The sequence below is a fragment of the Wyeomyia smithii genome, chromosome 3 (genome assembly GCF_029784165.1).
Source record: "Wyeomyia smithii strain HCP4-BCI-WySm-NY-G18 chromosome 3, ASM2978416v1, whole genome shotgun sequence".
Lineage (NCBI taxonomy): Eukaryota > Metazoa > Arthropoda > Insecta > Diptera > Culicidae > Wyeomyia > Wyeomyia smithii.
In genome coordinates, this window is record NC_073696.1 from 197,234,547 (window position 1) to 197,295,494 (window position 60,948).

General features: G+C 40.2%; 1 protein-coding gene across 5 annotated transcripts; it reads left to right on the forward strand.

Annotated features, from left to right (window-relative positions):
* Positions 1 to 5,474: 5,474 nt before the first annotated feature.
* LOC129727202 (ATP-binding cassette sub-family C member 4-like) lies at positions 5,475 to 60,457 on the forward strand. 5 transcript variants are annotated; one of them, XM_055684768.1, is made up of 9 exons: positions 5,475 to 5,516; positions 29,467 to 29,721; positions 55,702 to 55,869; positions 55,931 to 57,575; positions 57,636 to 58,048; positions 58,104 to 58,289; positions 58,416 to 58,756; positions 58,821 to 59,760; positions 59,818 to 60,457. In XM_055684768.1, the coding sequence occupies exons 2-9, from the start codon at positions 29,537 to 29,539 to the stop codon at positions 60,083 to 60,085; spliced, it is 4,146 nt and encodes a 1,381-aa protein (XP_055540743.1). In that variant the 5' UTR covers positions 5,475 to 5,516; positions 29,467 to 29,536; the 3' UTR covers positions 60,086 to 60,457. The 5 variants fall into 5 exon arrangements, with proteins under 5 accessions (XP_055540743.1, XP_055540742.1, XP_055540741.1 ...); XM_055684767.1 differs by having other exon boundaries at positions 5,485 to 5,749; XM_055684766.1 differs by having other exon boundaries at positions 5,485 to 5,678.
* The last annotated feature ends 491 nt before the right edge of the window (positions 60,458 to 60,948 follow it).

Below are 60,948 nucleotides of genomic sequence, written 5' to 3' on the forward strand. Positions count from 1 at the left end.
AGTCGGGAAACATGAAACATGGCTTGCTGGAATACAGCAGATTCATCCATATGATCCTCCAAGTATGGAACCAAAACGTCTTCCAGAAGCTCACAGTAGTAGCTGGAATTCATTTTGGTGTTGATCCAGCAGATATGAAGCTTCTCGTTATAAGTAAATCCATCCCATACCATAACCGTTCCTCCGCCAAAATTTCGCTTGGATCGAGTGACATTTAATTCCGCCAAATCGTGCCAGTATTGACTGTAACAGTCAGGGCCATCGAGGTTAAATTTTATTCTCCTCAGAAAAAATTACCTGACGCCACTGATTTGTCCAGGGCATATAGTTATGTGCGAACTTTAGGCGATTTTCCTTGTGCTTTGTCGTTAGCTTTGGTTTCGGCTTGGGTTTCGTCCATTTGACATTCGGTATTGTGTTCAAAACTCTACTTACGGTTGTTCTGTGCATCGGGAGACCAAGTTTACTTATAATCTGCGGACAACTCAAGTGGTTTTTAGTCGCTTCATGACGGATTTGACCTTTTTGCCTAGCGGTCAATTTGGTATTTCCCTTAGTACGTGCCTTCATCCCGTACTTGTGGGTATTTTTCAAGTAGGATCTCACAGCTTACTCTGACCGGTGGATTTGCCTAGATATTTCACGATTGGAATGGCCCAATTCCACCAAAACCTGGATTTGACCCCTTTCAATGTCGTTCAAACGTTTTGCTTTGCCCATGCCTAAACGAAAAGGATAATGTTGATGAATTATTCAGTATAAACAAAGAAACAACCTTCTTTTAACTTATGTAAACGGAAATGTTCAAAAATTTGTGATTTGTGGGCAATTAGATGTAAATACACTGACTGCGTCTAAACGAATGCAACGCAAAAAAGTGACAAATTTTGGAAAACTTTTGTTTAGTCTAGACCGACAGTATAGAAATAGTGGAACAATGCGTATTTCTTTCACTCGACATGTCTCTAATACATACACAAGACATAGGGTTTGTAACACTAAGAGAAATGAGATAGTCGCTTTTGATTTCACTGCGTCTAAACGAATGCATGTCAGTGTATACCACATCAGGAAACACTTTATTATGCTATTGTGTATTACGCATTACAGCTATGCGGCTGGGTGACGACAAAACTCTGTTCGTGATGTTTATGCACATGAATGGCAAATTTTCTGTCAGTTATCGCATGAATGCGTTATGATTAGACTGCATGCAATTACCGCACTGACAATATCGTCCTTTGACTTGTCTGACTTTTGTTTCAGAGAGATTTTAATCATAATAGCATCTCACTTCGCTGTAATTGGCTAGGCCTTTTTTTTAAGTTATGCCACTTTCTCAGTTTTACAAGACGCAGAAATTTTATTCCGTTCGAATCACGAATCTCTTTTCGTCTTAGTAACCAATAGAACTAAACCGATAGAGCTCTCAGCCACGCAACAAAATAAAGGATGTATCGTGTTGCAATTGAAATAGCAGGAGGGACAGCACTCTCAGTCATGCAACAGTTTATTACGCTATTGCGAGTTGTTGCATATTGATATTTAAAATGATATTTGTTTGAGCATAGAAGCATGGGTTATATAAAAGAGCCAGAGAATGAATTCCCGGTTGGTTAGGTTTAAGGGCTATTCCCACTGCTTCCGTTCCGGGACCGGGCCGGGACCGGGCCGTGGCTTTTCCGTGTGTCGTCCGGGCTCGTTTGAGATTGATTGCATGCGTTCTTATGAACGCATTCACACCGACGCGCCGTGCCCAGACCGGGGCAGCGTTGAGTTGCCGTCGTGCTGCCGCAGTGCGAGAGAAAAACTATCGTTGCCGACGATACTTTGTGTTGGCCGGAGAGTGCACGGAAGGCACTCGGGTGGATGCGTGTATGTTGTAGTGACATATTTCGCGTGGAGTGAGCTGCGGTATGAAAAAAAGAGAAAGACGTTCTTTCACATACACACATCAACATTTCTCAGCCAGAGCGCAGCGCAGGCACGGTTCAAGCACGGCGCAGTGTGAATGCATGAAAAGTCCCGGACGAGCCCGGTCCCTGTCCGGTCCCGGAACGGAAGCAGTGGGAATAGCCCTTTAATATTCCTTCAACCGTGCTATGGAAAGCATTAATGCAGCTCAGCTCGAAAAAAAGGTACGATGCATTTTGCGATGAGAACAGTGAATGGACAATGTTTTTTATTGTGAGCATGAAAAACATGTTACTTCTACTTTGAGGTTGCGCACGGTTTTTATCGTTATGTTTTAACAACTTTTTTTTTTGTTGAATCTACCATCGACAATAATTTTACCATGAAAAACATTATTAGTGGCTTCTGAAGGTTTGAGAAAAATGTCTGAAAATTGCTGTCAAGATACATAACAACCCCCGCTCCCCTTTTTTATTGTAAACATGGCGAAAACGATGTTTTTGCTTGATTTGTAAAATGGTAGTCAATGTAAAATCGATAAATTTACAATGAAAAACATAGTTAAATTATGGTATAACTATGTACAATTTCAGAAACTTGAACGTTTATTTGGTGTTATTTTTTCGAGAGTTCTGATCGGTCGAAATTTGCGATAAGGCTTGACAATTTTTAATAATACAAATCAGACTTCCCGTGCACGCGCTTTTTTTTCAAGCGACGAGAGAAATCTTTCTCTCGCTCGTAGAATTTCCATGCATGTGCGACGAGACGAGACACGTCACATGCAATTTGCAGGTTGCTCTTTCGGTTCGGATTGCGATGCGCAAGGCGATGTTTCATCGCACTACGAACTGAGCGAGACGCCCGTACTGTACATTCTTGATACAGCTCGTGCGCTACAGCTCGTGAGACTTTCTCGTGTACACAGACTTCCTGTACACGCGCTGAAACGACGAGAGGTTTCTTTTCTTTTTTTCTTCGGTAAGAGACTGCGGCGCACCCCACGTTGTCTTATCGCTTTACGAACTGAGCGAGACGCCCGTACTGTACCTTAGTGAAACTGTATATTAGAGAAATGACAAAGCACTCACCGTTGAGGAAACTGTCGACATCAAAACGGGCGAGCTGTATGATTTTGCATTGCCGTTATCCGTTTTGATGTTGACAGTTGCCTTAACGGTGAGTGTCTCTGCGTCTCTCTGGTGTATAGGCTGCCTACCGTACCTACATACGATATATGCCGTCAGACCCTTCTGAAGGTGTATTAATCGGAAGAATTCATAAAACTATATTACTACGATCAGATTATCACGAACCTTCAGAACCTGATTTGCAATAGCTATACACTAAGGTCGCTTTTACGCGGTTTTTTTACGTGGATTCCGGAATTTACGCGGTATTTTTTTTTTCTTGCGGATTTCGGTTCCTCTTCACTCGGATTGCAGAATTTACGCGGTTTTTTTTTACGCGGATTCCGGAATTTACGTGGTTTTTTACGCGGCATGTATCCCCCGCATAAAAGGCGACTTTAGTGTACTCAATTCGAAAATTCTATCCAACATCAACATGTACTAGAAAATATAAACAATTTCAATGGTTTTACTATTTTTAACTCCCGAAAAACTTATGTTGTAATTTCAAACCACATTTTTTATCCTTAGAACTACAAAACAAAGTTCTATCATAAGATAGTCAATGACATCTAAACCGACGAAAGGAACACTTCTGTTAACCAACGTAACACTCTGCATCCGGTGCATTTTCGTACCGTTAGCATAATAAGTATAGTAACAAAACGTTCTTATTTCATGTTAACAAAAGTCGGATGAATTAATCATAGAATTTTGAATTGATAAATGAATGAACTAGGTTCTATCATTGATAATTCTAACGGTGCTTTGATGCATGCTGCTATAATACCGTAAATGAAAAAACATAAAATCCCCTGCCTATTTTCTTCTGCGCAAAATCAATTTCCTTCTCGCACCATTGGCGCAAAGCAACATGCGAGGCAAGCTCGCGAGACGAGCTCACGAGAATTTGCACGCAAGCTGTCTCAAGTACGCGACGCCCATGCACTCGTTAAGTTGAGAGACGAGATATCTTCGTGTACGTCGCAATAAAAATTCCCATGCGACGAGACATGGCTCGTACGAATGGTGAGTTTTCTCGCTCGCACGCTGCACACAGCACGAAGCGACTGAATGAGAAACGAGACTTGTAGCGCAAAGCACACTGTCTCTTCTTTGTGCGAGCGAGATTTCAGGAAGTCTGATACAAATAGTGCACATGATCAAATTACAGTTTTCTGTATTTCGATTGCTGTGAAAGTGATGGAAATTCGCTGAAAACTAACCGATTTCGTCCCCTGCTGTAGATTTTAGATTTTAATTTTACACCCTTATGAATCTTTCTTAAAAACGTAGTTATGCGTCAAAAAATTTCAAGTTTCTAGCTATCATAAGTTACTCACGATTCAATTTCGCACTACAGTACGGTACACATACCATACATTCTCACCCGGCGTTCAAAAATGCCAAAGTTGTGTACGTGGGTTATTTCACAGGCAGGCTCGCTCTCACACTTTGTTCATTCATTCATTCATGACTTTGTTTTTGTGCCGAGCCCACGACTCAGAGTAATATCAAGCTTACTACAAACACCGGTTGAATTATTTTTTTTTTTGCACATGCTAGTGGTGTAACCAGGGTTGCCAATATTCCAGTTTAAACTGGATTCCTCCAGTTTTTTTCAAGTGATCCAGTCGAACAGTTTATTCCCAAAATCTTCCAGTTTTTTCAGATGTTTGCCAGTTTTATCCAGTTTTTTATTCACTCAAGCTCCGATTGGTTTCCGGAAATATTTTTAAAACGTAAGTTTTGTAGATTGATAAATTATTTTGACAATTTCTAACAGCTTTTTCAGTATTCTATCTTCTCGCACGAAACACGATCTAATTAAAGACTGCATGACATGGTTAAGATAAAACCAAACAAATTTATCACACCGTGAAAAAAATCTTCTATTTATTTTCCGTGGCGTAGCAGTTAAAAAATTGTTAGAAGAATTAGATACCAAAAGATAGTGAAGTCAGAAATAATTGAAATTTAAACTTCACTGATGTAACGGATGAAAATGCTGCGTCAATACTTTTGTTGAAGATAAAAGTAAATGAAAAAGCTCTATTTTCTTAATTTCGAGGTAGATTGATTGCGTAATTTTAAATTTTGCTGCTGTTAGAGGAAATTTTCCAGTCCATAATTTAAAAAAATGTAAGCCCGAAACAAAACAGTTCTGATTGAAATGAGTAATTTTGTGCGGAGAGTTATTTCGTTAGTTGCTGTATTCGAAACTGACACTGGATTTAGTTTCCATAACAAAAAAGCTCTCTCAAAATCATTTCATTGCTCTTTTACAAATTTATTTTGAATCCAGTTTTTTCCAGTTTTTTCTTCAGCCATTTTCCAGTTAAATTGAAAATTTTATTGGCAACTCTGGGTGTAACAACACTTGAGCTTGGTCGGACTGTCGTTTCACGCTTCCCTTCAACTCGATTCAGTGTTCGTGCGGCGTTCAGCGAAGCGTGTTCGAAGTCGACTGATGTGAGTTACAGGTTCGATTTATCCCGCTGTCCACTGTGGGCAATGTGTGTTGAGTGTTGCTTATATTTTTTTGGCATATGCGCACAAGCTGCTGCTACTAAAAATCTCGATTTGATTACAACATAGTGACGGTCTGGTGTTTGGTAAATCATCACTCGAGAGGTTTGTTTGTTTTAATTTGCAAGCGCGACCGTTTTGATGGATGGTTTGATGTGCCATCGATGTGTCCACAGGTGGTTTACCGTTATACGACTTTCGCACGCGAAAGGTGCATGCCTAAATAAATAGAATGAATGTTTTTGGTAGTGCAGTGCAGTGCAATAACAGTGATGGTAATCAGTGACGAGTAGTAAATAATTGCTACCGCAACTAGAAAAGCTCGGAAGTAATCAAGTTAATTCATGACACCTGACTGTTGTATGCTAAGTAAAGCTAGGTACTACGTACGTCATACGCGAGAACAATTGCTTTATCTGAACCCATTATTTTCCTGATATAGGTGCTCGTATTATCTGATAAAAAGCTGGTGGGCGAATGAAGCTGAACAAAATTCCTGTAAAATTCTATCATTCCTAGTTTGACACTGTTTACAAGCAATATGAGGCATAGGATACAAAGTCGAATGCATAGATAATTGATAGTCGGTTGCACAGTTGCTAGTTCGGCCATTCGACCCTGAACGTTTGATTAAATTTCAGTTACTGATATTCATTTCGTTCACTTCTTATTCTTATTTTATCAAAGTTATTTTCAACCGAATATTTTATTCTTGAAAAAAGCAAGTGAGTTTGGAGATGATAAGAAAAACATTCGCGTCTAAACAGTTATCGAAGCAATACAACTCGGTACATGTAGCAAAGAGTTCAACTGCGAAGGCGATAATGATTCATTGAAACTCCTGTCAACGGTTTCGTGCAACACTGGCACAACCCAAAATTTTGCATTTTGGAGTCTTTGAAGGAAAACGATGCCAAATACTATTAAGTTTTGTTCAAAAATACTCAATGAGCATTCACTGGAACTCGAAAGTTATTCTGGTCCATTTTTGGTGCTCAACTCGTGCTCGTTGAATCCAAGAAAAACTAAATTTCTGCTGTGATATATTCCAAAAGTGGCTCAAAAGTGAAGTAACCAAAAGTGAACTTGACCTTCTATTTTTTATACACAGACTTCGCAGCCAGCTCTTTTAGTGTACAGGACAATTGCGGGGCTACGATTCTACTGAGACTAACAGTCTCGAGCCGAGACTCGAACCTACGACAACTGGTATGTTAGGCCAGCATCGTACCTCGAGACCAACTGAGAGATAATAGAGAGAGAAAATTTGTAGTTGAAAGCTGTGAAGGAAATCGAAGATGATATTGTTCCCTTCGTTTCTGAGGTGTACTCAAATGTTGAATGATTAAATACATTCAACATGGGTTTTGTTAAAAACGGAGTCTTGGTATGACCGTTCAGTCGAAGATTCCCTGCCCGTTGCTTTCACATAAGCGTGTCGCTTTCTCGAGAGTATTCGGAATTGGACATAAACAAATGTTTAAACATTTGGGTTTTTGGGTGGTGAATAGTTTACGCGCGCGCCGCTTATATATTCGCGGGATTTGCTCGCCTTCGTAATGTCACTTACCACGGTGATACAACCTTTTTCTTCCGTTGCAGTCGTGGAGATGCAGAGGTAAACTCGGTCTCCGACAACAACGTCTGTTACACCTCCTTCCTTACAACATCCTTTCTTACCCTAACGATCGTAAGGACGTGGCCGGCGCCGTTGTCGATCTTTACAGAGCGGTAGCTACTGAACTGTTGTACACTAAAGATGGCAAACTAAACCAAAGTAGCCACATACGTGGTTACTGGTGGAACTTCACTAGCTCAGATCGGTCACGGAGGAGCAACTACGAAATGTGCGGTCACCAAGCTCAAGTTCAAGCTTAACATGGGTATTCTTAAAAACGAGGTGATTTTGTAATCCAAAATGGCTACTTTCAGAATCTCGAATACAGCCTAGAATCAAAACACCATTCAATATTAATATTTTTGGAAGCGGGATATTCCCCAATAGCCTAAAATCAACTTTACACGCACTTTGAAACCTTATTATGGCAATCTCCGGTTTTTGGAAAACAGCCAATTATGACCAAATATCATCCAATTAAAGTATTCTCAGAATTATGCAGAGAAAACGAGAATCAACACCATATGTTTTGAAATCCACTTTCGGTCCTGTGAAACAGGCTTAAATGGGCTCACGCCAATCAGTCTTCTCAGTGTTGAAAACCGCAAAAGCAACAGACGAACTTATAGTGTTCGGCGATTTTAATCTTCCCCGGATTTCATGGAGAGAATATCGAGATGGGTTTTTCTTTCCGGACATGGACCATTCGAGTATTCATCCTAACGCTGCTTTACTTTTGGATTGTTATAGCTCACCCACAGTCACTCAAATTAACCATATCACCAACCAGAACAACCGCATTTTGAACCTCTGCCCTGTGAGGCCTCTGCCCGATTAGTTAAAATAGTCCCCCACAACCCACCTTTATTCGTAAGCATAAACGCCGAACTAAAACTCGATCTTGACACTGCATCCGCTACCGTATCTTACGACTTCTACAAGGCCGATCACCAGAGTATAGTTGAGTTTTTGTACGAGCTGGAGCTCTGTTTCAAACTCCGTCAATGCCAAAGAAGCCGCTCATACTCCCTCCAACGAATTGGCTATCGAGCGATTCGTTCCAAATAAGAGCCAGCATTCTGCATCCCGACAACCGTGGCAAACGAGAGAAATTTGGCAGTTGAAATCCGTGAAGAGAGCACCGTACGCTGTCCCTAAAACCCCTAGTATCAATAATAGTTTTATTAAAATGTTTTATGATGCATAATACAGCCAAAACAGCGCTATAAAACTTTGATATAACCAGTTTTGTTACTTGGGACGTCATTATGTGAGAATCAACCACACATACAAAACTGTTGCGAAACGATGTTTTCTCCGATATGGTGCCGTTCCTAAACCACGTGGTCATATTTTGATCCCTTTTTACACCCCCCGTACCCCCATGGTCTTTCGTGGTCTTTCGTGGTCTTTTGGCAAACCCCCCCCCCTCCCTCCTTGCGACTTTAATCACGTGGTCTTTTAATTTGTCAAGTGCCAAAAATTCGCTTAATTTTTTTAAATTTTTATTTTTAAACATTCAGTACATTCTATATTTCTAAAATGCAAAAGCTTTTGCTCTTGATTAAGTGGCAACAGTAAATTATAAGTCAGGAAAAGAGACCACGTGGTCATTTCGTTAACCCCACCCCCCACCCCCGTGCGTGGTTTTTCGTGGTTTTTTTGACAAACCCCCCCGTCCCCCTCTTTATGACCACGTGGTTTAGGAACTGCCCCTATCAACAATATCGACAGAGGAAGCTCAAGTCTCGTCCCAAGCAGTTTTAGAGATTCGTCGATTAACACCGACATGAAGGTGGGATACCTTACCTGCCAGCGTGTTCACTGGCGAGACACTGAGTAATCATCACGCCAGTAATACCTCATGGTCCGGTCAAACTTCGAGCATTTTTCATTTAGACACGACGATGATTTCTAGAGCCTGCTGCAAACTCAAAGCATCGTTGAACCCGGGCCCTGACGGGATTCCGTCGACGTTTCTTAAAACACAGATTGATAACCTATTATCTCCGCTTCTGCATGTTTTCCAACCATCTGTCACTTTCCGTCCTGCTGGAAATTTGCGTACATATACATGTTGTGTACACAAGAAGGGAAACAAAAACCGATGTGAGCAATTATCGTGGCATCACCCCGCTCTGTGCTATTGCCAAACTGCTCGAACTTTTCATCATGGAGCCTTTGCTCGCTCACTGCGAAGCTTTCATAAGCACTGACCAACATGGCTTTACAGCCAGTCGCTCCACCGACACTTATTTGCTTTGTTTCACTTTTTAGATCAAGTGACAGTTTGTAGAACGTGCTCAGACGGGTATCATTTACACTGACTTGACAGCTGCCTTCGATAAACTGAACCATCACATAGCCGTTGCAAACCGTGACAATCTTGGAATCAACGGGAATCTTTTACTATGGTTTCATTCGTATCTTACCGGTCGCCGTCTAATCGTTGCTATTAGAGACTGCCAATCCTCATATTTTGACACTACGTCTGGAATACCACAGGGAAGTCACTTAGGACCGCTTATCTTCCTGCTCTATTTTAATGACGTGATCCTAGTTATTAAAAGACCATGGTTGTCTTACGCGGACGACCTCACACTCTAACTTCAAGTTTACACAATTGAAGACTGTCACTTCCTTTAACGTCAGCTAGATATTTTTGCTGATTGGTGCCATCAGAACCATATAGACGTTGATCCCTTCAAATGCTTGATTATATCATTTTCGCGGCAAATACAGACCTTACATTCCAAATCACGTTCGCGGTAAAAAATGGACATTTTTCAGATGGTGATGAAAAAAATAATAGGAGGGTTGTGTGCAAAGCCACGACCGCAAGGTTGAAGTAGAATACTTTTACAAGAATAATAACCCGGCTGCTTGCGTGTCAGTCATATTTTTTCTAGTAAATAAACGTTGACTAATCAGATCAGTCGAATTTTACGCTTCAACAAGGATTGACCATTTTCAATAATATAGTAAGTTGCTTGTCATGGTCTGACAAGCTTGACAAGTTTTAAATTTTGAGATGAAATTTTTTCGGATGTCGTGCTCATGACTGAAGGAAAAGATCATTCAGTACGTTCTGAGACACGGAGATAAAGTTAAATTTATAACTTTTACAAATTCAAAAATGTAAATTAACTCAAGAGAAAACATTAACGCTTTAATCATCAGATTTTAATTTCATCCTGAAAACGACAATTTGTTGTTCAATTTAGTATCGGATAAGATGCCGATTACATCTTTGCGTTATCACTGACAGTGCGAACAAAGTATTCGTTGTGATAAAGTAAACAGTGAAATGCTGATATAACACTCAAAACTAGACGGCTCACGTGTTGTCAAAATGAGCCCACTATCGCACAGAGACTGCATTTCACTAAAGTGCCTCACTGCATTAGCCGCTATCGATGCTGAGATCCGCTGCAATAGTGCGCTATCCATAGCCATGCCACATTGGTATTCACTGTCCCCGCATCAGCTGGCCCAGCTGCTATCGTTGCTGGAATCCACTGCAACTGTGGTCGCTTTCCGCCATCGCTGGTATCCACTGCACTGCTAGTGCTGCTGCTAAGGGAGGACGACTGCTGTTGTCGCTGTCTAGAACTATTAAGAGCGGCTTCAACTGAAACAGGCTCTTATATAGGCCAAAAAGCATGTTTTCAATTGCAAGGTTTATGATTCTGTCGACCGTGCTTGGGAAGCAATCATATAACCTCCAATCATAGGTCGAATTTTTCGTTTTGACAAGGCTCGACTATTTTCAATAGTACAATAGTGTGAATAATGAAATTACAATTATCTTCTTTTGGGAAGAATCTTAGAAGATTTTCCAATCTATTGCTGCAAGAACGAAAGAAATCCATCGAATACTAACCGATTTATTAGCATTTGAAATTGGACATATTTTTCACTTTTTTCGGTTTTAGATTTTCATTTTTCATCCCTATGTAGCCGAACTTCCTGAGAGGAGTATTCTACTCCAAAAAAACTAAGGCAGATAATTGTGTTGGATAAATTTCCCATGGAAGGTAATCATGTTAGCTTCCTTGGAAAAAATTTTTACGTCCTTGCGTGCGGCAGTTAACCGGAACATTCGCCATGGCGGACGAAAAACATGCGTGTAGGCATGTTTTTAAGCTCTTTCTTCGTTTTTTTAATTAATTCCTCCTCGGATTTCGCGACAAAATTGTTGGAATATATCTTGCGCTTCAAGTTTGCCCAGAAATTCTCGATGGAACGCAGCTGGGGGACGTTGGGCGGATTCACCGACTTCGGCACCACATCGATATTCAGCCGCTTTATCTCCTCCAACGATTGCTTCGAGTAGTGAGCCGACGCCAAATCTGACCAGAACACCGCCCTTATGGTACTTCTTGATGAACGAAGCAACTTCTGGCAGGCACTTCGTATTTTAAATTTTTTCGTTGACGACCAGCTCGGAGCGAAAGAAGAGCAACTTTGACATCCCTTTCTCGCTGATTGTCAGCCACAGCCGCATCTTCTTGGGGAACTTGGTCTGTGAAATTAACTTCACCTCGGTGCTCACTTTCTTCGTGGGGGAAGTTAAATACAAAGTGCTAATCGTTGCCATCCAGGGTGAGATAGGTCTCGTCGTCCATCACCACTGCCACGTCGCGAGACCAGTGGACAGGACTGCCGCTTCCTGACATGTATGTCCATGTTCTCCAGATACTTTTTCACTGTTTTACCGCATACACCAACCTCCTGGCCAAGTGCACGCAGCGATTTAGCCACATTTCTCTCGTTCTTCCTCTTCAGCATCCTTTGAAGCTTCTTGTCGCTCAGGGTCGTTGGCCGTCCGCAACCGGGCTTTCTTTCGATGCTCTGATCGTTTTCCAATAGTTTCAAGATGTTGTAGATGTCGGAACGGGTACACCCAGCGTCCACAAAGTGCCGCACGATGCCCGTTTTTGACGCGGCGGAATACCGTTCTTCGAACGCACATACTACTGAACGGAGTAGCTTAACTTTTTTCGCCATCACAGTTAGAGTTTGACTGATAGAGCTGTCAAATCTTTTTTTGCTAACTCATGGGTTACTATGATTGATGATGTATGAGTAGTTTCGTCAGTGCGATTAAAGGTAAACCCATAAAAAATCGGCATTTTTTGTCCATTTTTTACCACAAACGTACGCTTTGTTAGGAACTGAAATCGAGCGCGTAAACCAAGTTAGAAACTTTGGGGTAGTTTTGGATTCCAAGCTTACTTTCAAACCTCACATTTCGTATACTGGTGACAAAGCCTCTAGTGTTCTGGTATTCATTTCAGGATCGCTTAAGACTTAACGGATTACAAATAGTAGGAGGGTGGTATTCAAGACACGACCGCATGACGTTGACTACCGTATTCTTATATTCCATTGAAGCAAATAGTAGAGGGAATTGCAACGCTTCTTTTACAAAACTTCTGTAACAAAATTTCGAGGCACCAAAAGGTGCCAGTTGCCGATTATAGTTTCCTGGTTAGTCCGTCCAGAATTCCAGCCATTTTAGTATTTTGCAGTAGCTATTTATTACCAACAGCCACCAGCATAACGGGTGAAACCGACACGAGATGACCGGTACTATTTTGTCTTTCCTCCTTTCAGCTGCTAACACCTAGCGCTGTCGTGAAATTAACATCAACACAAACATGCATTTTTGCAAGGGTTTTTTTCCGCTAGCAGCAGCAATTGTAAAACATAAAATTCAACTAACCGCTTCTATTATAAAACTGCGAGGCACCAAAAGGTGCCAGTTGCCGATTTCTTGTTTACTGGTTTCCGTCCAGAATTCCAGCCATTTTAGTATTTTGCAGTAGCCACCAGCATTACGGGTGAAACCGGCACGAGATGACCGGTACTATTTTGTCTTTCCTCCTTTCAGCTGCTAACACCTAGCGCTGTCGTGAAATTAACATCAACACAAACATGCATTTTTGCAAGGTTTTTTTCCGCTAGCAGCAGCAATTGTAAAACATAAAATTCAACTAACCGCTTCTATTATAAAACTGCGAGGCACCAAAAGGTGCCAGTTGCCGATTTCTTGTTTACTGGTTTCCGTCCAGAATTCCAGCCATTTTAGTATTTTTCAGTAGCCACCAGCATTACGGGTGAAATCGACACGAGATGACCGGTACTATTTTGTTTTTCCTCCTTTTAGCCGCTAACACCGAGCGTCCGTATGTATCCGGTACGGTTTAATCATGTTACTGATGGGGTGAAATGTTCGAACGATACGTTTTATACCAAGGCTTCGTCAGATAATTAGAAAGAAGGAGGGGCTACATAGATGATGGAATGGTAGAGACAAATGTTTCTTGAAAGCTGCGCCGGCCGCTGTCGTAATATTAGCACCAACACAAACATGCATTTTTGCAAGGTTTTTTCCGCTAGCAGCAGCATTTGGTAAAACAGAAAATTCAATTAGCCGCTTCTGTACCAAAATTCCGAGGCACCAAAAGGTGCCAGTTGCCGATTATAGTTTCCTGGTTAGTCCGTCCAGAATTCCAGCCATTTAAGTGTTTTGCAGTAGCCATTTACTACTAAAGCCACCAGCATTACGGGTGAAACCGGCACCGGTGAGCGGTACTCTTTTGTATTTCCTCCTTTCAGCTGCTATCACCTAGCGTCCGCATGTCACTGGTGGGGTTTTGGAATCAGAATGATGGGGCGCCGGCCGCTGTCGTAAAATTAACACCAACAAAAAGTTGCATATTTGCAAGGTTTTTTCCGCTAGCAGCAGCATAAACATCGGAAACAGAAAGTGACAACAACAATTACAACAAAGTCAGATCGATTGTATCCGTTAGTGTCGACTGTGCTTGGGAAGAGAGGTAGTGATTGGCTGCGCGGTATGATTTAGACAATCGATATTAATTACCAATTTTTCAATAGTGTATCTCAAACAATAGTTTGTTTTTGTTACATAAATTTAACCGTAAAAGAATTCCTGATCGATTGATGCCAAATCCTCGAAAACCTGATTATAGATGACTGCAAAATAAGCGCTCAAAACCTGACCACTTTTCTCTGGTTTTCCCTGGTTGAAATACTAGATTTTCAAATTCAGGGGCCTAACTTCGATATAGACGTTAGTCAACGTCAAAAAAATTACTTTAATTGTTTATAACTTTTGTTGTTGTTAATCAATCGCTAAAATCGTGTGTACTTCACTGAATGAAGAACCTACAGTTAAAGTACAGTTAAAGAAGTACTAATGAAGAACCTACAGTTAAAATTTCAAATCAATCGGATGTAAACTTTTTCAGTTCTACAGCTCGCCGATTTTGTATTTGTATTTGTATTTATTGAATTATATCACCTTTTTGGTCTTAATGAAATTTAGGGAGGGTGGGAAAAAGCCCATTTGAGAAAGTCCTTGTGAAACACCCAAATGCGCGTGAAAACCCTACCATCTTTTAATCGAGTATTAACATGCTTTAAATTAAGTCTAACAACAATACAACATACTATTATTACAGATGACACATGAAGCTACTTAACTTAGATATCAGTGTAAGAACTCCATATTATGGCAGATGTTTCCAAAGTAGATCAAACGAGTGAGACATATAGCGATAGCAAGCAAAACGGATCAGTAAACTCTTTGGCGATTCTCATAATAAAGCCGATGTTTCTGTTCGCTTGTGCAATGGTATGAGAATAGTGATGCTTGAAGGAAAGCTGTGAGTCAAGTAGTACACCCAAATCTTTTATCACAGTCACTCTCGAGAGAGTTTCTTCAGATATACTATAATTCCAAGGTAATGGCTTCAATTTTCGTGTGAAAGAAATAACGGAGCACTTGGAAACACTGATTATCGGTAAATTACGGGTACACCAATTGGAGGATTCATCACAGTACCGTTGCAATTCTTTGCAGTCCGCTGTAGAGCGAGTGATGCGAAATAGTTTTAAATCATCAGCATAATTGAGTTTACTGCCAGATGGAATGACATAACAAACATCATTGAAAAAAAGGTTAAAAAGCAGTGGTCCGAGGTTGCTTCCTTGAGGAACACCTGACAAGTTAGCGAAGCTATCTGAGTTAATCTCAGATCTGAGTTAATGAAGCTATCTTTGAATCTTTGATTTTGAAAACATGGTTTTGAGAAAAACGCGTTTAAAGTTTCACAATGCCATAAATCTTAACAATCGCAATAATAAAGCCCCTAATATTTTTTTACCTTTAGTCAGCTATCCCTGCGCCGTAATGTTGTCCTTTCTGGGCTTTATTTTCCTCTTCGTCCTTTTCTATGTGATGTGAAGCTGCGCCTACCCTCTTTAGCGATATAAGACACGCGATGCCCAGTGACTACGATACGGTTGGCGTCCGACCCCACGCAAAACTCAAACTTGTCACTCATATTTAAGTACTTTTAAATATAACTCACAGTTAAAAAGTATAGTTTATTAAAATATAAAGAGGTTATTTATAGTTAACTTAATAGAAAGGTGCGTAAAAAATTTCCGGAAAGAAAAATGTCATGATCTTCAGATTTTCCAAAGTTTTGTACGAACCAAAACTTGCCTGTATACAGAGTAGCGACACTGTTGAAATTGGAACAAAAATTATTCGTCAGTGTCATTCCCATCGAACAAACAACCTATTGAACGTCTGATAGTTTTACTAGTGTTACCAGCGTTACCTTGGAAGACATGGCACCACTTTATTTGAAGTTACGCGGGATCTGGATTAAAATTTATAACAGCTGAAAAAATTTCGTTTCGAGAAACCCGAGATTTCCCGAAATTTCACACACTGTTATTTCAAATAGGTGGATAGTTTGAAAACCAGGATGATGGCCCGTGGCCAGAAATCGACTTCGGACGTCATTTTAAAATCTAAGATAGCGAAAACCGTTTACTGGAGTACATAATATATTATTACATATTAAGCTCTCGGTTACCCAAGAAACGACTAAGATTAGAAGATCGATTTTTGACCAATTTTTTTTTTTCGAGATAACGCCAGATCCGACGTTTTGTGCTTATTAAAGTCAATTGGCATCTGAAAAAAATCAATTTACTTGCCTTTCAACTTGTCTGGAACTCTACGAGAAACTGTTTTGAGGCTGCAAGGTGACTAACATGAACATGTCTTACTGAAGAGGTTATCAAGACTGACTCCGGAAAAAGTTTGTAATCCATCAAGAATGTTCGTTATGTCGCGTGACACTGGTTTACTGGTTTTCAAACAAATCTTTAATGTCCCGGCACACAACAATATAGAAAACACAAGCCAGAAAAAATGTTCTCAGGGTGAATTTATAATCTTTCAATGATAAAATTTTTAGGGTAATCTTTCTTTTGTTCTCTGGTAATGCCTAGCAAACTAATTATAAGTCGCATGTTTCCGAATGAAAATCACGAAAATAGTTTTTGATAGTAATACCAGGTGAATAAGCTTTTTGAATTAACAATTCGAATAGATGACGAATATTGTTGTTAATGCTGAAATTTTTTTTGAACATTTAATTTGAGAAAAAAAAAATTGAGTTTCAACCCGGAAATATTTTTTCCGTTATTTTCTTACTAATTTTTCTACATTGTGAAAATTGTATTTTTTTCGGTAGACTACTGAGAATATTTCACAGTAGATTAAAACATCATTTCAATACGACGTAAGGCTCATGGAGTATGATTTCTAAGCGTCTCGCCATCCTAACAGTTTTTCCATTTTACGCAATTTCCGGCCACTATAATATTTTTTTTTGATGTTTTCCAAATTGTTTTTTTCGAATTGCTGAGAATATTTCATCACAAATTTATATATTAACATTGATTCTACGATGAACCATTTGACCATATTTTAGATTTTCAACAAAGTCAAAGCAAAATTTTTAAAAAAAGTAGAAAGATAAAGATTTCTGACAATACTTAATTGATTGCTAGTCTCCATTCCAACAAACGTTCCCTCAATAATTTTACGCGTTTCATGTCATTACGAAATTCAGTGATAACCGGCTCACGCTAAATAACAAACGAGTGCCAGAGGATGGATGGCTGACTCTTTCATCCGATTTTCGGTGGTCATTCTTCAGCAGTTTGGTTAGTGTGTACGCGATACGCGGTACGAAATGATTGTCCGTTAACATCAGCATCATCTCCGGTAGGGTGATTCATGTTCTCAGTTAAGACCTTTCACACGACTTCCAAATATTGTGTCGAATATAGTGTGAAAACAACATCGCAAATTTTCAAGGACAACCTTCTTTTATTTCTGAACCACCCTAGCGTGCAATCACCGGAACGACTTTTGTCGAGTTCGAAATTTTGCCAGTCATCGCACAACAAAACGGTAAGCGTGTGTTGATACTCATTTTAATTGATAACGCGTAGCCAGCGAAGGCAGACCAGCCAAGCCACGAGAGCGGAGCCAATGACTGAGTGGAGAATGGAAAAGATTAAGTGAGAAACCAATTCGAACATATTTTCATATGATTTGAATATTCTTGCTTGTCGAGACTCGCGCATATGCTAAACATTCCTAAATATAGCAACAAAAACTCAAGTTAATTACGGGGCACTCCCCTAAGTTTGGATTTTTGTTTAAAGTTTTACGGTCATTAAACATTGCTACTCCAGAATGTTTTTTTTTGTGTGTTATATTATAAGTCAACGACAGTTGTCAGCCTTGACACATAATAGGCAACGACCATTTTTGTATTTTTAGCTCAGATACGATTTGATTTATTGTGTGGTATTTATTATACGAGTATTATTGAGCCGTTATCACATTGAGAACACAATTTCCTGTTTTTCAATTGAGTGGCAGTTCGATAACATCGTGAGGTGCGGCAAAATATTCTGCATCACGATGGTTTGAACATTTTCAACCTGCCCACACATAACTGGACCAGCCCCAAAAGGCATCACAAATCCAACAGCATCTGCTGAGGAAAGCACAGCACATCCATATTTGCGCCCCTTTTTGTCTCGCACTTATTGCCGGCGATGACTTGTCAAAAAACCAAACTTCACATAGTCACTCCAAAAAGTCGTTTTCAACTTATCAATGCCTGTTTTGTGTGCTACCCGGACCAGAAACAATTGTGTGTACTTGTTTCCAATCACAGACTGTTTCCTATCAGTGGAAATGGTTCTTTTTTAACCTGTCCTGCGTAATTCAGCAACCACAAAATTGGCGCGATACGAACGTCATTCTGAAAATTTTATAATATAAGATTTGTACCATAGGAAAGAGGATGGCTTCTTTTTGTCACTTTCACTAACGAAATCTTAAAGTTGAAATTTGTGGCTCTTATTCCTAACAATGAAGATTCATATCATTTACACGACATAATTATCATTCTAATAGTATCAAATCTAAAAAACACCGAAGTTGTCATGCCCCCTACACAAATTAAAAGGATTTGTTACCATTTTGAAAAATTTAAAAATATTCTTAATCTTTTCACGTCACAAAATGTAATGATATTAATTTTTGATCGTTTTTGCTAGTATTACCGGTGAGTGTGTTTTCAATTTAGTTTGCTCAAAGTACGGGTTAAAAATAACGTAATGATACCGCGTTAGTATTGGAGCTTACATAATTCTTCTTGAATTTCCTTCCATCTTCAGGTCTAAAAATTTTGGAACATGTTCGAAGTCTACATAAGTAAAAATTATAAGCAATAAGAAAATGCAGATAGGTTCTTTTTAATAACGCACTGTTCGTCGGTGGAAGATGGATTGTAAACATGCACATAATTCTATTTGAATTAACACAGCTCCCGCATACATGGTTTCTATCTTCAAATATAAATAAATCGTGCGTAAATTATATTGCGTAAGATGAACTTTGGAAAAACGCATTTCATTAGCTTCGGTTGCAAGGTAAGAGTTCTTTACACCATTTCATAATATACTGTCATGTTCTAACGCCAATACATGGGTCCATATTTTTACACACCGCTTGATTCATTTAAAATTCGGAACCACAAAACCACATGTATCTCGAGGTTGATTAAAGGTACAACAAATGTTTCTATATCAAAGCGCAGATAATTTTTTTGTTCTTTTCAGGAAAAATATGAAAAAAAAATCTGTCTCATTTTGCAAGAATGTTTGTACTTTCCAACAAAGTTTGGATTCGCTGTTAGTCAACCTTAGTGGCCAACTTTTCCACAATTTTGTCATGTCTGCAGCATCACTTTGGAACTCTTCTTCCAGATTAGCAATTTGAAGGATTGAAGTCACGGTACTAGAGAATTTTGTGAGCCTCAAGAAACGGAAGGAGACAGTTCTGCAGGCACTCTTCTCTATACATTTTCGTGTCAGCTCTCAGTCCAAAATCAATCTTCACGTACGTTTCGTGAGCATGTATCCTTCGTACTCCGTCAAAATCTTGTTAAACAACTTTCGAACCCGTTTTTTGGCCATCACATGTTCTGCCGGTACCCGCATAACTGTCCCATACTGATTTTGGTCACTTTTGAGTTATCATCGGAAATCGACTTAACTGTTATCATATTTTCTGGAAAAAAATTAAAATTGATACTTTTGTATGGAAAAACATGGAAAAAATACCAAGTTGTTTTTGTCCCATATTGAAAGTACCCGCATTACAGGCCCACTGCATAGTGGTGCAAACTGCAAACATAAAATTTTGCTCCAGATTAGTGTATATCGGATTATTTTAGGCATATAGAAGTATGTCATTTAATTAACTAGACTAGTGTTGTTTTTCTGTAGTACAATCTACGTTGCCAATAATACTGCCGGTTGTTGGTTGAATTTCTATGTCATGGGACAAAATATGCGAGTACTTTCGAAATGTACCCGCATATTTTGTCCCATTTTTTTTTTTTTCAAGTTATATAACGTAAAAACAGTTCCATCCATGGTTTTTTGTTCTCAATGATAAACTTGTGCTGCCATGAAACTGTTATGGTCGTTGGTTCTGAATGTAATTGCTGGAAATCCGAAAATTCAAGGATAATAAATCGCCGTTTTCTCAACATGTTGTTTTTCATTATGGGACAGTTATTCGGGTACCGGCAGTGTTGCTCTAGCAGGCACGAGAATTGCGGTAACCTTCTCACATACAAATTTGTGGCGATGCCGTAGTTCGAGAGTGTTGGGTTTGGTTTCCGATAGTAAGTTTTACTATGGCTCGTCCTCTGGTCCAACCGAACAACAGTTATACTTCCACGATAACATATGACGCACAGTCTGTTTAGCCACTTTTATCGAAAATTCACTATTTGCGTCAAAGGATTTTAGGTACGCCTATTATGACCGCTGCTATACAATGAACGATGATTCCGTATTCTATATAAGAGAGATATTGGAGATATTGCATCTAATTTGAAACAGACCAGATAAAACTGGATGTTGACAGATTTCTCACTATGCGTCAGACAAACCCCTAGCTTTTGAATCTGGTTTGAGAAAACACCACAAAATTCCATTTAAATAGCCAGACAGAAGAATGATATCTTCGGCAACGTTGCTTTTTATAAAACTTTTTATAACTTCACCGAACAAAGAGGATTTTTATATGCAAAAATGAGAAAAGTATAACTCTTGGGTAGAATAATCACAAAGTTCAGACTTTTATAAAATGAGGAATAGTCAATGGAAGAATTTTGCTGAAGACACTATGGCTATAACATCAATTCCGATCACGTTTTTGCAGCTTTGAAAATAGTGTGCAAATGTGAGATAGTGTAACACTTTTATGGTTTTCAAAAGTGTACAGAATTTTTCGATGATTTTTACCAGTTTATCAATCTTTGTTGGCTGATATGTAAAAAAATTAAAATAAAAGCATCTTAATGTAAACCTTAAACCGTTAAGGCACTCGTTCCGCACTAATTGAAATTCCCTACGATTAGGTAATTCGTATGCAATAGAGCAGAGGTCAGTCGCTTGTTTGTGGAAGGCCGCCGCTTGCGATGACTAGTCGGCGGTGGATTAATTACTTTATTTACGTTATTTCGCCCGTAAAGACAGTCTGACAGTTTGGTTACCAGTCGGAGTAGATTTTCCTTAATTTTTCAATTTAAACAAATAACAGATAACTAACAGTTTTTTGTGCTGAATTGACGCTTACCGGGGGAACAGCCAACGCCAAAACGTCGTCGTGAGATTAGTGCCAGAACTCGCACTCCGGCTGCTGCCGTCTGCGGCACCAGATCTTTCGAATGCGAAATTAAAACGGTTGCCGACGAACGACAACAATTTTGGATGTACCTGAGTCGTCTTGGTCCAAGCCACACCATTGATGAAATTTCTGCGATGGCTAAAGAGTGCTTAGGGATGAACGAAACACCTAAAGCCATTATGCTGGTAAAAAAAGATGCAGATTTGGAGAAGCTGAATTTCATCTCCTTTCGGATTGAGGTGCCAAACGAGCCTAAAGACGTCGCTTTGAAAGCTTCTACCTGGCCCACCGGAGTATTGGCTCGGGAATTCGACTTTGACCAGCTGCGACCTAGCAGATTTCGTCAATAACTGCACAGTTCAACAGAACGTTTTAATAATGGACAGCGGGAGTCATCAGACTCCCGCCAAAGTTAAGTACCTCCCATTTTATGTCCCTGACGATAGCCATCGCTCCGCTATAAATTTTAGACTTGACGCTCCTTCTTCTTCATCAACCTGTCGGGTGTCAGCTGTTCCGAAATCAACTTCTGCCAGCGGACATGACTCATCCATTCACCTATACTACCAAAACGTATGCGGTATGAACTCTACTATTGACGATTACATGCTTGCTTTTTCTGGAGGATGCTACGACATCATCGCGCTTACCGAAACTTGGTTGGACAACCGCACCCAATCTTCTTACGTGCTTGGGAATGAATATAACGGTTTTCGCTGCGATCGCGGCCCTCACAATAGCAGAAAACCGACTGGAGGAGGTGTGCTCATCGCAGTTCGTCGAAATCTTAAGGCCCATCGAATCGACGACACTACCTGGAGCAATCTTGAGCAAGTGTGGGTGTCGATAGAATTGGCCGATAGAAATGTTTCTATCTGCGTCATTTATCTTCCACCTGATAGAACGCGTGACAAAGAAATTATAGATACCCATGTTCAATCGGTCTCATCAATCGCCAGTCGAGCAAAACCGTGTGACGAAATTATTATCTTCGGTGATTTTAACTTTCCAAATTTATGCTGGCGCCCATCACACGACGGCTTTCTTTACCCCGATCCGGCTTTCCGTTTAATTCCTGTACTCTAGCATTGCTTGATGGCTACTGCACAGCCACCCTTCGGCAAATCAACGACAATACTAACGAAAACGAACGTTGTCTCGACCTGTGTTTCGTTAGTTGCCGCGACACCGCTCCCATATTAACTTACGCCCCGGCACCTCTAGTTAAAATCGTACGTCATCATCCGGCCCTCACTCTCGCTCTAGAAACTAAAAACAGCAGCGAATATCAGCAAGTTTCTTGTCTAAGCCGCTACGATTTTCGAAAAGCTAATTACAGTGAGATGATTCGAGCACTTGATAACATTGATTGGAGTATCATTTCTAATGAAACCGACGTCGACATAGCCGTATCTAAATTTTCCTCCATGATCTCAGGACTTATCGAACAATTTGTTCCAAAAATGGTTTGCAAGAATTCAAATAAACTCCCCTGGCAAACCCCGGAGTTGCGTCGATTAAAAAGGGCTAAAAACGCTGCATTCAGGAAATTTTCTAAATGTCGTACCCTACCCTTACGCGACCACTATCGCCGGATTAATAACTCTTACAAAACACTAAGCCGAAGATGTTTTTCTGCGCACCGACGGCGTATGGAAGACAAACTAAAATCCGATCCCAAAAAATTTTGGAACTTCATCAGTGAACAACGCAAAGAAACAGGATTACCGTCGATTATGGTGTCAGCCAACGAGACTGCTGACAATGCTGCCGCTATTTGTAACTTATTTGCAAACAAATTTTTTTCAGTATTCTCCAGTGAATCACTTACCGCTGAACAAATTTCGGCAGCCGGAAACAACGTTCCTATTACAAACAGTTGCATCGCATCTATTTACTTCGACGAAAATGCAATTCTTACCGCTGCTCGGAAGCTTAAACACTCGAGCTCTCCTGGGCCCGACGGAATTTCTGCTACTTTGTTAAAAAACTGTATTTTACCTCTTCTCGTGCCCCTGTCACATCTGTTTCGCTTATCACTGGCGAGTGGTAATTTTCCAAGCGACTGGAAGCAGGCTTATATGTTCCCCGTGCACAAAAAGGGCGACAGGTCGAACGTGGAAAACTACAGAAGGATATCAGCTCCTTGTGCTGTATCGAAATTGTTTGAGCTGGTCATCATACAACCTATCTTCTCACATTGTCAGCAAACCATATCAGATGATCAGCACGGTTTTCTACCAAAACGCTCTACCGCTACAAATCTACTTTGTTTTACCAGCTACGTGGTCGAGAGCTTCAACGAACGGTCGCAGACTGACGCGATTTATACCGATCTTTCCGCTGCTTTCGATAAATTTATTCATCGGATTACTGTCGCAAAATTGGAACGCTATGGCTTCAGCGGCAGTCTATTGAGCTGGATAGAATCCTATTTATCGGATCGAACAATCAGCGTTAAGATTGGAGACGAGCTCTCCAATTTCTTCCCTGCAACATCTGGAGTCGCTCAAGGTAGTCACTTGGGACCACTGATCTTTCTGCTGTATTTCAACGACGTTAATAATTCGCTACGAGGCCCACGCCTTTCATTCGCAGACGACCTGAAATTATTTTTCAAAATTGCTAACACCTCAGACGCATCCTCTCTTCAGCAGCAATTGAATTTATTTGGGAATTGGTGTGCAATTAATCGTATGACGCTGAACCCCTCCAAATTCTCGGTTATAACCTTCACTCGAAATAAGCCCAACTCGCATCCGATACTTTTCGATTACAGCCTTAACAATCAATCGATTCAACGTGTCGATGTTGTCAAAGATCTTGGTGTACTTCTCGATGTCAAAATTACCTTCAAGCAACATGTTTCTTTTATTATCGCCAAAGCATCCAGACAGTTGGGATTAATTTTTAGAATGACACGCGACTTTAGAGACATAAGTTGTCTGACCGCATTATATTGCTCGCTTGTTCGGTCACAACTCGAATACTGCTCCACGGTTTGGACACCACACTACAACAACGCTGTTCAACGCCTCGAAAGCATCCAGCGCCGGTTCGTCCGCTACGCACTTCGCCTCTTGCCATGGAGACAGCCTATGTGGAGCACTCCTTATGAGGATCGTTGTCAACTTCTCCATATTGACACCCTGCAAGTTCGGCGTGAAACTGCTCGTGCTATGACTGTGTCTAACGTGCTGACAGCACGGATCGATTGCCCTGACATTCTTCGCCAGATCAATATAAATGCTCCATCCAGAACCCTGCGGAGAGTACCTGCAATGCACCTACCTTTTCGTCGTACAAACTACAGCTCCAATAGTGCAATCATTGGCCTTCAACGAGCGTTCAACAAAGTTTCGTCAATGTTTGATTTTCATCTGTCGACTGAAGTGCTTCGTTCTAAATTTGTTGCTATGTTTAGACAATTGTTGTATTAATGTTTAGTGTAGTTAACTAGTCACCATTTGGACAATATACGTCTGTTGGTTGAGAGCAAATAAATAAATACAGCATCATCAACGTGCACTGCCCGCACGAAGGTAGTTCTGACGACGAGAAGGAATTGTTCTACGTGCAGTTGGAGGCAACATACGACGGCTACTCGTCACGGGACATCAAAATCGTCATCAGGGATATGAACGCCCAGGTTGGTAGGGAAGCGATGTATAGACCGGTGATAGGGCCTCACAGCCTACACACCGACACGAGCGACAACGGCCAACGATGCATCAACTTCGCAGCTTCCCGAGGCCTAGTGATTAGAAGCACCTTTTTTCCACGCAAAGATATCCATAAAGCCACCTGGAGATCACCTGACCACCGAACAACAAATCAAATTGAACTCGTTCTCATTGATGGCCGTTTTTTCTCAAACATTATAAACGTACGCTCCCCACGGGGTGCGGATATCGACCGAAAACTTTCCACGGTATTTCACACACGTCAGAACCGTCCTCCTCGACCAAACATCCTTCAGTTGACCAACCCGCAGGCTGCCGAGGACTACGCGCGCATGCTCGATGAGGCACTGCCTCCCACGGAAGGATTATGCTTCAACTCTCGACGATGGGTGGGAGAAGTTACGGTCGGCCATTGGAGAGGCCGCAACCTCGGCACTAGGTGTGCTAACGTCGAGCCGACAAAATGACTGGTTTGACGGGAAATGCCAGCAAGCGATGAAGAGGAAGAAAAGAGCTTGGAATAACTATCTAAGCATCGCCACAAGAGAGCACGCGGCCAAATACCGACGAGCTCGAAATAAGTTAACCATGATTCTGAGGAGGAAGAAGTGCCAGCAGGAGGACAGAGATCGTGTAGAGCTGGAGCAACTGTTTCGGGCTAACGATACGCGCAAATTTTTTTGAAGTTGAACCAATCCCGTGAAGGCTACACACCGAATCCAGATATGTGTAGAGACGCGTAGGGAAACCTGATCACAAGCGAGCATGAGGTGGTTGACAGGTGGTAACAGTTCTTCGATGAGCACCTCAATAGCGGAGCAACGGAAGGAGGCGGATAGGAAGTTATTCTTGGAATGCCTACAAACGACAGTAGTGTCCCAGTTCTCGATATCCTGGAGGTCAGACGGGAAATTGGGTCACTCAAGAATAACAGAACCGTCGGAAAGGACAGGCTGCCCGCAGAGCTCTATAAACTTAGAAAAGAGGCACTAGCAGCGGCACTCCACTGGGTTATCTCTAGGATTTGGGAGGAAGAGAGACTACCGGAGGAATGAATGAAAGTAGTTCTATGCCCCATCTATAAATAGGCGATCGACTACAATGCAGTAATCCGACGAGCAGGCATCGAAACGAGAGACACGATTTTCAGCAACTCATAGGCTCCGCAGACGCCCTGGACATTATTACGAGAAACTCAGCGACGGCGGAGGTAACCTACGCAAGACTTAAAGTGGAAGCTAGGAGAATTGGACTAGAAATAAATGCGTCGAAAACGGAGGCTCGAAAGAAACCAACATTCGCCTCCAACGGACGGTGATTATGGACGACGACGAACTCGAAGTGGTAGAGGAGTTCGTACACTTGGTATCACTGGTAACCGCCAACAATAATTCAAGTAAGGAGGTCCAACGACGTATTCAAGCTGGAAATCGAGCCCATTTAACCCTTCGCAGGACGCTTCGATCCAGGAGCATACGCCGCCGCACGAAGCTGACGATGTACAAAACCCTAATCAGACCCGTAGTTCTCTATAGACTCGAAACCGTGATGCTGCTCACGGAGGACATACGTGTACTGTCCGTATTTGAACGGAAAGTGTTGCGGCCAATATTTGGTGGAGTGCAAATCGAAAGCGGAGAGTGGCGCAGGCGTATAAACCACGAGCTGCAGGCACTACTTGGAGAGATTCCCACTGTGCACCTGACGAAGGTCGGGAGGCTGCGATAGGCCGGTGATACGTAAGTAAGTGCCATTTTGTTCATTTTTGTTTTAGAAACCTAAAAAAGCTACGTAATTATGGGGGAACCCCCTAGTAACTATATTTATTTTGGTATCTGAAATTTTATAGCCATGGATCCTCATCGAGTAAAACCGTCCATTGACCGAAACTCCCATCTTCAAACCATCGTCAATCACGGCACACGGTGCTCTCACAGACCGTTATTATAAAAAAAAGCACCAAAGGATTTGAGTACACCGTTCAATTCGTTATGATTGCCTGAATCTAAGGCTAAAATTTCAAAACCGTCGTACGGTACATTTCTGAGTAATACCCTTTTGAAGGTCGTAAAGGATAAAAAGTGAAATAAAAACGACGAAATACTTATTGTAAAGCACGATTTTAAACCACCATTTCATGAAATAACTTCCAAATATTTTCTACACACTCCAAGTGTTATATTTCATGACATTTACCATTGGTGTAAAGATTCAATTGAAAATCCCACAGTGCACAGTGGTCCAAACTCGAAAAATCGTTATCGTTTTAGAGTTGATTGTAAAAAATCGATTTTATGTACTCAATGTTTTCGGCAAAAACATTTCATAGAACCAGGCCTTACCTTTGGCGTTTTTAGTTTTTCGATCAACACACCTAACAGTTGGATAAAAAAAAATTCTAATTTTCAATATACCAGGTTGCTTCCTTCAGCAAAGTTGTGTAAAAAATTTAAAGAAAAAAAAGTTTCTGAATACTGCGATCTCCTATCTGTATGTTGGACACGACAAAATAGAGTTTTTTTATGATTCTCGAAATCGGTACTTTTAGTGTGACGCCACAGTAAAGTCACTAACTGAAACATTTGCTTGCGAAGGCTGAGGTAAATAAAACAAAACAGCACGAGCCACCTCAGCTTTTACTCTGAACAAGAACAAAAAGGATGTGAGAACGAAGGTGGCAAAAATGTTTCTATTCGATATGTATCGTAAAATGTTTTTGAGGTTTTAAATTAATTATTTTATTAAATCAATTTTCTATGTGGTCTTTTTGAGCTATAATATAGACAAAAATGTATATTTTTGCATTTCAATTTTTATAACTTATGCTTTTTCGAAGTAAGAAAGTTCCAAGGGTAACTAGGGCAAAAAAAGAAAAAAAATCGTTAGGTTATTTGCAATCGAATTTCCCCATAAAAACTTAAATTATAGTTAGTTATGAAATTAATGAATTTGCGTTAACTGACATTATGATGTTGATGAAAAGGTCTACAAAAATTGCACTCTGCTTCACATCAATTTTTATTTTTTCCCACTCTACTTTGGAGCCCAATCTAACTGTATCGTCACTCCACGAGAATGCTTTTCTTTTCGTTCAATCAACTTCTGACGAATCAATTTTCTCCTCTAATGGATTGTAGACAGTGAATTGCGAGGTTTACTTACGATTAGCATTACCGCCTTCGGTGTATCCTCCATATCCGATTTCAGCTTATTTTTTGACCTTCACGAATAAGTTGAATCATGCTGACTGCTGCTTAATGTTTCTATCTGTCACGTTTATGTACTCTGTTTGATGATTTGGTTTAAATAACATTGAAATAATGATGATGATGACGGGAACTTTATGAACTGGAAGGATGCATTCATCCTTAAAACTGGTAAGGGTAGATTGAGGTAATATATGAGACTATTGGTATGATTTCTTTTCTATGAGATTAGTTGGCTCATTTTGAAAACATAAGCTAGCGAATCGTACCAATCGAATGGACCATGAAGAATAAGAATCACGAAGAATAACGTGTCGTGTCGGAATAAATATTCCTCTTGGTTGAGTCTTTCATTATGATTTGTTCTGGCTCTTGTATTTGCTTCATTTGAGAGATTTGTTCCGGTACGCAGAATTTATTTTTTTTTGACAACCAAACTATATTTTTCGAACTGAATTTCTATTTTTAACAACGGCTTTTTCCCGTTAACACGCAAGTTCATTAAGCAGACAGTATATGAAGTAGAGAGAACAAAAATTAAGCGAACTGGAAATATGATACAGATTTGGAAAAATATACCGCATCCCGACGGGACCAAACTATAGATGAATCTTCCTGATAAAAAATGCTCCATTATTTTTTAGATATTTCAACAGTAATCAAAATTAGATTGAACAGGTAAAATCTATTTTAAAACTTCCTGTAGGAATTTGACCTTACTTAATGGAAATAACGTTCCTTTTTTGACGATCCAAGATAACCTATCTATCGATAAGGTAATCCTAACGAATAGCAATTTTATTCCTGTGGTTGCGTTTACGTTACGTTTATAGCTTCCAATTTTAGCTCTGAACTCAGAAAGCCAAAAATTCATTCACTTCAACCGACCATTCAGCAATTGAAACAGTTTCGCCACTACCGGAACTCAGTCGAAAACACGCGAAAGACTGTAATCTATTGCCCCTTGCTTAGTCATCTAGGTACTGATTGTGTTCCAACCAGAAATCGTTACACGGTGCTCATGATAAACTGTATCAAAATTAAGCGTTTCACTCCGCTAGATAAGATACCTGCATGGGTTCGCGCAAATGTTTGCCTCAGTATGACGAAGCGTTCCTAGTCGAGGGCGACGACGACAGTGCTACTCGATGTGCGGCGCGAAACGTACCGATTCAGCTGCACAACCGAAACCTTATCATTCTCGCGTCGAAACTCGAGATGTGATGAAGTGCTTGTTCTAATATCAAAAAATTACTCGCTACAGATCTGCCATTCGCCGCTTTCGAATTTATTTGAGCGTTCGTTGTGAGTATCGTGCGTGACAGGCCACCGCCATGGAAGCTATAAGAAGAAAGCTGCCACAAAATCCCCGTGAAAGTGCCAATTTTTTGTCGATACTGACGTTCTGGTGGACTATAGATTTGTTTAAGAAAGGATACACAAAAGTGCTAGAATTGCAGGATCTATTCCGCCCGCTAGAAGTGGACAAATCGGACGCCCTCGGAGACCGGCTTGAAGAGTAAGTACACCGACTAACCGGACCTTGGATATTGATATCGAAATGCATTGAAAATAATTGAATTGAATTGATGATGTCGAGTGGTTGCGTGATCAATTGAACAACTTGTTGGTGATGATAATGATAGTTGTCATGGTTCAGTTCTGTCAATAATGATGAAGATTGTTTACATTATTTGGGGAGTTTTCGCAGATACCGCGTTGCAAAGTTTTGTTAACAAATTACATCAGTTAATTTTTTGTGAAAGAGTGAAGTTGTTCAAAAAACAAAACTGGTGGTTTTCTAGGTTTACTGTCATGTACATTCCTGTTTCTTGCAATAACTTAACTCTAAAAATTTTTTTCAAGAAAACAAAAAAGAGCACTTTTTTCTTCGCCATATACGGCCGTTTCGCTTTGGTTTCAACGTCCCATTGATCCAATAATGTACAATAATATTGTTCATTGATTGTTTTATCGTGTTCAAGAAAGTCGATGAATGTTCTGCCTTGTGAATCCCGATCTTACACAATAACTTTCAGCCTATGTAGTACTCAAGTGCCCAACGGGTACTTTTCTTTCCCGTTTCCAATTCTGATTCCATGTTTTAAATTTGTTTATAGTAATGCTCTAGAATGTTTCGCTAAAGACTCTCCGATATTGAAGCTCAAATCTACTATTGGTTTAAGAGTTCTAATATAACCTTAACGATCACGTCAACAACAGATAACACTGTTTCGTTTTACTGCTTTTAGCAAAATGTTCAAAATTATTTGAAGTTTAATAATTTCAATCCGTTTTGCGACTGTAATATAATTGCCGTCATACGCGAATTGAGTAACGACCAAAATCTAGATTTCAGATTTCCTCCCCCCTCCTCTCCTAAGTGATATGAGTAACGTTCGACATAATTCTCCCCCCTAAAAATTACCTAACGCTTTACAACCTTAGAAAATCTATAACGAGCGTCTTAGCAGAGTGATTGAGATCAATCAAAGAAATAGTTATCGGTTTCGGTTATACTCTACTAAATTTTTTGGAAATAAATATTGAAATTCAGTCCGCAAATATATATTTCGACTGAGACATACAGTCTTCCTCAGTGCTTATGTGGACTGGTAAAGAGCAAAGCGTAAATCCTGTTTTTTTTTTTGTAGTAGGTAAAAATCAAAATTTAGCACCCTTAATTGGAGTTAGGTAGGGAATTATGCGGTCGACTGTTTACCGTACCATGTCTGGGGTTTTTGGGAAGCACATTGAATAGCCATGAGGGGTGATTACCTGCGTCTTTATTGAGAAGCGTGCATGAGTGTTGTTTATAAATTTCTAAACTTTCAGCTACGTCTAATTTCCATAAATTATTAACGGGGCGGAGGAGGTGAATGTTATCCGAAGTTAGTGGATGTTCCTCGTTAAAAATATGTTCAGCCACTTTTGATTTGAAAAGGTGTGGTGGGGCATTTGTTGAAACTTTACTTGCTTTTGTCACTTCTGCGAAATGTTCTTTGAAACGTATCCCTAGGTTACGTTTAGTTTGTCCAATGTAAACCATGTCACAGTGACTGCATGCAATTTTATAAATTCCAGCTTTGTTCACGGTATCAATAGGGTCTTTGGTAGACCCTAATTTTGTTTTGAGATTGGTATTTCTACTAGTGTAGACAATATCCATCCCAAATTTTCTAAATTTTGAACGAAGTGGGCGTGTCAAGTTAACGTCATATTCAACGGCTACCCTTTTCAGATCTTCTGTTATTGGGGTGAGTGTTGTAAAAGATTTCCGAATTTGAGCACGCTTCTTTTTATTAACAATGGCTTGAATGATACTTTCATTGTAGCCATTAAGTTTAGCAATTTCGAAAATATATTCCAGTTCCTTTTGCTTGGCTACTTCACTTAGAGGTAAAGTTTCCATGCGGTGGATCATATGATGGAAGGATGCCATTTTATGCTGGAAGGGATGGTTTGAAGTGTTAGGTATTACCCGTTTTGTATTCGTGGGTTTCCGATAAATTTCAAATTCCAAGTCCGTAGACTTTCTGACTACAATGACGTCCAAGAAAGGGAGTCTGTTGTTAAGTTCTTTTTCAATTGTGAAGTTTATATTTTTATGGGTATTACTAAGGGATATGAAAAAAGTTTCAAGATCCGCCCTTTTCAAAATACAAAAAATATCATCCACATACCTCCACCATCGAATCGGTAAGATGTTCCTCTTCTCTAATGTATTTTCTATATTTGCCATGAAGAGCTCACATAGAAAGGGAGAAAGAGGATTCCCCATTGGTGCCCCTTTAGTCTGTTTGTAAAATTTACCACGAAATGTGAAGTAGTTTTCTTTCATGCGAAGGCGTGAAAGTTTCAACAAACTGTCAACTTTCTTTTTCCAAGTATTATCAAAATATTGGGAAAGAAGCCAGTCCTCTAAAAGGTTTAAGGTTTCATTCACTGGAACGCTAGGAAATAAGGCCGTAACGTCAAATGAAACCATTATCTCATCAGATTGGATGTTACCCGAGGATCTTAAATTTTCAACGAAATCACCGGTGCTCTTTACTGATCGACTTGAAAATTTATGGGGCATGGCTTGAAATTCTTTTACCAGCCATTTAGCCAATTTTTCTGTGGGAGCCCCTACCGCTGAGATAATTTCTCTCATTTCATTTCCAGGTTTGTGAATTTTGGGGAGACCCTTTATTCTCGGAAGAACTGGATTTGAAACACGAAGATTTTGTAACGCATTGCCCAAAACGGGTTTGCATTCTTTTATTGTATTTTCTACACGTTTTACCATATCAGCAAGAGGATTAAGTCGCAGTTGCCAATATGGACCTTTATCAATTTTTTGGGTTATTTGTTCATCATAGTCAGACTTGTCCATGATGACGGTTTTGTTCCCCTTATCTGCTTTTAAATAGAAAACAGGTTTTTTACGTAATTCCTCAACTGTCTTTATATCAGACGAATTTTCATGACGTGGCAGTGTCTTAGTAATTTTTGAAAAAATTTGGCGTACTTCACCAGTTTGTTCTGTGGAAAGTTTACAACTGTCCATCCCAGCTTTCTTCTTTGGTTATTTGGTACGGTTCTACTACAGACATGGTACGGTAAACAGTCGACCGCATGATTCCCTACCTAACTCCAATTAAGGGTGCTAAATTTTCATTTTTACCTACTACAAATAAAAAAACAGGATTTACGCTTTGCTCTTTACCAGTCCACATAAGCACTGAGGAAGACTGTATGTCACAGTCGAAATATATATTTGCGGACTGAATTTCAATATTTATTTCCAAAAAATTTAGTAGAGTATAACGGAAACCGATAACTATTTCTTTGATTGCGCTTTACAACCTGCCACTCCTCAAAATTTTCAATTTTAAGCAATCATCATAAAAGTAACGCAGACTCGAAGGGGGTCCCCATTCATGCATTAGGTAATTTATGTACGACGCCTTTGAGTTATAGAAGGGAATATTCATATATTACATAACGCGCTCAGGGGAGGGAGTATTCTGAGAAGAGTTATACTGCGTGAGGCCGTGGGTATTGAAAACTACCGAATTCCGCGTTACGTAATATACGAATGTTTCCGAAGGGTAATAATTTATCGTTAGCTTGTGAAAGATATAGAGCAGGGTTGAAAAAAGATAGTTTTACTTCGAATTTAACTCGTTCAGAGGTAGTGCTATTTATGTTACAATTGGCATTACAATCACTTCGAACCTTTTAACGATTCTTTATTTCATTAAGTCGAATTCGAACAAGAGCCAGGCATGACTGCATATCGGAATTAATCTAGAATTGAATAAATGTTTATGAATAAAATGTAATGTTAATGAAGAAATTTCTTCCTTAGTTGAACGTTTCCGTCGTTGCTCGGAGATAATTAGGTAATTCAAAATTGGGAATAATTTCTCATATTTTACTGCTGCATAACTCAGTTCACAAATAGTACAGCCACATTTCACATCTTATACTTCAATTATCAAATATCTTCAAATATCTGTATTTTCAGAACTTACAGATGTTTTGCCAATTTTTGGTTGAAAACCGAAATCGCTATTTTGAATTTCAAAGTCAAACATCTGAAGTTGATGCCCTGCTTCTAAGTATCATCTTGATTTGAGAAATACCGTTATGGGATAATACTCAATCATTTTAAGCTATTTTCCAGAAACCGGTAGTCATCATCTTGAATTTTAAAATGTATGTCGGTGTATCGAAAACAGTCTAAAATGGTCAGATACCATCCAATCAAGGTATTTCCGAGATCGGAATGATGCTCAGAGGTCTGAATCCGAATTTATGGAAACTTTCGGTATATGAAAACAGCCTACTAATGTCAAATACGATCCAATGTGGATATTTCCAGAACCGAGACGATGCTTAAAAGCCGGGAATCCGGAAATGAGCACCGAAATAAAAGAAGTAATTCTAAACTTTCAAACCTTTTATCCTGAGCAACGCCGGGAACGTTTAAGTGGTAATTAATTAATGTTGTTCCGCACTTACACCTGAAAATCGATGTTGTTCCTTTACGGAAAAGTGACGTTGTCGCATTGTAGTAGAAAAAATAAATAAACCGAATAAACATGTATATTCTATATCAATCATGTTTGACTTCCCGCATAATCTTTAACCATAACAACATGCTTAACAGCCTATTCGGGGTATAGTTCGAACTGTCTGAGTTATCGTTAAACCATATAGATTATCGTCCGTTTATGGTTACTGATTATGCGGTAAGTCAAATATGATTGATACAGAATGTATATGGGTCATTCCATACGAAGTGTACATGCCGCTTGGACACGACCATCACAGATTTTGCTCAAAGTTGGAGGAATTATTAATCTACTGTCTCTTTGGAAAAATCCCAATTTTGGTATCGATTGGAATACCCCCCGCTCTCTAGAACCTAGGGATGGGCGAACGGCTCACGAGCCATTCATATGAACCGGTTCTTAAAAAAGAGCGAAAGAACGAACGGCTCACGAAAAAGAACCACGGTTCTTTGAGCGCACAAAAACTGTTTGGTTCGCGTGAACCCGAAGTTTACCGAGACAACAAGAACTGCCAACGATCGTGAATCATTGTGAACCATGAGCCGTTCATATGAGTCGGTTCAGAACCGTGAGTGAGCGGTTCAGAGCCGCTCTTGCAAAAGAGCCGTTTCGCCCACCTCTACTAGGACCCCCCTCTTTATTGCAAAGTCCCGCAATTTTTGTCAAAAATCTCTTTTTTCTTTTTCTTCCAATTCATAGATGTAAGATGTCCGAAAAATACTGATAGATGATTTTTGAAGAAAATAAACCAAGGAATCCAGAAAAAATATAAGTTTTGACCGGAAGTGTTGCCAGATAAATTATTTTTGTAATTGAAAACTAAATTTACATTTTTCGGCAAATGCAGCCATTTTTATTTTAAATTTGATAATTTCACATAAGAAACAACTATCATCCCGAGGTAATATGAGCCAATCTCGAGATATAACATTTTTACGAAAGAGGTTGTAAACTTCGTAATTATTTTGTTTTATAATTTATAGACGTAAGACACGTGAAAAACAGTGATAGTTTAATTTTGGAGAAAATGAACCAAGGAATCCAGAAAAAATAATGTCTTTGACCGGAAGTGTTGCCAGATAGATTATTTTGTATTTTAAAATTAAATTTGCATTTTTCGGCCAATGCAGCTAACTTTATATCAAATTCGATAATTTAATCGTGTTCCTTGGAAAATTTCACATAAGAAGCACTTACCACCCCGTGGTAATATGAGTCAATCTTAAGATATAACATTTCTACGAAAAATTAATTACAAAATTCAGAACTATTTTCGTAAAAATGCTAGATCTCGAAATTGGCTCATATTACCTCGGGATGATAGTTGTTTCTTATGTAAAATTTTCCAAGGAACACGATGAAATTATCAAATTTGAAATAAAAATGGCTACATTTGCTGTAAAATGTAAATTTAATTTTAAAATACAAAATTAACCCATCTGGCAACACTTCCGGTCAAAAATAATATTTTTTCTGGATTCCTTAGCTCATTTTCTTCAAAATTCATCTATCACTATTTTTCGGGTGTCTTACGTCTATGAATTGTGAAAAAAAATTATTTACGAAGTTTACAACTTTTTTCGTAAAAATGTTATATCTCGAGATTGGCTCATATTACCTCGGGATGATAGTTGTTTCTTATGTGAAATTATCCAAGGAACACGATGAAATTATCAAATTTAAAGTAAAAATGGCTCCATTTGCCGAAAAATGTAAATTTAGTTTTCAAATACAAAAATAATTTATCTGGCAACACTTCCGGTCAAAACTTATATTTTTTCTGGATTCCTTGGTTTATTTTCTTCAAAAATCATTTATCAGTATTTTTCGGACATCTGACGTCTATGAATTGTAAAAAACAAAAAAAGAGATTTTGAACAAAAAAATGCGTGACTTTGCAATAAACAGGGGGGTCCCACAGAGCGGGGGGTATTCCAATCGACACCAAATTTGGGATTTTTCCAAAGCGACAGTAGATGAATGATTCTCCCAACTTTGAGCAAAATCTGTGATGGTCGTGTCCAAGTTTGTTCTTTTTCGTGGTCACTTCGTATGGAATGACCCATATGTTAATTCGGTTTATTCATTTTCTCTACTACAAGCGTCCCGAAATAAAAGAATTCATCAACCACTTTAAATCGTTTCCTACCGGAACTCCCACACTTCCTGCCAGCTACTATGTAACCGCTTCCCTTTTAACCCATTCCCATTCAACTACATGCACAATTGACCCAAACTGTATTGCATATTGTAGATCGATCTGTTCTTTAACTGTATTAAATAGTTTCGTCTTTTAAAACTGCAAGCATAATCGTTGAGCTACAATCAAAGTTTAGATGTCAGATATCACTCACCGGGAATCGGTTGTAAGGCCTGAAGGCCTGCTCCATGGTTCTGCAATCGATATGGATGATATCAATGCCGTCCGCAAAACCAAGGAGCTTTTGAGATCTCGTGATGATTGTATCGTTTCTTCGCACGTTTGCTCCTCGTACTGCATCTTCAAGGGCGATGTTGAACAGTAAGTTATGGAGAGCGCATCCCCCTGCTTCAGTCCATCTAACGTTACGAACGCGGCTGATGTCTCGTCAGCTATCCTATGCATGATTTCGATCCCTCCAGCGTTATACGAATCAGCTTTTTTAGTTTCGCCAGGAAACCGTCGGGAAATCTACAAACACATGTGATTCTACAACTTATACTCCCGGAACTTATCGAGGATCTGTCACAGGGTGCAAACTTAATTCGTCATAGAACGCTCCTGTCGAAGACCAGCCTGGTATTCGCCAACGAAGGATTCCGTTAGCGGTCTCAATCGTTCATCCATCCAGATCATCAGTATGATCTGGTGAATCGCATAGTACAGCCGCTCGCTTCCCGCTTTTAGAAGCTCGACCGTTATACCATCCTTCCCAGCGACATTGCCGTTTTCCAGTTCACTTTTTGCCTTTTCAACCTTCTCCTATGTTGGTGGCTCCACAGCTTGTTCGTCGATCATAATCCTCATCCTGTTCCTGTTCGGCGCCTCTTATTCTTCACCGTTCAACAGCGCTCAAAAGTGCTCCTTTCACCTAGCTGGAACCGTCAGTTTATCCGTAAGCAGATTGCCTTTTTTGTCATTGCACTTGCCTGGCACAGCGAAATTGCTGCTTCTTACTCTGTTGTCTGTTCTGAGAAAGCTCCACACGTCGTTTCTAGCAAAGTTGTCTTCTGTGCTGGTGAGCTCCTGCCCCTTGTACTCGCGCTTCTTCCGACTGTGGACTCGGCAGCTCTTGCCTCCCTGTATCTCTCTCTATCTGGCTCCTGGCACGGTTCTTCTCGTCCGTTGCTCACTGGCACACGGCATCAAACCAGCTGTTACGCTGTCTTCCAAGCGTCGTGCCCACCACCTCTCTCGCAGTCGTTTCAATGGCACTGTCAGTATTACTCCATTTTACTCGCTCCTCCTGCCGTTCTGCAATCCGTTGATTCAACTCTCTGGCGTATTTTTCTAACACGCCATTAGCTTTCAACCGCTGTATGTTGAAACCAGCGATGGAAAAAAAAATCACCTCTAGCGATTATGAATACATATAAAGGAAGCCTAAGATGCGTTAACACTGTCGTCAGTATGCGAATAACAAAGTATCGGTGTTGGTTCACTCTCTTTGCCTTCCTTTTTACGATATATTGCTTGTCGTTAGTGTACACCAAAACATATGGTTCTCAATGTGCACAACTCGGTATATGAAGTTACTCGTCTCTGTTACACAGAGCGATCAGATCTTGTTATGTTCTTACCCATGAATATGATTTTTTGTCAGAAAAAGAAAGAAAATGACAATGTATGCTCTCCTACTTTCGCTCAAGTCAACCGATGCCGAAGTAGTCCCTTCCCCACACTTTCCCTCTCACCGCACCACACCTCTGCTGCAGCTCAAGCGACATGATATTCTTCTGCTGCTATTCCTTGTTCCCCTAACGACCGGCATATGGAGAGACAAACGCAACGAGCGAATCGCTTCTCAGAGCAGATGTAGTCTAGTCATGTGTTTATATTCTCTCAGAAACCTACGCACCATATCATCATTTCAATATGTGTTGAGAGAATTCAAGTTTAGTCGCGGTCTGTACACTTCATGATGTGTACATGTGGAGATTAAACGATGATTGCATCTTATTCGTTTCGTTTCCATCACTGGTTGAAACGCATCGTCCACTTTGTGCGAAATTTCAGCACGTTCGACAGCCGTGCGTGGATTTTACAAACGATGAAATAATGAGCAGAGTCAATATTAAGACTCCTAACATTAATAACATCTGAAAAGTGACGCCCGTGAACGATCTAGAAGCAGGGTTCTCCATTTGGATGCCTCCAGGTGTGTTGCCGAATATTCAAACGTGGAAAATAGGAGCTACGAATGGCCGTTTCTCTGGCCGCGGCAAAATTTATCAGCCTCAGGCCGTTTTTATTGGTTGACGGGTGGAGGTTATGCCTTCTAATGACCAGACGGAAGAATTCCTCCCTCCCAACCGATGACGACTTTTACGTCGTGTTTTGGGCACTCGTCATAGGTTCGTTCCAACTTTTCACAGAACTCATCTTTGGCGTCATTGAATTTGTCGTTTGTCGGTGCGTAGGTGTTAATTAAACTGTAGTTGAAGAATTTGCCCTTGATCCTCAACATGTATATACGGTCATCTATGGGCCCCCACCGGATGACTCTTGTTTTGCCTTTCTCCTAGAAAGGTATAGCAATCACTGGAAAAACCAAAGGTATAAAAGTGGTCCCAATGGCCGAATGTCATATACCACTCGACTTCTTTCGACGAACTGAGCATTTTCTGTATGTATGTATGTATGTATGTGTGTATGTGTGTGTGTGTGTGTGTATGTATGTGCAACTTTTTTTTCTCACTCACTTTTCTTAGAGATGGCTGGACCGATTTTCATAAAATTAATTGCAAATGAAAGGTCTAGTTGCGCCATAGGTTGCTATTCAGAGCCGGATTTATGGGGGGGCCCAGGGGGCCCGGGCCCCCACATTTTTAGGGCCCCCACAAATCGACAAAAAGATTTTTCTTTTTAAAAATGAGATTTAATCAAAAGTTCGATTTACAGTAAGAAAATTTGAACAGACCACAATCACAACTACATCCATAAGAGTTCACCTTGGATTCTCTTGGAATGACACACATTAACACACCATTTGAATCGAACCAGCGCGCATTAAACGCCTAGAGTTAAAGTTTAGCCGACTGTCACTAAAAGCGCCAATCGAACTGTCAAAACTCGTTCCAATCGAACATCAGCAATGTTAAAACTATGATGAAAAAACTGTTGACTGTTTGATTGGAACTTTTCAGTGACAGTCGGCTAAACTTTAACTCTAGAGCTTTAGCGCGCATGGGAGGTAAAGCAAAGAAAGAAAATAATCCACAAGTTTTTTTAATGCATTGCTTTTGCTTACTTGTCCGAATCAGGGATACCAGATGTGCTTTTCAAATGCAGACTTTCTGAGCTCGTGTGCATATTTTATTGACCTGCAGATGTGTGTAGTTTTTTCCTAGTTTCTATTATTGTCAGAGTCGTCTTATATTTGCGCCGTCTTTCTCAAATTGTGTGCAAATTTTTGCCTGTGTTTCGCATTTTTTTTCAAATTGCGGTAGTTTTTTTTTCAGGTATCAAGAAAAAAACTTGAAGACGAAACTTATTAAAAATAGGTTGCGTGCGACTGTGAAGAATGAAAGGCAGTCAAACTTAGCATTATTAAGTTTCGAGTACGAGTATACTGAAGAAGATGAATGTTGATTATTTAATTAATAAGTTTTCTGCAAAAAAACTCGTAAAGCATAGTTTACAGTTCCAAGCGAAGTGAAAAATTTGACAAGTGAAAAAGCGTAAATTTTCGCTTGCGAAATCTGTCGCGAAAACCCGTTTGTGGAACACGCAGGTATTTCACCACCCTGCAGTTTACAGTTTAAGTGGAGTGAAACTCACGAGTTTACATTCCGAGCGAAGTGAAAATTGGCTGCAACTGACAGAATAGAAACGCACGCAAGTTTTCGCTTGCTGCTCCTTTTTTCACTAGCGCTTGCATGCGTGAAAGAAATAAACCCAAGTGAAAAAGATGAGATCCACAACCATCGATTTCGCTGGATCGAATTTGTTTACAGTTCCAAGCGAAGTGAAATTTTTTGCAGGTGGCATTTTTCACGAGCGTGAAAACATGAACATGTTGTATGAGATTTTCACTTCGCTTGGAACTCTAAATAGAGCTTAAGAAAAAATTCTAACAAATTTTTGGTAATTTTTCAATAGCAAATAAATGCTTTTAACTCGTACGATGAAAAACAGTTTTGTTTTAATTTGGGTCCCCACTATAACTGGGCCCCGGGCCCCCACAATCGTAAATCCGGCCCTGTTGCTATTGAATTTCATTGTAATCGGATTTTTAGTTTAGAGGTTATGTATCAAAATGTAAAAATCACGAAACATCAATATCTCAGAAACCACACAACCGATTTTAATAAAATTGGTTTCAAATGATCGGGCTGTCTCCAGAACCCTTAACTTTTGAATTTCGTAATGATTGAACATATGGTTCAAAAGTTATGTAAAGAAAAGTTATCCTGAGGTTGTTTAAACTCACTCATTTTTCTCAGAGATGGCTGAACCGATTTTCACAAAATTATTGTCAAATGAAAGGTCTAGTTGCCCCATAGGTTGCTATTGAATTTCATTGCAATCGGATTGTAACTTTGTCCGTTGTTCATGAAAATGTGAAATCACATAATGAAAGTTAACATATTGACTTCCCCCTAACGATCACTGGCTAATTGAAAGGTAGAAAAGTGATCCAACTGGCCGAATGTCATATACTACTCGACTCAGTTAGACGAATCGAGCATTTTCTGCATATAAGCATGTATAGGTGTATATGTTTGTGTGTGGGTGTGTACGTGTGTATGTGCACCTTTTTTCGCACTCACTATTCTCAGAGATGGTCTGACCGAACAGATTTCAATGAAATTAATTGCAAATTAAAGGTCTAGTTGCCCTATAAGACCCTATTGAATTTTATTGTAATCTGATTTCTAGTTTAGAGGTTATGTATCAAAGTGTAAAAATCACGAAACATCAATATCTCAGAAACCACACATCTGATTTGATTGAAATTAGTTTCAAATGAACGGGCTACCATAAAAACCCTCAACTTTTGAATTTTATGAAGATTGAACATGTGGTTCAGGAGTTATGGAAAGAAACGTGTTCTGGAGACTATTTAATCTCACTCATGTTTCTCAGAAATGGCTGGCCCGATTTTTATAAAATTAGTGTCATATGAAAGGTCTTATTGCCCCATAAGACCCTAATAATTTTTTTTCAAACGGATTATTACTTTGCCTGTTATGTTTAAAAATGTGAAATCCAGCTATGAAAAGAAACATATTCCAAGACAACTTACTTGGACTCACTCATATTTCTCAGAGATGGTTGACCCGATTTCCACAGAATTAGTATCAAATGAAAGGTCTACCTACCTCATAACTCCCTATTGAATTTTGCAGTAATCGGACTGTAACTTCGTCTGTAATGTATCGAAATGTGAAAATCACGAAACTTCATTATCTTAGAAACTACACAACCGATTTGAACAATATTGATATCAGATGAACGGGCTAGTTAAGGGTTAACTGATGAATTATGATTGAACACGTGGTTTCAAAGTTTGGCTGCCCCATACGTTACCTTTTCATTTGATTGTAATCAAGCTTAAGCAAGCGTTATGTTTTAATTTGTAAAACAACGAAAGTCTATTATCTCAAGTACTACACGACTTATTTGAACATAACTAGTGTCATACAAATGAGTCATCTCTCAAACTTACAAATAACAAACTTCATAACAATTTGATATGCTGTTTAAAAGTTTTAGAAAGAACAGAAATTCAAAGACTATTCAACACTTTACCTGCTTCGATCAATATATATGGCCTCAACATGATTTAAATGTGGTATCGTACTATCTGAACGTTCCCGGCATCGCTCGTGATTAAATTGTTCGAAATTAAGAGTCATTGCTTTTATTTCGCTATTTCTTAAGTACTAACATTACGTCAAATTTCATATTTTATACTTTAATTACAACATCAATATTTTAGAACCCAAAGAGTGGATAAACATTTATTGGATTTAAGCATTCATGTAAATCTATTTTTTCAAATAATAAGTTTGAATGAGAAAGGCTGAGTCTGACCGCTAGGTGGATTAATTTAGGTTTTTGTTTTCCCAACACTACAAAACCGACGCACCGTCCCGCTGCTTTGCCGCCACTGTAGTAGATGTGGTAGACTTGAAAGAAGTGTGTGCTATAGGGTCTACTACACGGAATTCCCTTTCTCTGGGATTTGGCCACCGTACCTCCTGAATCGCTGTCATTTCGACACTCTGCCGCTGTAGTTCTCGAGCAAGAAAGCCAGCGCCGGTTCATTGAGAGATCGGACGTTCCAGTACCCGATTTCCAATCGTTTACCGTTTTCTGTTTCTATGTTCGTAGCCTAGTTCTTTTCTGATTGTTCCGTTCGTATTTCTAATTTCGCTGTTCGTGGTTAGGAGAGGTTTCGGTATGCTACCCTACCAGAGTTGCGATACCTACATCCTGCTAATGGGGCTGTCATCTTAGATGTAGCTGGCGGAATAGAGCATATCATGATTCAGCCGCCTGCTCCGGGTCAGACGCTATTGTACACCACCCCTAATCTGGGGATACATTCGCGTACGACCCCCCTTGCCAGTCAGTTTTCACCGGCGGTTAGTTACACGAGTTCAGCCATTTACCAACCTAATTTAGATATATAGATTTATAAAAAGTGGTTGAAAAACTCCTCAACACTCAGTTTAGTGAGGGTTACACACCCACAAAGTTTTATTAAATTCTGAAAGGGTGCTGCCAAACAATCAGTCGAATTTGCACGAAATGAAGAAAAATATCAATAAGTAGTTAAGAGCGGAAATCTCGCTAAACATGTGAAAAGGGCCCATGTGCCATATGTAAACAAGCCACAATTTCACGTTTTTCAATGAATACAAGCTTACTCTACTCGTACAAATAAGCTTTTTTGATAAAAAGTGAATTCTTTTATCAATAAATCTTATTGGTAAGAGCAGATTTCGCTCGTATTGATCAAAAAACGAGAAAATTTGGCTTGTTTACATATGGCACATGGGCCCTTTTCACATGTTTGGCGAGAAATGTTTAGTTCATTACTTCATGTACAGTGCCTCTACAGTTATGGTTCAGTTACAATTATGGGTCACTTTTACGCAAATATGTCTATTCTCGCGAAACTGAACAATTTTCATTAGCAGTGGTATATTTGTAACTCACTTGTAACCTTATTCATACGATTAAAATGATTTAAAGTTGAAAATGTCACTAAAAACTATAATTCTGCTCGGTGCAAGAAGTGAAGTGACCCATAATTGTAGTAATGTTACATTTTGCGGTGCACAATTGTCGGTCAGTGCATATTTTGGCTATTTCCATTACTTTTACATGATAATGCATCAAGCTGAATAAATTAACTTAATACCAAGCTTTTAAAACAATAAAATAACTTGCATTATGTATTCTGACGATTTTATAGACTAAATGATTTTGAATGCCAAAAGTGACCCATAATTGGGTATTTTGCGATGTAAGGGATATTTATCTCCCCAACCGATTTACACGCATCAATTGCAGTGAAACTAATTGTTGATCGAAAGTGCACATCAGAACACAGTAAAACAATCGTAGTTGATAATTTTTACGATTTTATATCCATTTTTGAACATTCAGACAACACGTTGACTGACCCATAATTGTAGAGGGACTGTATGTCTTCTTAATGTATGGGTATATCATAACAGAAATAGGAATGCAAGGATTCAGGGTTGGGTCAAAAATTTCTATCGAGTCTTTTTGTACTTCGTCTAGACACAGCGTCCAGTAACACTTTGTGCTGGTAGAACTGGAATGTTGACCCGTTTCTTTCGGGTTGTTGATGTCTTTGCATCACGCAACAAGTAGGTCGGTCTCTTGTTAAGTTTTTGGATAAGAGCTTGGTTGTCTGCTGGATAGAAATCTGACGGTAGCTGATGAAGTTGACTGCATATATCGTGGTTTTCCATGAAACAGAAGTAAAAGATTGATAAATACCTTACGGTAATCCTCAAATTCACTTTAAAAACTCAAAATGCTTCACTAACAACCCAGTACAGCACACGATCAAGATCATAGTGGAACAAAATTGCTTCAAAAGCCAGGATTTTTTGGCACTCGGAAACGCTCTGAACTTGAGCCTCCATTTTGTAATTATCTTAACTAACTAGCAGTAGTGCCTCTAACCCATAAATAGGTTTGGAAGACTTGATTACTATTGAACTATCCGAGAAAGTTTTTTACTTCTTTTTTGAATGTTATCAAAGACTTGAAATAACATTTTCGAGCTCAGAAGTTTTGTTTTTTTTCATACCGTTTTACGGTAGTTAAAACAACTTCTGATTGATGAGGAAACCCCTCAAATCAGATCATATGTTTTATGATCCACATTGAAGAATGAATAATTTTAGTATAATTTACTCAATCATTGAACATAAACAATGGAATTCCACGATTGTTTGATTGACGGAATAGTGGAATGAGTGCATAAACAAAGCAAAGTCACAATAGTGGATGACAAGTGTGGCTAACCAATAATCACAACAGTAAATCTCAAAACAAGATTGCACAGATACGAATATGGATTAAGCGACCTGTAACAAGTTTTAAAAGATTCAGAGATTTCATCCTTTTGAAATTGATTATACAATTTGTTAATTTTGATGAACTGAAATTGATTATACAATTTGTTAGCTTCGATGGACTTATCTTCTCTCGAACCATAGAACCCCTCTGAATGACGAGCATATTAGACCGCAGATATGAGACGAGCGCTGAGATGAAATATGATAGTGATATTGTAATACTAGGTACTGTTGATTTTGTTTACAAGCGGTTCGCGTCAACCAAAGCTTTGAAATTGATGGTTTCGAAAAGTATTTATATGCTGATACTTGTTTTTTGTAGATTACACTTTATAATGATCGTCGACTGTTTGCAATTAATACACGTGCAATCTCAACATTCGCCTACCTCTTGACAATTGATATGCCTTCACCTATGTCATAACGTCTTGATCGTCAACATCATATATCATATGAGTGCAATTCAAAAATAAACAATATAAATGCAATGTGTTTTTTACGATGATATTACATTCATTTCATTTATTCATAGAAATAGATGGAATGTTGCTCATAAACTTTCAATTAAAACAATTATTCAGGAAAAGGGAGATAACCTTGAAGAAAAGAATACACCATAAAATCATAAGTGAAATGAGAAATTAGCAATCTATGAGCACATAAGTAATCAACAAAATCATTAGTACTGACATTAATAACATTAGTAAAGCATTTGAAAAGTAACTTCAGAGATTGAACATGAAGTCAGTCTATTCCCTAGAATTTCTATAATTACGTAAAAACTAAACTAAATTCTGACCATTTTTCCTCTATAAACATCTTTACGATTTTTTTTTGAAAATTTATTTAGACCAACTCAAACCATATTTTGTCATAGCCGACAGAATGTTTCACAATCCTCAATTTGTTAACTTTGACAGCCTTTGATAGACTTATCTCCTCTTGAATGTTCTATAACTGAATGACGAAGCATATTAGGACGTATATATGAGATGAGCGCTGACTCTGAGATGAAATATGATAGTGATACCGTCACTGTTGCTTCCACTCGCAGGCGGTTTCCGTCAGCCAAAGCTTTAAAATAAATGGTCTCGAAAAGTAATTACGAGCTGATAAACTCTTTACGGAAATTACACTCTGTAATTAACATCAAATGTTTGCAGCCTACACACGTGGAGTCTAAAGATTGACGCACCTCCTGACAGTCGCTATGCCTTCACCTATGCTATATACCATTTTGATCGTCAACATTGTATATCACATGAGTGCAATTCAAATAAACAGGGACAGTAGGTCTAATGGATTGCTTTATCATATAGTCGTAATAGAGAGGCACGCCGCGCACTTCACTTAGTAGTAGGTATGCTGTTAATAAAATTGTGTGTTTCAATTGATCGGATACCCGTCACGCCCTGACCACGCGGCCAATACGTACCGGCAATCGCGCGCTATTTAATTACCATCAATTGTGGTATCCAATGTGGACGAAACCGATATTGCAATGAAGATGGTAAGACATCTAAATGCCGCTCGTAATTCTTGGGATAATTTTGATTGATTGTTTAAAATAAGTTGATTACACAAACTTGATGTCACATGCTAGAAGGAGAGAACGAAAATAAAACCGTAAATTAATTAGATTGACAACATCTTGTGCACGGGCATGATTGTGCACTTGTTGAATGATGAAAGAAGCTGTGGTTGCGTCCTTTTACTTTTAATTATCATAAAACTGACTGTGTGTTAGATGTGGCTGTTGCGGTTTTTATCATACTTAACAAGCTGTGCTTGGTGTTCGAAGAGAGCATTTGTCCTCACTTTATGCCTTTCTAGTAATTTTGAGACATGAAACAGTGATTCAAATAAGGGTTTCTTGAATGTACCATCTTGGAAAATTTAGTATTGAAACGTTTTTTTTTACCAAAACAGAAATCAGAGTTTGTATAATTTATTGCAGCACCATCATATAATTTTTTTTTTAATTATTTCTTCAAGAGTTGTTTATATTTTTCTGTATAGGATAAATGAGGTCTAGCTAGTTGCGTCAATTGTCTAGCTGTTGGCCGTTAGAGTGAGAAAGAGAAACTAGAAACATCAAAATAGTTATTATTAAGATGAATCGGACACATAGCGATAACGATGAGTCTACTAATTTGGTTTCGGTTGACTTCTCATAAAGAAGTTTTAGTAAAAGTCAGGGGCGACTCGTGCACGTGCTTTGCACAAGGGGACGTCAGGCAAAAATTAAATAAAGTATTGTAAAGACTAATTGAAGCTGGATGGTTCAATTTTTGTTTCAAATTAGCAACAAACAGAATAAATTGCGTTTTTCGCGCACATTCTTGTGGTTACTTTCTCGAACAGCGATTTTCTGAATTTGTAACTTTTGTATCTAACTTAATTGGTTTAAAATTTATTTTTCGCCCGCGGGATTCTAAAATATCTGATCGTACTGTTTACTATGGCGAATCCTGATCTTACCTACCCCATCATTCTAACACAAATACCCTTCCTGTGACATCCGTTGAGATGCAGAGGTGAATTCGGTCCCAACAACATTTGTCGAATTAACAATCCTTTTCCTATTTTTCCCCAGCAACTGTAAGGACATGACCGGCGCCGTTATTGATCTTTCTAAAGTGAGAGTACTGAATTGTTGTACACTGAAAGTGGTTTAACATCGCAAAAACTATTCATGTGGTTCTCTGTGCAACTTCACTAGCTCAGGTCAATCACGAAGGTGCAACTACGATATGTACGTTCGTCAATGCAAATAAAAATGCAGTGATTTGTTGAATTTGTGATTGAACAGGTAGATCATAAAGCCACGTGTTGCCCCTGGTAAAAGTTACACATGTTAGCAGGTAATTTTAATTTTTAAACAATTTTCCAAACATTCATGTTTCCCATGATATTCAAAAAAAATATAAGTTGAAGGATTTTTAAAATTCCCTAAGTATAAGCTTGCACCTTCTCAGCCTAAGTGTCCAGTAGAGTGTTCAATTCATTTCTAGACAATTTTTTTCATTGTTTAATTATTCTTATTATTATTATTTTTTTCATTTTTCCTTCAGTATTTATATATAGAAGGAGGACTTCATATTTGTTCTTGAACAATAGTGGGGAAAGATTTCAAACCCTAATTGCTTTCTTACAATTGTTTCTTACAATTGTACCGAAATATAGTCTTCGCTGGTCGTTCTTCCGGCATTCTAGCTACATACCCAGCCCACTGCAACCAACCGTGTTTTATCCGCTTAACTACACGCAAAAATTTGGGGTAGTTCAAATATAAATCCCAGGGGCTCTGACCTGATGGAGTATCTTTGTTCTACGAATTTGAATATTTTAAATATAGGAAATGCTCCAACTTTTTCAAGCCACTACAGAGAGGAAGTGCTAGACTTAACACTCTGTACAAATAATGTTATTCATGAAGTGAACAATTGGCGGGTTTCTAACGAAGAATCATTGGCTGATCATAGATTTATATTCTTTGAGCATCTAAATGATTGTTTAGAGGTAACTCGTTTCAGGAATCCAAAAAATACAGATTGGGACGCCTATGTCGACGCTCTAGCGTCGAAATTTCACGGGAATGAATCTGTTTTGGAAAGCCCACATGATCTAGACGATGCTGTTGAAATCACAACATCCTACATCATGGAGGCTTATGAAGAAAGTTGTGCCTTACGAACAATTAAATCAACACGAGGCACGTCCTGGTGGAATACTGAACTTGCAAAATTACGCAAGAATTGCAGAAGGGCTTGGAACAGACGCCATACAGAGGGAATCATTGCTTTTAAAACAGCTCGGAAAGCCTATAAAATAGCTCTGAAATCCTCTGAACGACGGGGTTGGAAAAACCTCTGCACAAACATTTCTAGTGTGAGTGAAACTAGCAGACTTAATAAAGTTTTAGCGAAATCTAAGGACTTTCAAATTAACTCGATAAAGAATGAAGATGGAAATTATAGTACAAATGATGGAGAGGTTCTAGAAAACCTCTTTAGAATACATTTTCCGGGGTGCTTAGAGCTGGAACAATATGACGTTCCCGATCACTTTTCTGTTCCTTCGGACACATGGGTGATAGCTCGTCGGCTGATAACAATCGAGTCAATAAAATGGGCTTTGGATAGTTTTTTTGCCATATCAGCAGGCCCGGATTTGAGGGGGGGGAAAAGGGGCAAATGCCCCGGGCCTCCCGATTCAAGGGCCCCCTAGTCCTTGGGCGACCTTTTTTTTTGCTCGTCACCTTTCAGAACGTTACCTCTAAATGTTTTTAGAAAAGAGGGCCTCACAAACAAATTTGCCCCGGGCCCCCCACCGTCTAAATCCGGCCCTGCATATAAGACTTCTGGAGCTGATGGAATATACCCATGTTTGCTCCAGAGAGGCTTCCAACATTTAAAAAATATTTTAAAGCAGATTTTTACTTGTAGCCTTGCTACAGGATACATTCCAAAATCCTGGAGAGAAATAAAAGTCAAATTTATTCCAAAGGGGGGACGTGCTTCATATGATGAAGCAAAAAGCTTTAGGCCAATCAGCTTGAGCTCGTTCTTCCTCAAATGTTTGGAGAGAATTATCGATCATAACATCCGTAATGAAATTTTGTCTAGACGACCTCTTCATGAAATGCAACATGCGTATCAAAGAGGAAAGTCTACAATTACTCTCTTACACCGTGTTATCCATGATATAGAAAAGGCCTTTTCACGGAAGCAATCCTGTTTAGGAGTTTTCTTAGATATTTAGAGGGCTTTTGACAGTGTTCCATTTAATGCTATAGTTGATGCGGCACACTTTCATGAATTACCCTCATTTATTGTGACGTGGATACATGAGATGCTAAAAAATCGTTATTTGAACTCATCGCTAAGAGGAACGTACATAAGAAAACAATGCATCAAAGGATGTCCCCAGGGAGGCGTTTTGTCACCTCTGCTGTGGAATCTCGTAGCGGACGGTCTGTTATGAAAACTAAATAACTTAGGATTTCCCTCTTATGGCTTCGCTGATGATTATCTTGTTATGATTACTGGAATGTGTATAAGCACAATTTTTAACCTGATGCAACAGGCTCTAAAGGAAACTGAAAAGTGGTGTCGTGAAGTTGGGCTCTCTGTAAATCCCAATAAAACATCACTTGTATTGTTCACTAAAAAAAGGAGAATCACTGAAGCTCGTCCACTTCGTTTCTTTGACTCTGAGGTCTGTGTGACAGATCAAGTTAAATACCTTGGAGTAATACTAGACTCTAAACTTAACTGGTCTACTCACATCGATTTTAGAATCAAAAAGGCATGCATGACCTTTGGACAATGTAGACGAACAATTGGTAAAAGCTGGGGTCTTAAACCTAAATACATTTACTGGATTTATACTGCAATAATAAGACCAATACTAGCGTAACTTATAGTTGCTCCAAGTGATATGACTCTTCCTGTGAGTTTTCCTTATGGTGATTTCAGTACCTCTTTACCTGTGCGTAATGATTGGATATCAGGCCGCATAGAAAGAGGAATTTCGGATCTTATTGTTATTTATACGGATGGATCTCTGCTTTAAGGAAAAGCTGGAGCCGGAGTTTACTCGAGTAAACTAAGATTGCAACAATCTTTTTCATTGGGTATCTACTGCACAGTCTTCCAAGCTGAAATCTTTGCTTTTATTTGTGGAGTGCTGGGAGCCCTCCAACAAAAGGTAATTGGGCAAATAATCTATATTTGTTCTGATAGTCAAGCTGCTGTCAAAGCACTTGGTTCTTACAACTCTAGGTCGAAGCTAGTCATTGCGTGTCGCACTTGTCTAGAAGAACTTAGCATCATGAATACTGTTAATCTTCTTTGGGTCCCTGGACACTCTAACATTGCTGGCAACGAATGGGCAGACGAGCTTGCCCGAAGTGGTGCATCAAATAATTTTGTGGGTCCTGAGCCCGCGGTACCTATTCCTGAGTCTTGGATAAAACAAAAGATCTGCTTTTGGGCTTTATCTGAGCATAACAGGTTGTGGACAAATCTTGACTCCTGTCGCCAAACAAAATTGTATTTACCAAGCTTATCTGTAAAAGTTAGTAACTATCTTTTGAATTTATCAAAAAAGAACTGCAGTGTTCTGATAAGAGATCTAACTAGCCACTGTAGTTTGAACTATCATTTAGCAAGCATGCATCGTTCGAATACTTTTGGTTGCGACCTCTGTGAGGGCGATTATGGGTCTTCTTTTCATTTAGTATGTAGTTGTCCCAGACTTGCCCAACTGCGTTACAGGATTTTCGGTCGTCATCTTATAAATGAATCTGAATATAGATCTCTTGATTTGAAAAATATCCTTCAGTTCATTCTCAATTGCGGGAAAAAACTCTAGTGCCTTCTAAATTTTTGCTGGGACTAGGACTAGGAAGACGAACTTTATGGTTTGTCACTGATAATTCCTAGAACACAAATATCCCATGCTTTTTCTATGTTTTTAATCCTTTCTTTATTCTTCTCTCTCCTACTTTTAATACTTCCTTCTTCTTCTATCTCTTTTTTCCCTTTTTGTCAGGTAAATGATGAGAAGGTTCCTGCGGTTAGGTACAAATCCTTCACATGTGAGGGGAACGTGCCGTTATAAGCCATGGCTTTTTAGCCGACCTACCTGATACCTGATACCGGAACCATTACCGAATCCAGAATACATCGCCATGTCACTCGGTCTAACACCTAATTTGCGCGCATCCTCGTCGACAGCACACATCCAACGAGTGCGGAACCTACCTCGAAGTCGACGGCCTCTATCGAAATTTCTGCTAAATATAGTCTTCGCTGGTTCTTCCGGCATTCTAGCTACATACCCAGCCCACTGCAACCAACCGTGTTTTATCCGCTTAACTACACGCAAAAATTGGAGTGTGTGTAACCAGATTTATGAGCGAAATTAGCGCATTTACTGATTAAATTTGGAACCAGTACAACGCATGTCACAGTGCTCCCGCAAACCGTTATTAAAAAAAAGGCACCAAAGAATCTGAGTACACCATTCGATTCATTTTACGTCCAGAATCTCTGGTCAAAATTTCAAAACCATCGTACATTTTTGAGTAATGTCCTTTTGAAGGTCGCGACAAGAAGGCTCGCTAGTGGCTATATCGGTTGCTGACGATTTTAAGGGATGCACGAGCCGTTGATAATGCACTGGCTCGCGAAAGTAAAGAGCGGTTTTTGAGCGCCTCGAAACTGATCGTTGGCCCGAAACCGAAGTTTACCGAAACAATACGATTTTTGTGTATATGATACATATTCTGATTTGATCACTGTCCATGTATTCCTTGTACAACTTTTGCGTTATGCGTTTCACGCATTCGTTGTGCGAAATCAGAGCAAATACTGTGCGAATTAAAAAACACATTGGATGATTAAGGCTTCAACTTTGACGTGTATATCCGCCGATTCGTACACCTGGTACACTTCATGGTTCATGCTTCTGCGCCTAACGCCATTTTCTAGTTTGGCGCCAAGGATTGAACGCAAAATCCTATGCTCAAAAACACCACGAGCTTGCCGATCGGCCTCTTTCGACGTTCATGCTCCATGGCCATAGAGGGCCACGGGAAGAATGAGTGTTTTGTAGAGTGCAAGTTCAGTACGAGTTTGCAGACTACGGGACCTCAGCTGGTTACGCAATCCGTAGAGGGCCCTGTTTGCAGCTGCTATCCGCCTTTATATCTCACGGCTAACCTCGTTGTCACATGTCACTAGTGTACCCAGGTAAATAAATTCGTCGACTACTTCAAAAGTTTCCCCATCTAACACCACCTCGGCACCAACATCAATGATGAGTCCTACTCTCTCGAGTTTTACTTTCCTCCTGAGAGATCCGAAGGCCTCTTCGACAGCTCTACGGTTGATACCAATGATGTCGATATCGTTCGCAACACCTAGAAGCATGTGAGACTTCGTAATGATGGTGCCGCTTCTTTGCACGCCGGCCCTCCGTATAGCACCCTTCAATGCGATGGAAGTTTGGCAGCCCTTCTCCCGAATTCATGAGTCCGATATCTCACCGGCTATCCTGACGCATGATGTAGAGCTTTCAAGGGTGACACGTATCAGCCTAATTAGTTTTGTTGGGAAACCATGTTCGACCATAATTCGCCATAACTCATTTCTCTTTACTGTATCGTACGCTGCCTTGAAGTCAATGAACAGATGGTGCGTCTGCAGGTTAAATTCTCGAAATTTATCGAGGATCTGACGCAGGGTAAACATTTGATTCGTAATGGAGCGTCCCCCTCGAAAACCACATTGGTAATCGGCAACCAAGGTCTCCGACAACGGCCTCAATCTATGGAACAGAATACGGGAGAGAATTTTGTTAACGGTGTTGAGAAGGGTTATGCCCCATAATTACTACAATCCAGGCGGTGGCCTTTCTTGTAGATCGGACATATGAGACCCTCCAACCAGTCCAAGGGCAATTTTTCATCGCACCACACTCTCAGTATGGCCCGGTGTAAAACATGATACAACTGTTCGCTTCCGACATTAAAAAGTTCGGCTGAAATGCCGTCCTTATCAGCTGCCTGGCAATTCCTCAGCTCTTTCACTGCTTTCTTAACCTCGTCCATGGTTTGTGGGTCCACAACTTTGCCATCATCCTCAATCACCATCCTGCTCCTTTCGGCTACGCTGTTTTCTTACCATTTAACAGCACACTAAAGTGTTCTTTCCAACGCCTTCCCGTTCTATCGGTAATTAGGTTCCCCTAACTATCGTTGCACATGACAGGGGCTGGCACGTTTAGGTTTCTGATTCCATTAATCTTTTCGTGGAAGCTTTTCGCATCGTGCCTAGAGAAGCAACCTTCCGCCTCCGCAAGAATACGCTCCCAATGTTGTCGTTTCTTCCGGCGATGGAGTCTTTTTCAGCAGCTCTAGCTTCCCAGTATCTTCCTTCGCTCTGACGTGTCACAGTCGTGGCTAACATGTGAACTCTGGCGCGGTTCTTTTCATACGTCGCTCGCTGGCACTCAACGTCGAAGCATTCATTGGACGTGGCTGTCGCAGATGTACGCAACACTTCTCCCGCTGTGTTGCTGATTGTACTGTGGATATGCCTCCACTGTTCATTCAGGCTACCTCCAACTTGATCCTCGATCCGCTCATCAACCTTCCGCAGGTATTCTGTAGCCACTTCTCCAGTTGATAGCCGCTGGACTGTATACTTCTTGTCGTCCTGAATTTTAACACGTTGGACAACCGGGCGCGAATCTTGGATATCACAATATAATGATCCGAGTCAACGTTTGGTCCTCTAAACGACCTCACGCCTGTAACGTCTGAAAATTGTCGACCATCAATCAGAACATGGTCGATCTGAGAGCAGGCCTCTTCCTTTGGGTTCCTCCAGGTGTGAAAAACAAGTGTTACAGATAGCCATATCTCTGGCTACAGCGAAATTGACAATCCTAAGGCCGTCGTCGTTCGTAGTAGAGTGGAGATTTTCTCTACCAACCACGGGGCGGAAGAAGTTCTGCTGCCCGACCTGCGCATTTGCATCCCCGAAGAAGATCTTGATATCGTATCCTGGGCACTCATTAGACGTCTTTTCCAGGAGCTCATAGAACTTCTCCTTCATTAGTCGGTGCGTACACATTTATCAGGCTGTAGTTGAAAAATTTGCCCTTAATTTTCAACACGCATATCGAATGACACGCTTCATCTGTTTCCCTATGACTCCCTTTTCTGCTTTCACACCGCCAGGATACCCGCACGTGCCGGTTCGAATAGAGTCCTTACATTCCAAGTACCGAATTTTCAATAATCGTTGTCCCTGCCATTCCATGCCGATTGTTCCGTTCCTTATTTATATCTAGACTGTTCGTAGTATTTTACCTTCGGTATACTTGTTTACTAGCGCTGCGATGCATAATCTCGCGTCGAGTCTAGCGTCTTAGCTGGCGAGGCACCGCGTTTCGTAATTTTGCCGCCCGCTTCGAGTCAGACGCTGTTGTACGCCGCCCCTAACATGGGGATACAGCCGCGTACGATCCCCCTCACTAATTCACTTACAGATATCTAAACGAAGAGACAATTTAGAATTTAATTGCAGCACGAATTTCAATTATTCAAACGCAAATTATTTCATTTCTACGGAGTGAACACATAGTATATTTTTACTTCAAATCATGTTTTGATTCCAGTGTTTTGCGTGAGGGAATTATTTCTTTCGACGCTTGGAATATTATTTGAGGAATAAAGTATTATTAGTAGAATGGGTCGCCGAAGAATAACACTATACTTGATATGATCTAATATGGAATCTAACAGGAGTTGTTCAGAAAGCTGAGATACCAGTCTGTCCTAATACTCTCAAGTGAGGATTTGTTAAACGAGGATCCTTGGTTGGAATTGGTTTAGAATTTGAATTAAAATAACAACATAATAAACTCAACTAGAAACATGCTAAAGAATTTTTTAAAATGTCTCTCGTTAGTTCAACCGCACTCCTGATCGCCGTTCTGAAAAATTTTAAACAGGCAATTCATAATCTGAAAACCCTTACGCATTTTAAATTTTAAGCAGATATTACTGTACTCTCTATCATTGAAATTATTTTTGTTTTCTAACTCCTGAAGATTTTAATTATTGTTTCTTCTACCTTATTCCACAGAAAATGGTTCGCACAGCAGAGCGGCCCAGGTCGACCTCAGCTCATCAAGGCCATCTTCAAAACCTTCTGGTGGGAGTACACGATTCTGGGAATCATCACCTTCGTCAACGACATCGTCATCCGACTTGCACAACCCATTTTCCTGGGGTTGCTGCTACAGTATTTCCGGTAAGCGGATAAAATAATCCAGCAAACCAACATGTTCTAATGATTTCAATTAATTTTTCAGACCAGACTCAACGGTGACTTGGGAAAATGCGCTATACTACGCGGCGGCCATCGTTATCCTGAACGCACTCAGTGTGGTGACCATCAATCAGTATATCCTCGGGAGCTTCCAGAACGGCATGAAAGTACGAATAGCCGTCTGTAGTGTCATCTACCGGAAGGCACTGCGCCTATCTCGGACGGCTCTTGGCGATACAGCGCCCGGCAAGGTCGTCAATCTACTTTCGAACGACGTTAACCGATTTGACATAGTGTCGGTATTTCTACACTCGATGTGGTCCGCTCCGTTGCTGTCCATCATCGTTGGCGTCCTACTCTACCTTGAGATCGGAGTAGCTGGTCTGATAGGAATGATTGTGATATTTGTCGTTACCCCTATCCAAGGATATACCGGAAAGTTAACCTCCCGATTCCGGCTCCAAACAGCGCTGCGAACAGACGAGAGAATTCGCTTGATGGATGAGATTATCTCGGGAATACAGGTTATCAAGTTGTACGCCTGGGAGAAACCTTTCTCCAAACTGATTCAGCTGGCACGAAAACTCGAGCTTAAAATAGTGAAGAAGAGCTCCTATGTGCGGGGTCTCTATATGACGTTTCTCCTGTTCACCACTCGAATGGCGCTTTTCTGTACGATGATGTCGATTGCGTTGCTAGGCGGAGACTTAACTGCGGCTAAGGTTTTCGTAGTTTCTATGTATTTCCACATTTTGGCTAACACTATGTCTGCGATGTTCGTTCGAGGTATTGCCGAGATTGCGGAAGCATTGGTTGCGATGAAGAGACTGCAACGATTCCTAGAATACGAGGAAAAAGAAAGTGAAATGCTGGGGGCTAAAGAGAAATTTATTAAGGAGTTTGAACTAAATGGTGATGTTTCGGAGAAGCAAAAGCTGATCGAAGCGGAAACTCAGCTCCCGTCAAACGTGGCGGTGTCACTGAAAAATGTAACCGCCAAATGGGGTGCCGTTAAGCGACAGGAACAGCCGGTCATTAAAACAGAGGGTAAGAATGGCTCATCACCTTTACCCAAGATTGTCGAAACAATTAAACAGATGGATGAAGAAGATGAAGCGTGGAGAACGGCAACACTCTCGAATGTAAGCATCGATTTCCGTAAGGGTATTCTAATCGGGATAATCGGTCCGGTTGGTGCAGGAAAATCGTCCTTGCTACAGGCAATTCTCAAAGAGCTACCCATTGTGTCGGGATCGATCGTAACTAAGGGCAAATGTGTCTACGTCAGCCAGGAACCGTGGGTGTTTGCTGGGACGGTGCGACAAAACATCCTCTTCGGTCAACCGATGGAGAAAGATCGCTATAACTCGGTTGTTAGTGCGTGTGCTCTTCTGAGAGACTTTGAGCAGTTGCCCGATGGCGATAAAACGATTATCGGCGAACGAGGAGCGGCGTTGTCTGGTGGACAGAAGGCGAGAATTAGTTTAGCCCGAGCAGTTTACCGAAGGGCGGACGTATTTCTGATGGATGATCCGTTGAGTGCGGTCGATGCACACGTTGGTCGGCATTTGTTTGACCTTTGCATTGGTCCCCAGGGGAGGTTGGGCAAAATGAAAACTACTCGAATCTTGGTAACGCATCAAGTGCACTTCCTCAAACAGGCTGACTGGGTGGTCGTGATGAATGAGGTGAGAATTGTTCGAAGCTTATGTTATGTTCATATAATGATTTCTTTTCTGTACGAGCAGAGTAAAATAACAATGCAGGGGACACCGCATGATCTTTCTCAGAACGGGATTGATTTCGTGGAGCTGCTGGAGAAAATGGAAGAAGAATCTAATGATGGCGATAGTTCAATCATGACGTCGGAAAAGCGGAGTCGTAGAGGCTCTCGAACTTCCTCGCGCTCGGTATCTGGTTCCGTTCAATCGCTGGACGACCTCGCGGAGAACGAACGCGTCGACAATCAAGAGAAGGAGAAATCGAAATCACCCGATGCCAATCAAAACATGGAGCTGAGCTCCAAAGGTACCGTCCAAGGGTCGGTTTTGTTGAATTATGTTCGTGCCGGTGCGAATCCTGTGATACTATTTGGACTCCTACTACTGTTCCTGGCTACTCAGCTAGCTGCCAGTGGAGCTGATCTTTGGGTGTCATTTTGGTAATTATATCTAGTACAAGTCTTGGGATCACTGCTACAAATTAGTTGCTTCTAGGACATCCCAAGAGGAACAGCGAATATACCTAAGACAAAACGGAAGTATTGAACGTAGTAATTCATCTAGCATGGAAGAATTCTTGGACAATTTCAGCTCCGACGATAGAGCTCCGCTGAGCACTGAACTATGCATGTATATTCACGGAGCACTAACTATCAGCATTTTCTTCCTCGCGATCATCAGGTACGTTTAAGATATTCTTCATTAACATTGTCTGCTTATATCCAAGCTAGGATTTTCGCTTATGAGTGATTTTGAAGCACACAAATATCTTTGAATGCTTGAATCTAAACTTCAATCTTTCATTAGATCAATCAGCTTCTACACAACATCCGTCCGGGCTTCGCAGAATCTACACGACAGTATGTTCAAAGGCTGCGTGTCAACGCCGATGCGGTTCTACGACACCAACCCATCCGGACGTATCCTAAATCGGTTCTCCAAGGATATGGGATCGGTGGACGAGCTGCTGCCGAAGGCAATCCTCGATGCGTCGCAAATCATACTCAGCATGATCGGTACGATTATCGTGACGGTGATCGTGAACCCGATGTTTTTGATTCCGCTTGCCTTCCTGGGAGTTATATTTATCTATCTACGACGAGTCTATTTGAAGACGTCCAAAAACATCAAACGGTTGGAAGGAATTAGTAAGTAAATCAAAGAAAATGAATCGTTCAGTATTCATTTTAACGCTGCTGCTTTTTTCTGCAGCTCGCTCACCAGTATTTTCACATTTGGCTGCGTCCTTGGCTGGCCTACCAACGATTCGTTCCTTTGGTGCACAGGAAGAACTAATCCGGGAATTCGACTCACATCAGGATCTTCACACGGCTTCCTTCTACATGTTCATCACCAGTAGCACCGCGTTCGGTTTCACTCTGGATTTGCTGTGTTTAATTTTTGTGTTTATTGTGGTGTTTAGTTTTCTGCTCCTCGAAAACAACATCTTAGGAGATCGCGTGGGACTCGCCATAACACAATCGATGGCACTGACTGGCATGATGCAGTGGGGCATTCGACAGAGCGCCGAGGTGGCCAACTTTATGATGTCCGTCGAACGACTGCTGGAGTATCGTGATCTACCAAAAGAAAAGGAGCCGGAGCAGCCTCGTGTAGTGAGCAAAAATTGGCCGGAAGCTGGTCGAATTCAGTTTAAGAATGTCAGCTATCGCTACTTCGAGGGAGGAGATACAGTGTTGAAAAATCTAGATTTCGAAATAAACCCCAGAGAGAAGATTGGTATTGTTGGCCGAACGGGAGCCGGCAAATCATCTCTTATAGGGGCACTCTTTCGGTTAGCGAAAGTGGAAGGTGATATTCTGATCGATGGCGTTAACACCAGTGAGATTGCGTTGGAGACTCTTCGTTCGAAAATTGCAATCATTCCCCAGGATCCGGTACTGTTCTCCGGAACGCTGCGTCGTAATTTGGACCCCTTCGAAGAGTATCCAGATTCCGATCTGTGGGATTCACTGGAACAGGTCGAACTTCGGGACATTGCAAGCGGTCCGCACGGTCTGCAAATGGCCGTGGCTGCTGGTGGTTCCAATTTCAGCGTTGGTCAACGACAGCTGATCTGTTTGGCGAGAGCCATTCTTCGGAACAACCGAATGTTGGTGCTGGATGAGGCAACCGCCAATGTGGATCCAAGGTGAGTAAATTTTTCTCTATGATATCCGAGAAAATCGTTCACACTTTTTTTTTACAGCACCGACCGTCTAATCCAAAAGACAATCCGCTTCAAGTTTGCCGATTGCACCGTGCTAACCATTGCCCATCGCCTAAATACGATAATGGACTCAGACCGAGTGCTGGTAATGGATGCGGGTGAATCGGTCGAGTTTGGCACTCCGTACGATCTGCTACAGATGCCGGTTGGTATCTTCAAGGATATGGTTCTGGCGACCGGACCGGCTGAATCGGAACGGCTGGTACAGATTGCTAAGGATAAGTTTGATGGAATTGTGAAAGAGTGAAAACGTCTGGGCGGATGCACGGTTACGCTGTCCCGAACGGAAGTACAAACAAGTGTCCTTAACAGGCCATCAAATTAAGTTGATGGCATTCTGCTATGTTTTCTATCAAAATATCTCTTCATTAGCGTAAATCTTTAACTAACAGAAAAAGCGGTATAACTGCATTGAATAGGTTCAAAGTAAAATATTAGTTTTCGCGGAATGAAGTTACTATCGCTCGAATTAGATTGACGGTCGTACTTAGCTTTTTAATTGCTAAATCTTATTATAATATCCACAAGCTACCAAGAAATTGTTCATTACTGTAAGTCCCTCGTAAGGGTCCTCAATCATTCGCATGTGATCAATATACACATATTAGTTTGTGCCAAATATATTAATTCATACTCTATACTACACTAAAACAATACTTAAATCAACGACCCTTTGAAGGACGTTTCTTTACATACATCTAACAGTGGATCGTGTTTACCTCGCGTAGAAGAAAACGTCGAATCATCATGACGCAGCATAAATGACGAAATGATTGCTCCCGTCACAAAATTCCACTCTTGTAGTGTGCTAAGTGCCAACTCATCCCATCCCATGCACGTTGATTGAATTGAATAGCGCCGGCGCAAGCGGACAGTAAACTGCTTGGCGTACTGTAACCAATTAGGCTTGATTGAATTTGATATTGAGCAAAGTGTGGACTCGCGCATCCAAGTATGATGACAGTTTAGGTGACCGCTTGAGTGACATGTTGAATAAGATGGAACGTATTGTGGGTCATTTCGATTAACGATTTAAAAGAGGTTGTTATCTATTTCTTTCTGACGTAGGACTACGTCTAACCGCACTATATCGAGATACATTCTGTGAAA

Coding starts and splice junctions, on each gene's coding strand:
- LOC129727202 (XM_055684768.1), top strand. CDS start 29,537: ATGGAAGCTATAAGAAGAAAGCTGCCACAAAATCCCCGTGAAAGTGCC. Junction 55,870..55,930: donor TTGCTGCTACAGTATTTCCG/GTAAGCGGATAA, acceptor TTAATTTTTCAG/ACCAGACTCAACGGTGACTT. Junction 58,049..58,103: donor GATCTTTGGGTGTCATTTTG/GTAATTATATCT, acceptor AGTTGCTTCTAG/GACATCCCAAGAGGAACAGC.